Source organism: Artemia franciscana, chromosome 21 (genome assembly GCF_032884065.1).
Source record: "Artemia franciscana chromosome 21, ASM3288406v1, whole genome shotgun sequence".
Classification (NCBI taxonomy): Eukaryota; Metazoa; Arthropoda; class Branchiopoda; order Anostraca; family Artemiidae; genus Artemia; species Artemia franciscana.
In genome coordinates, this window is record NC_088883.1 from 31,948,858 (window position 1) to 32,020,946 (window position 72,089).

Genomic DNA, 72,089 nt, shown 5'->3' on the forward strand with positions numbered 1-72,089 from the left:
TGGTTTTCAAATGAATCTATCGATCTAAAATAAGAAGCAAGCTAGTAAAGAAGTCCAAAAGATGATGTTATAAGGTGTTACTTTCCTGCTGTTGTTAAAGGGGTAAAGAATTTTAAAGTCAATTGTTATTAATTGTTGCCTTGTGCTAGACAAGGACAGGTTAGGCATTGAAGTCAATGAGGTGTTACCTATGCATCATTATGCAAATAATTTCACTAGCCATTTGACGATCCCATAATTAAAACTCCATGAAAATGATTCACATTATCGTTTCTTTGGAAAGTATTTCTGAGCATTCTTTTTTATTTCCCATATTTTTTCTTAGTTTTATCCCCAACTCTATTTAAAGTGTGGGAGAAGTTGCTTCTGCTTGAAACACTCCTAAAGATGATCAAAAGCAGCTATGTCCCCTTGCAATTTTTTATCCCAAGTTACTATTGCAGCCAAACATAGTGTCAATGCTATATTATTTTTCTTTTTTTAATATTCTTTTTGTTTGTTTTGTTTCCTACTAAGTATAATCATATCAAACTACTAGCCTTAGAATTGTGGAAGATGCTACTTCGAGTTGAAACAGCAAGTTCTACTTCTACTCTCAAAAATAATCATAACTAGCTAAACCCTATCTCCGTTTTTCATCACCAATACCTATTACAGCACAATATTGTGTCAATGCTGTTATTGTTTTTATTTGTTTTTGTTTGTTTATATAATGCACGTTTATTTTTTTTTGTTTTGTTTCGTTTCTGCTAAGGGTAATCATATAAAACTACTTGCCATATAATTTTGGGAGGATTCACTTGGAGATGAAACAGCTAGTTCTAATTCTTTCTACCATAAATAATTAAAACCAGCCAAACCCTTTAGCCATTTTTCATCCCCAGTACCTATTGCAGTTATACATGGTTTCAATGCTTTTATTGTTTTTATTTGTTTTTCTTTGGGGGGCCAATGTTTATTCTTTTGTCTTGTTTTGTTTCATTTTTGCTACGGGTAATCACATCAAACTGCAGGCCATTGAATTTTGAGAGGGGTTACTTCAGCTTGAAACAGTGAGTTCTACTTCTACTCCTAAAAATAATGAAAAAGCAACCTCCTCACCAGTTTTTATCCTCAGTACCTACTGCAGCCAAACATGGAGTCAAAAATATTATTTTATTTATTTGTTTCGTTTTTTATATTAAGCATCTTTAGTTTTTTTCAAGTTGAAACAAAGAGTTCTACTTCTACTTACAAAAACAATAAAAGCCAGCTAAGCTCCCTAGCCATTTTTCAATGGCAGTACCTATTACAGCCAAACATCGTGTCAATGTTATTATTGTTTTATTCGTGTTTCTTCGTAATGAAAATGTTTATTGTTTTATCTTGTTTTGTTTCATTTTTTCGAGGGTAAGAACATCAGACTACTGGCAATACAATTTTGGGAGACATTATTGCGAGTTTAAACAGCGAGTTTTACTTGTACTACCAAAAATAATAAAAAACCAGCTACGATTCCATTGTCAGATTTCATTCCCATCTTTATTACAGCTAAACATGACATCAATGCTATTATCGTTTCTTATTTGTTGTTCAAAGTACTTCAGGCCCCGGTTACAGTGGTTCCAATTCAAATTCTGATGGCTCCAACCCCGGTTCCAGTTCCGAACCTGGTTCCAACGGTTCCAGTTCCTACCTCGGATCGACCGGTTCCACTTCCCAGTTCCGGTCCCAACAGTTCCAGTACCGCCAGTTTCAACATCCGTTCCACAACTTCTGCCCCCAATGCTACGGTTCTGATTCTGAACCCTCCTCTTCGAGTTCGACCGGTTTCAGGCTTTTTTCTTTTTACGGCTGGTCATCGAAAGTAGTTTGTTTATTGTATGTTTTTAACCAGTATTATTTGTACATTGGAAGGATAAACACTTACATCTTACTTTAAAAGTGACAATGAAATATTTCAAGAAATTAAGTGTCCATGACAAAGTTACCGTAGCTTTGAAAGCTGACAAAGAAACATATTTGAACTATGAAACAAGCATTAGTAGTAACACCAATGGAATTGTATGCGTGCGTTGTCATGACAATCAAAAATTAAATTCCTAGGGACTATCGAACAAATTCAACATTACTGATGGTGGATATGTGAGAGTAACATTTCTAGAGATGATAGTGCTCATAGATAATGCAATATAGATGATATTTTCATTTTCATTCTCCTAATTTGAATTTTACTTCTTGTCTTATTTTGACAGATGTTTCTGATTACTTCCCTATTTATCTATCGCTAGCTGTGCTTAAAACCGAGATTACTGTGGATGATAAAGGCGAGTCTTCTTTTAGAACTTTTACAGATAAAGAAATTTCTAACTTAATACTCTATCTTCAGAGTAATGATTGGTCTAGTCTTCTTGAAGCTAATGATGTTGATTGTGCACTAGATTATTTTTGTGTCGTATAATAACTCTGTTGGATAAGCATTTTCCTATTAGAAAGAGGCCAAGAAATTCTGCACCCAAACGCCCATGTCTAGAGGTCTGATCAATGCAGCACAAATGAAGGTGTCTTTGTTCAAGTTAAATTTAGACACATCATGATCTTTTTAAGCATAAAAATTACACAAATGTGCTCACTTCTTCAGTTTGTGCAGCAAAAAAGCTATACAACAACAAAAGAGAGAATAATGAGGACTTTTTTTCCCAAGACAGTGAACCAACAAAACCTATTTGAATATTTCGGCCCTGTATCTAAGGGCCGTCTTCAGCAAAGAAAAAATAAAAAACAATAAAACACTTACAATAAAAGTTCACAGTTAAAAATCCATTTTTTATTTTAAAATAGCCTTGGTATCATTACTTCTTAACGAAAAGTTCAGCCAAGACTCAATAAATATTTTCAAAATTATTCAAATAGGTTTTGTTGGTTCACTGTCTTGGGAAAAAAGTCCTCATTATTCTCTCTTTTGTTGTTGTATTATGGAAAGGCAGTGTGGTCTTCGTCATTATAAAAAAGCTATATTTTTCGCGTCGAACTAATGATTGCATTGGAATTTGTGCATGGTTTTGACTGTAGTTAATGAAGTTCCATCCCACAAGAAACTCAAATAAACTTCCCCTTGTCCTTATAGGTAAGCTGATGGATCTTCTGTGGACAGAAAATGCTTAGCAAGTGCCTTCAATTCGCATTTTATCACACCTCCTTCAGTTCTCATTCCACCCCAGAGTAGAGTAAGTTGTTTTCCCTTGGCAGAGAAGTCTTTTTTCCTTTCCCCATGCGGAGCTACTGAGATTTTTTGTACTATTTCTCAACTTCCAAGCAGTTGTTTAGTTAATAGTTATGGTTTGAGTAATAATGTCCTTAAAAAATCAGTCAGTTGGTTTCCAACCCCATCACTCACATAATTAACCTCCCTCTTTCTTCTGGTGTTTTTCCTCATTTATTTGAAGTTGCTACTATTGTAATTGCAAAAGAAAGTTGATTCATCTCTAATTTCAAACTAAGACCTATTTCTCTTCTTCCTGTCATCTATAAGTTTGTTGAAAAAGTAGTGTATTGTAGACTCGCTTCATATTTAGTACTAATACGACAGATGGAAATTCTCTCATAACTAGCCATCAATATGGTTTTCGTCCCTCTTTCTCTAGAAAGAGGGCACTTTCAGATGCAACAGAGTTCTTGCGTGTTAATCTAGACAAGGGCTTGGGGGTTTTGGATCTATTTCTTGACTTTTCAAAGGGCTTTCATATGATTGACCACTATGTTCTTTTGTCAAGAACTATTTTTATTTGGTGTGCATGGAGTCCCTCTAAAATGCTCTAGGTCTTATCTGTCAGGGAAATCTCGGCATATTTTGATTAACGATACCTCTTCTTCTATTCTGCCTATATTGAAAGGTGCCCAACAGGACTCTCTGCTTGGGCCAATTTGTTTTTAATTTACATTAATTACATTGTTGATTGTATTCATTCCCATATTCACCCTGTTCTTTTTGCTTTTTCACTGCTGCTTTTTCACTTTGCTTTTCACTTCACAACTTTTTCATTGCTGCAGTGAAACTGCCATCTGCCACTTCCTTAGCTAAAGGTCTACTTGATAAAGTAAAGGATTGGTGCTTGTCAAATGGTATGGTTCTTAACACCTGGAAAAGTGCCGTTGTTAATTTTTTGGACCCTTTACCGTATGAGAGACGTGCAGGAGCCAATTGGAACGGTATTATACCACATGCTACAATCGTGAAATTTCTTGGTGTGTATCTTAACTGTTTTCTTTCTTTTAAACCACGTATAACTCACACCCGTTCCCTTAGCCTCCGCTAATCTTCAATGTTGCATCAGGTTAACTCATTTCTTTCTTCAGATGTTATAGTTTCTCTTTATTTTGCTTTTATTTATCCTTATCTTTCTTATTGTTGTTCTGTCTGGAGTATTACTAATAAATTTCTTCTCTGCCTACTTCAAAGAGCCCAAAATAGGAAAGTTAAGGCTACGTTTGTTTTCCCTTGTCTTTTCTCTTCCTCTGATCTTTATAATGGTACTGGAATAGTTCCACTAAATCGTATTGTTGGTAAAAGTAATCTTTATTTAACGTCTTCTGCTTTTTCAGGTATACTTCCACGTTCTCTGCTGCAATTTTTCTTACGGACTGACTCAGGTGGGAATTCGTCTTCTCTACAAAGTTCTTCTCACAGATTTTTTTTTTACCCAAACGATCATCAGCAGCAGCTCAGAGGTCTTCTGTTTATCAATCATTTCTACTGTGGAACTCCGTCTCTCCTGATGTACCTCTATTTCTCTCTGTAAATACGGTTTCTTCTCTGGTATTTCCAGTTTAATTTGTTTTTGTTGGTTAATATTATTGTTATTTTACACTAATTTATATGTCTCTCTTCTCTTCATCTAAAATATTTTTTAGATTCTAAAATATTTTTTGATTCCATCATATTTTTTCAGTTATATTTTTAATTTCCCTTCTTTATCTCCTATATGATAAATTTCTTTGTCTTCTTCCAAATTTATTAATGTATGCAATTTATAAGTTTTTATTTTTATTTTGTTGGTCAATTACAATCTAAGCCTCTGGAGCTTTGTAGTTACTTTAGGTTTTGTAATTGTTTTTTTTTCTAGGATTGATAAGCAGATTAATTGATTGATTGATGACAAAGGTTAACTTTTACCGGTTGATTGATACTTTTGCCATCATTTTTGAATTAGTATTCAAATTAGAGAAAAGGGAAAAAGAATGGCCGACTGCTGCAGCTATGTCATAATACGTATTTGGTCTATGTGTCAAGACTCCAATCTATGTAAAAATTAAATAAAAAAACAAGTTTTTCTTAACTACATGTAAGGAGCGACATTAAAATTTAAAACGAACAGAAATTATTCTGTATATAAAAGGCGTTGTCACCTCCTCAACGCCTCACTCTTTACGCTAAAGTTTGACTCTTTCTCGTAACTCTACTTTTTAAAACAATAATTTTTTCCCAAATCCTTAAGAATGACCCCTGTATCACAAAGGCAGTAGAATAAATAGTTGAAATTACTAAAATTTTAGCATAAAGAGCAAGGTGTTGTGGAGGAGACTAACCCCCTCATATACGTAACATTTTCTGTTCATTTTAAGTTTTAATGCTGCTCATTGTTTTCAGTTGAAAAAAATAATTTATTTTTTCATTGTTTTTTTTAGAAAATACTAGAAAATCCTGCTCCCCCATCATGGAAATTCTCTTCCCTCATGATAAATCCAATTTAACTCCTCCCCCCAACCCAACGCCAAAGCAAAAAAGTCCCCCTAAAAACGTCTGTACACTTCATATTAACCATTACTATATGTAAACAATGGTAAAAAATTTGTAACTCGCAGCCCCTCCCCCGGGGACTATGGGGGATTAAGTCATCCCCAAAGTAATAATTAATAATTTTTGACTACTTTGAACAGACACTCTATCTCAGAATTTTATCCGGTGACTTTGTGAAAAATGAGCGGGGAGGGGGCAAAGCTGCCCTCCGATTTTTGGTCACTTAAAAAGGGCACTAGAACCTTTATTTCCCGTTTGAATGAGCCCTCTCTTTATATTCTAGGACCACTGGGTCGACACGATCACCCCTGGGAAAAAAAACAGAAAAAAACAAACAAACAAGTAAACACGAATCCGTGATCAGTCTGCTGGAAAAAAATACAAAATTCCACATTTTTGTCGGTAGGAGCTTGAAACTTCTACAGAAAGGTTTTCCGATACGCTGAATCTGACGGTGTGATTTTCGTTAAGATTCTATGACTTTCAGTGGGTGTTTTCCCTGTTTTCTAAAATAAAGCAAATTTTCTCAGGATCATAACTTTTGATGAGCAAGACTAAACTTGATAAAACTTATCCAATCAAAATCATTAAATGCCATTCCTTTTATGTAACTTTTGGTATTAAAATTAGAGTTTCGTTTTTTCGAATTTCGGTTACTACTGAGTCTGGTCGCTCTTTACTACAATTCGTTACCACGAACTGTCAGAGAATGTGGCAATAGACAGTGAAATCGCAAGCAAACAAAAAAACATTTACAGATATTATCACCAAAGACTATACGGATGAATTGATGAAAACCAAGCGCCTACTAACGTTAATAGTATCATTGCTTGTTCTCAAACACATAAACACATTTAAAACAAAAACAAAACTGAAGAGATGTGTCAAGAGGTTGTAGCTAAATCCATGTTAAAAGTTGTATATGACCCCAAAAATCCAAAAAGTCTTATCTTGAGAGAAAACATAAAGAAAGTATTTAATGGAATGGATTCAAAACATTCAATTTTTGTTATGTTCATATTGCATACGGCTTAGTTTAAAAAAAATATTTTATTGCATTAATTTGTTATGTTTCTATTATTTTTAAGCTACGCTAGCATTCAGAATGTCAATATGAAAACTTGGAGATGCAAGAACACGAATTTTCAGAAACATAGAATAGAATAGGTTTTACAAAAAAATAGACAGAAAAAAGCATATAGAGACATAAACACACACATACATCCACACACACACACACACACACATACACACACACACGCAAAGAGAGAGAGAGAGGGAGACCCATACAAAATCACACGCACCTGCACACGCATACACACACATATAAACGCACAAATACACACACACACAGACGCACACATGTACACACACCAGACCAGACAGACTAGACAAGGCAGACAGATGGACATATATATATGCAAACACACACAGACAGGTACATTTCCTAGAGAGAGAGAGAGAGAGAGAGAGAGAGAGAGAGAGAGAGAGAGAGAGAGAGAGAGAGAGAGAGAGAGAGAAAGAGAGAGAGAGAGAGAGAGAGAGAGAGAGGGAGAGATAGAGGCAGCCACAGACAGGACCAGACAAACAGAGGTAAGGATAGACACATACACTTAGACAGACACACAGCCTAGAGAGACTCACAAAACTCACAAACTAGACTAGACAAATCAGACCAGACAGACAGAAGAAAAGATATACAAACACAAAGAAAGATAAGTAGTCCATAGAGAAAAATACACACACACACACACACACACACACGCACACAAAAAAAAAAACACACACAGAGAGAGAGAGAGAGAGAGAGAGAGAGAGAGAGAGAGAGAGAGAGAGAGAGAGAGAGAGAGAGAGAGAGAGAGAGAGAGAGACAAACACGCACGTACACATACACATACACACAAACAAACACACACACACACTCAAAAACAAACACACACATACAAACACACATACAAGCACACACACACAAACCAAAAAAAAATTAAGTAATGAGAAAAGGGGTTCTAATTTCGACTAAGCAGTGAACAAAAAATAAAATATAAAGACATAACTACACTTCAACTAAGAAAATTAAATATTCTGAATATTTTGGCCCCAGATCCGGGAGCCTTTCTCAACGGAAAAAAATTATAAACAACAAAAAAAGACGAAATTTTTTAAACATAACACAAAAACACATAACACATTTCCTCTTTTGTTTTGTTCATGTAATCATAATTTTCACTTTTAATGCATTCCCATTTATACACCGATTGTTGCAGAGGAAAGGAACCCATGGTTTCATTATAAACATTTGCTTTGGTTTTGTGTTAAGTTATTAGCATTAGTGCGGGGCGTTTTGTTTATAATATGAGTTGTTCTTATTTATTTATTGTTTATCTTTTTTTCGTGTGTTTAATTGTCGTGGTCTTTTTGTGTTATGTTTTAAAAAATCTTCTTTTTTTCGTTTGTAATTTTTTTCCGTTGAGAAAGGATCCTGGACATGGGGCCAAAATATTCACAATATTTTTATTTTTTAGTTAAAGTGTATTTTTGTTTTTATATTTTATTTTTTGTTCACTGCTTTGTCTAAATTAAAACCCGTTTTAATTTTTTATTTTTTTTGTGTTTGTTATTTTATTTTTATTGAAACCATGTATCGAGGTTTTTTTTTTAATTTAGTGACAATTGATAATTATGATCATGATTCCTGAATCATTAACCGTTTTAATACTCTGGAAGCTTCGAATGGGGATTTTGGGGGTGTATTTACGGAGCAGCTGTGTCGAAGTTATGACATTGGGGTAGCAGGGCATTATAATTCTATTAGTTCCAAATATTTGTTTAAAGATGGAATTCAATGTGAGTATGGTGATGCAAGAGGTCTCAATTTTTTCCATTTAATTGCCAAGGGCTAAATTCTTCGTTTAATTTTTTAAATGAAATACGTGATCTTTCGGTTTTTCAGGTTATCGGTCTTACTGAAACTGGCTGAATGACCACAACTCCCCTCTTTTAAACATTCCAAGATATAAATTTTACAATATGAATCAACAGTTTTGACAACATGGAGGAAACGGTGCATACATTCGAAGCAATATTGAAGTTTTGGTAAGAAATGACTTAGTAGTATATCAGGAAATGGTTTATTAACCATTTATTCTTCAGATTAGGCTGAAACCTAAAGATGGATTTGTTATTATATTGTATGGGCCACAATCTGGCTCCATACCCATCTTTATGGGTCTTTTGGATAAGCAGTGGGAGAAATTAGCAACTGGTTCACATCCGCTTATGATGCTCGGGAATTTTAATATTGACCTTCATGAGCTTCATACGAGTGTTTCTATGGAATTTTTGCAGCTTTCTATGTCCTATGGTTCATTTTCGACTATAGATATATGCACACGAGTAACCACCTCATTATCGAAGCTTATTGACAATATTTTTCAAATTTGGTTTTTATTTTTTCGAATTAAGAGTTATTATTACTGATGTATCAGATCATTTTGGGATTTCACCAAGATTTGATCTCTGTATTCCCCGAAAGTCAGCACCAATAATTCCCAAGAGTCCAATGCATATGTTTACCCAGAGTAACCTTCAAAAATTTAAGCAGGCATTTGCAGAAGTCGATTGGAATAATTTGGTCGATCTTACGGATGATATAAATACGAGTTTTCAAAGATTTTATGATAAACTTATTTTGTGACAAAAACATGTATAATGGTTCGTTCGCCATCAAGGAAAAATAATCCTAAGAAACCATGGATGTCGCCTAACTCTTTGCGTTGTATTAATAAAAGAGATCAACTTTATAAGAATTTCTTAAATAATGGGAATGATCTGATTTGCTTAAGAATTTATAAAATTACAGGAATGCCCTGAATAAATTACTGAGAAATGTAAAAAAAAATTCGTAAATAAATTCACTAGGACTTGCGGTAACCCTGCAAAAACATGGAAAATAATTAAAAGTGTGATATCAACAGAGAACTCTATTATTCCCGATAAAGTAGTAATGCAGAATGGCCTGCCAACGAAGAAACCAGAAGAGATATGTGATGTTGTTTCTAGACATTTTGCTAATATTGGCTTGGATTTATCTTCCCGTATTGTATCTTCTGATGATGATCCTCCCTTGGAGATTTTTAATGAAGACTTTAATTGATATTTCTATGTATATGAAACCCTTCTCTCGTGATAAAGTAGAAAAAAATTATCTTTGGGATGAAAAATGCATCGGCATGTAGTAATTCACTCAATCTTCTCTTGTTAAAAATAGCGTTTCCTTATGTTGCTGATGTTCTTACTTCCCTCATTAATTTGTGGTTGAAACGGGGAACGTTTCCTGATTGATTGAAAATTGCTAAGATTACCCCTGTTTTTAAAGGCGGTTTTATTATTGGCGGAAATTATTGGTCTATCTTGGTCTTACCTGTTATTTTTCGTGTGCTAGAAAAGCGTACTAACACTAGAGTTTATGATCATTTGAAACTGCATAAGCTGTTAAATCCAATTCAATTTGGCTTCAGGAAGGGGAGAACCACAAAGATGGCATTATCATATATAACTTTGGTAATCAATAGAGCTCTTGACAATAAGTTTAGAGTAGCTGGTCTGTTTCTTGATTTGATTAAGGCATTTGACCACCAATTAATAATTCGAAAATGTATATTTTATGGACTAAGAGGGGCTGCTTTGGCTTTGCTTTATGATTACCTCAAAAATAGAGAGCAGTATGTTCACATTAATCGAATTTCTTCAAGTGAAATTCTTGTTAAATTTGGTATCCCCCAGGGCTCTGTGTTAGGTCATTCTCTTTTGTTTTTATTTTATGAATGATCTGCCAAATCCTGAATGGTCTGCCATGATGCGACATGGCATGATTTGCCAATGATGTGAAATTGATGTGTTTTGCTATAACTGAACAACCACTTACCTTAACAATTAATGCAGCAATGACTATGACATGTCTTTGGTTGAAGATAAACCGGCTTGACCTAAATATAAATATGTCAAATTTTGTTATCTTTTCACAATCCCCAAATTATTATCCTTGGATTAAGGAAATGGCTTCACCGAAGGGAATTGTTAAGAGGTCAAGTTCCTTGAAGTACCTTGGGATTATTATAGACGAAATTCTATCATTTAAGTACCATGTAAAAGCTATCAATACTTCACCCAATCCGCGTACTGCAGATCAATGCCATCAGATCTTTTTGTGGAATAGGGAACCGGGATTCGGTCAGGTCAATGTAAAGTATGATTAATATAATGCCTGTAACCCGATTGCTTGATTTTTATACACTGGTTTTTATGTATAAGTTCTATTATGGGTGCGTTCCAGATTGTTTTACAGAAATTTTTCAGGAAATATCTAATGTTCATGGTCACGGAACTCGAACAAGTGGAGATATTGAGGTTCCTCGGCTAGTTTCAAGTAGGACTGCTTTTTCAATTATTTACAGAGGGGCTAAGCTGTGGAATAAGCTTGTTCCAAGAACTAAAGAATTGCCCATTAATCAATTCAAAACCGATCTGTGTGTGGGGTTGCTTGGTTGGTATACCTTTAAAATAGATTGAGATTGATGGATTTAATATTAGTAATAATTGTTTATTGTTTTTTCGCTTCGGGATCATGATATTATATTGTTATGTTGTGTATGAATTATTTAAGTAAGGTTTTTTTGGTACACGGTTTCACCCTTCTTCTTATTATAGATTAACTCATTGTTTTTTTTTTTTGTTCTTTGTTGTTTTTTTTCTCTCTTATATTTTTTGTTCTTTTTTGTTAGAAGCACACCATCGCAAGCGACGCTTTTGGTGTGCTACCGATTGATTTTGTCTCTGTTATTTCTTTTGGATAATAAATTAATACTACTACTACTTTGCTTAATTTTTCATTAATGGAAAAGCAGTTTGGGATAAGAAACTATTTACGTCTAGCCTACAGGTAGCAAAAGATCAATTCAAATTGAATATTTTTGAATTTAGCAAAAACATCCCAATATAATTACACAACAAAAGTTTTTAGAAATGTTTTTCTAGTCTTCATTCAGTCTTTGACCTACATGGATCAAAACTAGTTTATATTGTTTGGTCAATTTACAGAGGATTATTATTTGGATATTTATTTTATTGCGCAACTATTGAATATATGTACAATGCTGTATAGTGCTGTGAACAATTTGCTTTGGATAATTGGATAATTAAAATTGTGTACGCAACTATTGAAGTTGCGTAAAGTGCTGTATACCGCTGTGAACAAATTTGCTTTGGATAATTGAATATTTTTGATAATTAAAATTGTGTACGCAACTATTGAAATTCTGTAAATTGTTGTATAGCGCTCTGAACAATTTGCTTTGGATAATTGCACATTTTGGATTATTGAAGTTGTGTACAATGCTGTATAGTGCTGTGAACAATTTGCTTTGGATAATTGGATAATTAAAATTGTGTACGCAACTATTGAAGTTGTGTAAAGTGCTGTATAGTGCTGTGAACAAATTTACTTTGGATAATTGAATATTTTTGATAATTAAAATTGTGTACGCAACTATTGAATTTCTTTAAAGTGTTGTATAGCGCTCTGAACAATTTGCTTTGGATAATTGCACATTTTGGATTATTGAAGTACAATGCTGTATAGTGGTGTGAACAATTTGCTTTGGATAATTGGATAATTAAAATTGTGTACGCAACTATTGAAGTTGTGTAAAGTACTGTATAGCGCTGTGAACAAATTTGCTTCGGATAATTGAATATTTTTGATAATTAAAATTGTGTACGCAACTATTAAAATTCGGTAAAGTGTTGTATACCGCTCTGAACAATTTGTTTTGGATAATTGCACATTTTGGACTATTGAAGTTGTGTACAATACTGTATAGCGCCGTGAACAATTTGCTTTGGATAATTGGATAATATTATCAAAATTGGCGTGTTTTGATCCACTCGGATACTCTTGTACGGCTCGGCCCTCACTTAAGGATAAGTCATTCGCTATTTCTTAATTTCTGGCCTCAATCGTGTCTTTCAACCAGTTTGATCTAGCGAAATTTAAGAATTATCCACTGTGGCCAGTAAGAATCATTAAAGCTAGTAAAAATGGACAGGGCAAGCCAGTCTATATTATATTCTGCTATGGCTCTAACGATGAATTCTGTCTTATTGATTCAAATCTCCAAGTCTATGATCCTATCGCTGGTAATTCAACTGCTCCACCTACAAAAAAAGCTTTTGACGAGCTTGCTTCTGCGCCTTATATTTTTATGAGACTGTCTAAAACATACCTCGTGCAAAAAGGCAAATCTAAAGGCTTGACAGCCCTATCAACTAGCAGCAGTAGCCCGATTCAACAGCAACTTGTAGCAACTCAAGCTGTACTAGATAAAACCAAAAATGATTTAATGGACACTATTACTCAAAAAGTTACAAAAAAGCTGGCGAGCTCAAACTCACTTAAGGAATCAACTGAGACTATTGTGAGTCAAATTTATGATGCTGTTACTTTCGAATTTAACCCCAAGTTTCAACTAATCGAGAAATCGTTGAAGGGGCTGAAAAATGAACTTGAGTATTTGGAAAAAGACTGAACAGGTTTAAAAATAAATTAGACCGTTACGAACAAGAATCATTATTTGATAGTCTTGTGTTTCACAGTGTTAGACAGCTAACTGGAGTTGACACTGATTCTGCTGTGTTGTCAATTATAAATCAGAAGATTTTGTTGGCTGAATTTAGTACAAATAAGATTATAAACATTTATAGGCTCAGACTGAATAATGCTGCTACTAAATCAACTCAGCCAGCTCTAAGGGTCGCTCCAGTTATTGTGAAGTTTGTGAGCTAGGAAATCGCCTAGAAAGTGTTCAAGGCTAAAGCTAAACTGGCCTCTAGTGGTATTTTCGTTGCGGAGTCTCTGACCAAGCAACGAAGAGACATCCTGAATGCGGGTAAGGACAAATTCGGTCAGAAGAACGTTTGGTCTGATCAAGGGCAAATTTTGGCTAAGCCTAGAGGTGAGACTGTGATTAGAAAGATACGATCGCTCGCGGAGTGCGTGTAGGTTAGTTTTAAATTCGTTTGTTTTATCTTTCATTTTTTAGTGTATTTTTCCTTTTTCCAATTTTTTTTTATTACGGTTGTGTTTCTAGTCTTTTTTGGCTTGTGATGACGACTGCCTAGTAATAGATTTGAAACCTATGAGAAATAGTAAATTTATTTGATTGCCGTAAGGTTGTCGCCGGTTCACCATGTCTTTGTCTTGGCTCGTGGAATGTGCACATTATGTCGAGTTATCAGGACATTCTTCAGCTAATAGATGATTTTTCGTCGAAATTTGATATAGTTGGTGTTTGTGAATCGTTTTTATCACTTTATTCATTTCCAGGGTATAAGGTCCAAGTAAATAACCGAGCTTTGATGAGCCGTGGATTGCTCTTTTGGTAAAGGAGGGAATTAGGTATAGTGTATGGGATTATTTAAGTATTTGGAATGAAGGTAAGGTAGAAATTTTTTCAATAGAGATTGAGTTAAATTGTAAAAAATATATAATTAGCATGGTGTATAGGCCACCCAGTGCGCACTTGGATGACTTCATTGAAGGGTTTAATGAGCTGCTTACTAAAATACCACCCGAGTCTAGTCATATTGCGACGGGTGACTTTAATTTTAATCTTCTTGATTTGTCGGGAAAGAATGGTGATTTTTTAAATTTTATAATTTCGAGTGATTTGTACCCCCTCGTGGGTGTACCAACGAGAATAACTTCAAAAAGAGAAACACTGATCGATAATATCTTTGTTCAGTAGATTGATCTTCACAGGAGCTTCGCTGATGTGATATTTTGCCCTGGATCTGACCATCTTCCATTTATAGCTACAGTCAATCACCCTGTGAAAAAACTGAGAGAGAAGAAGGTTATAACTAGACTAATGAAAAAAGAAAATCTCCAAAAAATTGCTGAAGAGATTAGCATTATTGATTGGAGTCTTGTTTTTGAAGAAAAAGAATGCCCTTCAAGAGCATTAGATAGCTTTTTGTTGGCCATATTGCCTATTTATGAAAGAGCATGCCCCCTAAAGACTAAAAAGTCTAAAAAACTTGTTCCTCGAAAGCCATGGATTTCGATGGAAATAATTGATGAAATAGTATTGAGAAATAGGTTATATGAGAGATATTTAGATGATCTAAGCGATGAAGCTTTTAACCTATTAAAAACACAGATGAATCTAGTGAATAAACTTCGAAGAAATGCAATTTCTAATTTTTATAATCATAAATTTGAGGATAGTAAAGGGAACATGAAAGAAACGTGGAGGACAATAAATAGCCTTATTGGTGACAAAGGAGATAAGAGGAATGAAGAAGTGTGTTTAAGTGGTGGCGACCGTGATGATAAAAGTGCAACTGTTAATAATTTCGGTAAATTTTTCTCGAATATTGGTCCTGAAGTTCGAGCTAGTGTTTATGACAAGTATCAAGAAATGCAAAAGTGATTTTAGTGATATAAGAAGTGAATCTCTGGAAATGAATTTCAATTTGTGTTCTAGTGATGAAGTGAGTAAAACTGTAAAGTCACTAAAGTCTAATTCAGCTGGAGTGGTTGGCTTAACCCTTCGTGGACTCAAAGCAATTTTGGGGTATATATTACCCTGTCTGGTGTTTATTATTAATCTTTCTCTTGAAAAGGGTAAGTTCCCTGAACAACTTAAAGTCGCAAAGGTGATACCCCTCCACAAGGGTGGCTGCAAAAGCGATATCGAAAACTGACGAACGATTTTGATTTTACCTCTTTTCTCAAAAATATTAGAAAAAGTTGTCCATAAACGCCTATATGATTATCTCCAGGCTAATGAATTATCAAGTGAAACCCAATTTGGGTTCCAAAAGGGATACTCCACAACTATTGCCTTGCAGCTTCTGATGGAATGCGTTACTGGTGTGTTGGATAAAGGGTACTTACCAATGTCAATTTTCATTGATATAAGGAAAGCATTTGATACTGTAGATTTCAAGAATTTGCTGGACCGACTCAAATGTCTGGGAATTTGCGACACTTCTTTACAGTGGTTTGAAAGTTATCTCCATGGAAGATCCCTGCGTGTAGTACTTAATGATGTGACATCATCTTCTTATCGACTAAAATGTGGAGTTCCACAGGATTCTGATTTAGGTCCCTTACTTTATCTTGTGTAGGTAAATGTGTTGCGTTTTTATCTTCAAGATGTCTATTTAACAACCTTTGCTGATGATACAGCTTTGACAATGTGTGCTAAATCGATCGAAGATGTTTTGCTGAAAGTAAATGATGCATTGAGAAGCTTGGAGGTTCTTATGAACCTTAGTTTGATCTGTGTCAACGTGAAAAAGTCCTTTTTAATGACTTTCTGCAGAGTAGGCATGCCAGTTGACGCTAGAGATCTAGTAATTTTATCCGGAAAGCTTATTCAACAAGTTCATATATTCCGATACTTAGGATTTTTTATTGATTCAAAGCTTTCATGCAGGCATCACAGTGATGTTATTTCTTCAAAAATTGCCCGAGGAGTTGAAATGCTTCATAGATTGAAGAATATCTTGCCAAAGTGGATTCTTCTAATGATTTATCACTCAATTGTTCACCCATATATTTCATATGGCTGTCTGATTTGGAGCAGCAATTTTATAGTAATTTCAAAAAGTCTAGATTCTTCAGAACATTGCAGTGAGGATTATAGGCAAGTATGTCAAGGATGTGAATGACACAAGTGCTGGTTTTAAGTCTTTAAATTTGTTTCATGCGGGCCAACTGCGGGATTATCAAGCAGCAATTTTCATTTTCCAGTGCGAGCATAATTTAGTCCCAGGTGTTTTTCGTAACAATTACCGTGCTAACAGAGATATTCATGAATATGATACGAGAAATAGTGATAAATTGGCGATTGAGCTTAAAAGTAGAATAAGATCAGGATTTCAATTAAAGTTTCTTGGAACTGCAGTCTGGAGTTCTCTACCAGTGAGCATCAGGGCGGCTAAGCATCTTCTAGAGTTTAAGAGAAAGTTAAAAGATTATTTAATAAATAATGATTGAATTTGTATTTATTTGTGAGGACATAGGAGGTGGTAGGGAGGTCTGTCTGGCTGGGGGTGGTAAGGAGGAGTGGGTAGTTGGGTGGTACTAAGGTAGTAGGATTGTTGGGATTTATTTTTTGTATGGGGGATATTGTGAAGGAGATTGACCTTTTTTTTGTTTTTCTGTTTTTTCTTTTTTTAGAGTGTTGGTATGTTTTTTCTATTTTGTTAGCTATTTGTTACTATATTTTATGGTGTGTTTAGAAAATGGTAAATTTTACTACTGCATGCGAAACAAAAATGTATGTTTTTCCATCAGTGCAGTAGATGTGTAATGTAAAGAGTTATAATTGTGTTTATTAATAAAGTATCGTATCGTAAAAAAAAGAAAAGTGTAAAATAAGTAAAATAATTCCAAAATAGTTTCATTTCAAGCATGATTTAAATACATATAATGAGACTAATCACACGAGAAAGGTAAATTTACTAAATTTAAACCATGTGTTGAAAGATAAACGTTTTCAGAGATCACAAGTTGTAAAAGAAATAGATTTTTTTTTTTAATATCCTTTGCGGTTTTCTTAATGCATATTATTTCCAACCAATTATATCAATTTTCAAATATTCTTTTGAAAATGTTTTAAGGTTATCGAGGGAAATGTTAAACCAAAAATTTTACAATTAAAAAGGGAATATGAAAAGCAAAATGTATCGAAGTATAAACCTAAACATTTCCCAGGACCAGGTGTGATTAATTTACGCAAAAAGAAGTTAAACAAAGAACAAAAGGAAATCCTTGAAAAACGTATAATATTTGGACTAAATCCTGAAAAAAGTACCGGTATAAGAAATAATTTCAAACATTGAGACAGGGACTCATGTGTTTTCAAAATATGTTAATGATGTAGATAATTTAAGACTGGGAGTCCTTAATATTTAAAAAAATATTGGCAATTTTCAAGAAAACCTTAAAACAAAGATAGAAATGAGAAATGAAATGAGATAGAAGAATTATCTGCAGGTATTGAGATAGAAACTATATTAAATTTAGTTAAAATAACTAGCAGGTATGCTAATTATTTCAAATTAAGAGATAATTTTTGCCATCAAGTTAGAGGATTAGCAATGGGAGGACCCTTAAGTCTGCTATTAGCAAATATTTATGTAGATTACGTAGAAACTTAAGTTATTGAAACATATGTTTTTAAACCTAAATTTTGGGGGAGATGTATGGATGACGTTTTAGTTATTTGGAATTATGGGGAATCATAAATTGAAGGTTTTCTGGAAAATTTAAATAATTTGGGATGGGAAGTAGTTTTTACAATTGAAAAAGAAACAGAGAATAAGTTACCGTTCCTGGATATTTGGATCCATAGAAATAATAATGAACTAGCCTTTTCAATTTACCGTAAACCGACTAAAAACAACCGTTATTTGTCTTTCGTATCAAATCACCCGATCCAAGTAGAAAAAGGGGGTAGTTATTTCGTTAGTTAATAGAGTATTAAAATTAGATTCACCAGAATACATGAGTAGTGAATTAATTTTTATGAAGGATATTCTAGTAGGAAATGGATATCCCGAAAATATAATTTCTCAAATAATTGAAAAAAGGGAAAATAGTTCATGGGACCTTTAATATTAGAAGAAAATATGCCAACTTAAAAAACAAATTACATAATTTTGCCTTATATCCCAATGTTGTCACAGAAATTAAGGAGAAAATTAAAAAATATACTATTAAAACAGCTTTTAAATTAGGACAAACTATAAGCTCATGTCACCGATAAATTGGATGATTGTGCTTGTCTATCCTCAGTTTCTTAGGCTTCTAGCTCGCATAAATGTCGTCATACCTTTCTTAGGCTTCTAGGTCGCATAAGTGTCTTCATACATAACCTAATGGCACCTGGATATCCAACCTTTTTTTAACATCATACAATAGTGCACATAGACATCTGTATTCTGTAAATTTTTCTTTAAAAAAATGATTAATATAATGCAAATTGAAGCACAATCTATTTCATTTTTCTGTGAAATAGACATAGATAGCATTTTCCCGTGGCATTTCCCATAGCATTTAAAAGTTACCTTAGGGATAACAGCGTAATTCTTTTTGAGAGTCCAAATCGACAAAAGAGTTTGCGTCCTCGATATTGGTTCAGGGACCCTGTTCGGTGCAGCAGCCCAATAAGGTAGTCTGTTCGACTTTTAAACCCCTACGTGATCTGACTTAAGACCGGCGTAAGCCAGGTTAGTTTCTATCCCCAAGGCAAACTCACAAGCAAACTTTCCCATGTGCATGAATATAGACTACGTACAATATTCAATAACGTGTAGTAGGAAAAAGAGAAAATATTCTACAAAAATAACGAAAAAAGACATGATAAAAATTCGATTTATTTAAAATATTTAACTTTAAAAATAAATCGACCTTAAAGATATATGGATACACTGAATATCTGGTCCTTCTTTTGTCCTATTTTTCTACATAAACTTAAATTGAGTAATAATCATTTTCCTTCTTTTGTATAGGCTCTGGCAATTCATCCCATTTGTTAATAAGGATTTTTTAAAAGGTCTGAATGTTATAAGCGTCTGAAACACTTTCTATTATACGTTAATTAGTCTCGATAATCCTGAAGATGGCACTTTCTAAAAATCTTGTTTTTTGGACATCTATGCATTGCAGGAAGGATGTGCAAAAGCACAGGATGGCCGGCCCTCATCTACCCATTGCAGTTCCTGGCTGAACAGCCTTGAGACGGGGATCAGCCCCACTGGTTCGGACCTTAAGGGTCTAGTGCCACATCCGTTACCTTTGCCTTTTTTATGTATTGCACACTTTACTCTAACATAGCCTGAAGAAGCGATTGTTTTTGCAGCGTAGCGGATTTTATATCAAAGCCTTGCGCTGCTCGTCCAGTAATTGTGTTTATTAAGTCCATCAAGCGTAATAATTCACCCAGACTGTAGAGACGCTTATTGAAAATAAAACTCACAACAGTTGTAACTTCAACAACCCTTGGCAAACTTCAGCAAAACATGGATTAAAATTGACTATCCTTACTGGCAATGTTGTGTCTAGTGATTTTAGTAAAGAAAGTATGAAAAAAATTGGAATTTGACACAATTGCTCTGAAATACTACAATATTAAAGGTCAAATTTCTCTCTAAATGTTTATTAATAACAATTTTTGGAGTTTTTTTAGCTACACTTTTAGCCGTATAGTTTGCTAAGAATATTCTTCGTTTTTAGGCCTAGAGATATAAAATGCTAGAATAGCATCTGAACGAAAAACCCCACAAATAAAACAAGTAAACAGTTTTAGCAGAACAGCCCTGGAGTCAAGTTAGTGGCTATGTAACTCTCCCAGCCAAGCTCTTTGCATTTTATTGTTCCGCTACTGAATTACACGTCCAACAATAAAATCAATGAAGAATGTAGATAGTATTCCTCATAAATGTCAGTCTAAGTATAAGGGAGCAATCTTGGAAATCACCCTAGGAGGGAAAAATTTTGTTGGGGAGTATGTTTTGGGGAAAGTGTTTTTCACATGTTTTCCGGTTTGTTGTTTTATTTCAAAAGAGCAACACACCTCTCCCGTGCTCAAGCATTTCAACCGTGCTCAAGCTGTGCTCAAGCTGTTTTATTTAGAGCATGGGAAGATATAGTAAAGGTGCTCAAGCTGTTTTTTTTTATTTTAAAAACGTGCTCAAGCTGTTTTTATTTAAAATATGGGAGTATATAGTAAAGAAGCGACTATTGACAAAATTATGACAAATACTACACATCAGATAATCAGTTCGGTTTGATTAAGGGGCTAGCCGTGACTACGCTCATTGTATTACTGATACTATGTAGGTGTGTGTTATTGAAAATGATGAAGAACTAAATATTTTGGTCTATCTTGATATCTTCAGAGCATTTCATTCTGGCATAAGAACCACAATTATACTACAAGACCGACTCTAATTGATGCAATCATATCTAGGAAGTTGAGAATAATCGGACAAGGTGCCTCAAAGAAAAAAAACTTGAATCATCGATGGTTGTTTTGTAACAGTCCTCGAAACTGGTAATTCTCCTGTGTTCTCGTTACCCAGAGTCAATTTTTTATATTGACTTATTTTCAGCCTTAGCTAATTGGTTTCTTAAAATTCAAACCTATTTTTGCACTCTAAACTCACTAAACCTCTAAAAGTTCATTCTTTTCGCTAACTCGCTAACATAATCTAAATCCAAGAAAGTTTTACTTCCCCATTTGATTGTCCTGAGCTCTTTGAAACAAAGTTCATAAGAATTATCCATTAAATTGGGGACAGAATACAACCCTGCTGAACTCCTGACTTAATACAAACCTTAACCTTATTTGCTTTAACCTCACTTAACCTTATTTGCAGCAGTGTTTTGTCGTACACAGAACGAGCCACTTTAATGTATCGGTCTGGTATACCCATTGTAGAATAATATACAGTACGATCATCCTAAAAAATATTTGTCACCTAGTGTCTCAGTGGGCATAAGAACTCCTCCAATTTTCTTTGTTAATCAATCCATTGTATCTTTCTCAGTTCCTCGATCAACTTTGAAAAATGGTGCGAACGTGTATTATTTATGATTCCGAAAGCAGAAGGAAAGGGGTGAGCTGCCAATTTTTTCTACTATTCCATCTTATACATATGGATGGTGACTTGACTGAGTAGTGGGTCCAGGATTTTTATAATCTTAAGACTAAATATAAAAATTTTCAGTGCTAACTTCTGATCAACACTGTCAAAGGGAAATAGCAGGAATTTCATCAGAAGGATACTAGTGACAGATGAATTTTACTTACAGTTACAGGAGCAAATAGACAGGGTACCAGGTAGAAATATGGTGTTTTTGCTGGGAGGTTTTAATGCCCAGGTTGGTAGAAATAGGGATAGATGGTATCCTAGCCTAGGTAAATTTGGTGTAGGAAAAGAAAACAGTAATGGCTATAGGCTTTTGCAATTTTGTAGGTATAACAACCTAGTTATAACCAATACGGTGTTTGGTCACAAAATGGCCCATAAGTTGACATGGTATTCACATGATGGTAAGACAGCAAACCTTATTGATTATGTTATTGTAAACAGAAGACTAGCAGGATCAATACAAGATACTAGGGTGTATAGGAGTGCTGTTATTGATGTTAAAAGTAAAGATCACCATCTATTAGTGTCTAAGGTTAATTTAAAGCTGAAATTTTGGAAGTGTAACTCCCTCCCGGAAAGTTATGATGTTGATAGACTTCGGGATGAAAATTTGAGAAAAAAATTCCAGGAACAGTTGAGTACTAAACTTGAGGGTTTAAAATTTGACAATGTGGAAGATGGATGGAATAATTTCAGAAAAACAATTTGTGAAGTTGCTGATGGTTTCCTAGGGAAAAGTGCTAGGACAGCAGCTAGGAATATTAGTGAAAAAGCTTTAGATTTAATAGAGAGTAGAAGGGGTTTGTATAAGAATTATCTGAGTGATAGGTCGTATGAAAACAAAAGGAATGTAAAGAAAGTGGAGAAAGCATTAAAATATGAACTAAGGAGATGTGAAATGGAAGCAATGGATAAAATTGCCAAGGATCTGGAAGATGCGGCTAGACGGCATAATAGTAAAATATTATACTGGCATGTTAATGAAATGAAAGGGAGTAGCCAATCCGGACTAGTCCCAGTTAAAGATAGAAATGGGGCCACAATTAGTGATAAGGAAAAAGTTAAAGAAAGATGGGTGGAACATTTTGAGAATGTGCTAAACCGAGATACAGTTGCAGGAAAAGATATAGATGAAAATGAAAAAGTTTGTGATACCTTGGATGTGAAGGAAGATTTGTTTAGTGAGGAAGAATTAGCGACAGTACTAGAAGGATTAAAAAATAATAAGGCCCCAGGTGCTGATAGTATGATTAATGAGTTCCTTAAATATGGTGGCTCTGAGGTTAGGAATAAGCTACTGAAGATTATGAACATGATTTTTGAAAAAGGGGAAGTACCCAATGATTTTAGGAAAACCTTAATTAAACCACTGTATAAGAAAGGTGACAAGAGTGAGTGTCGTAATTATCGAGGCATTAGTCTGGTCTCTGTAGGTAGCAAATTACTGAGTAATATGATACTTTTTAGACTGAGACATGCTGTAGACAAAGTTTTAAGGGAAGAACAATGCGGTTTTAGAAAAGGTAGAGGATGTGTCGACCATGTTTTCACTCTTAGGTTAATAATTGAGAAGTCCCTTCGTTGTCAAACACCTTTGGTCCTTAGTTTTATCGATTATGAGCAAGCTTTTGATTCTGTTAATAGAATAGCGTTAACAAAGGTCTTATCGTTATATGGTATACCAGAAAAATACATTAAAGTGATCTGCGCTATGTACGAGAATAATACTGCTGCGGTTAAGGTAGGAAATGAGGTTAGCAACTGGTTTTGTATTAAATCAGGAGTTAAGCAGGGTTGTGTTCTATCCCCCTTTATATGGATCATTTTGATGGACTTCGTCTTAAGGAGCACAGAAAAGGCAATTGGAGACCATGGAATCAAATGGGGAGGAAGAACGCTCCTGGACTTAGATTATGCTGATGATTTAAGCATATTAGATGAAAGTGTGAGCAAAATGAATGAATTTTTAGAGGTTTTACGAGTTCAGGGTGCTAAAATAGGCTTGAAAATTAATGTTAAGAAGACTAAGTCACTAAGGCTAGGAATAAGTGAAGATGAACAGGTGACATTAGGTAACGAAAAGATTGATCAGGATGGGAGCTTCAGTTACCTTGGTAGTATTATTAGTAAAGATGGTGGGAGCAGTGAAGATGTTAAAAGTAGAATAACTAAAGCTCAGGGTGTTATTTCACAGTTAAAAAAAGTTTGGAAGAATAGAAAGATATGCCTACAAACCAAGATTAGAATATTGGAAGCTACAGTGATGACAGTGGTCAAATATGGCTCTGAAGCATGGGCACTCCGAAAAGCAGATGAAAATTTACTAGATGTTTTCCAGAGAAATTGCCTACGGATTGTTCTGGGTACCCGGCTGACTGACCGTATTTCAAACAGTAGGTTGTACGAAAAGTGTGGTTCAATCCCGCTTTCTGGGCCTATAATGAAAGAAAGGTTGAGATGGCTAGGCCACGTTCTACGGATGAAGGATGACAGATTACCGAAGATTGTCCTTTTTGGCCAACCGTCTGGGGCTACACGGAAAGCAGTTCGTCCTTGTCTGGGTTGGGAGGATGTCATAAATAAAGATTTAAAGGAAATGGGAACTTCCTGGGAGGGTGTAAAGAGGGAGGCTTTAAATAGATTAGATTGGAGGAGGAACGTGCGTAGCTGTGTTGGCCTAAGGCGGCTTGGTGCTGCAGTGATTTATTATTATTAGTAGTAGTAGTATTCATGAGGTGGAGGGACCATTTGAAATATGGCACTAAATATTTTACCTCAAAGGGGAAACCTACAGAAATTACAGCAACATTATGAAAATTCTTTCTGGGAACCAAAAATGATCCATCGAATTTGGCTTCAGTGCAAAGACCTGAACTGGAAAGTTGGAAGTGATTACTTCCCTTTAAACAATTTATTCGATATTTCATGAGCATATTACGAAGTGACATTTAAGATTGGTGAGATCAACATGGAAAATGGTGAAACACGGTGAAACATTTAAAAATGGTGAAGCCAAAGAAAATAAACTAGCAAGTAATTATTTTAGTCTTAGTAGTTTAAATATCCGAGTATCTGCTTTTTTCAGCCAAGAGGCAAAATTTTTCAAAAACTAGTATTTGATTATTTCCTTAGTGAGCTTCTTAATACTACAGACAATAAAAACCAAACGTATATCAATAGACATACGCGAATAAAGGAAATGACTAAAATTAATTTAGGGGTGAGTCTGAATTTAGGCCAACCACATAATTTACCTTTGAGAAAAAATTCATAATACTATGGAACTGAACGAAGCACCAAATTTTCAAATCAAATATCATCATACTATGGCATTGTTCAAATAAAACTTATTTTTACATTGATTATCCTTAAAAATTCATCCTTTGCTTTTCTTTCCACTATCATACCAATACTATTTTTGCCTTTTGCATTATTACAGCTATACCAATTATTTTTCTTTTTCTTTTTATCTCTTCAACGTTTTGCATTCTTCCTTCTCTGCTAGATGTTTGATTCGTCTTATCTCTTTTCCTGTTCTCCAGGCTGTGAATACTAATGCCACTCGCATGTATACCAATGAAAAAATCTACAGTCAGTTATGTTTCCCTTTCTATATATTATTATATAAAATAAAACAAGATTTTTTAAACTGAAAGTAAGGAGCGACATTAAAACTTAAAACGAACAAAAATTTCCACGTAGATGAAAGGGGCTGTTCCCTCTTCAACGCCTCACTCTCTTTTCGCTAAAGTTTGACTCTTTCTCTCAACTCTCCTTTTTTTACAAGTAAAAACTTTAGCGTAAAGAGCAGGGCGTTGAAGAGGGAACAGCCCCTTTCATATACGGGGTAACTTCTGTTCATTTTAAGTTTTAATGTCACTTCTTACTTTCAGTTAAAAAAAAACTTGTTTTTCTTTTTTAATTTCATAAGGTTATTTAGTTAATCCATGTTTTGATTTCGGCTCTCCGCAGATGAATAATTAAAGCGCAATTTGCATATTTATTTATTTGGCTAAATGGCTTTCCCATAGTTTTGATCGAATGATTTTGAGAAAAAGGAGGGGAGAGGCAGCCCAGTTGCCCTCCAATTTTTTGGGTACTTAAAAAGACAACTAGAACTTTTAAGTTTTTTACGAACGTTTTCATTAGTAAAAGTTATACGTAACCTACAAATTAGCTTACGAAACAAACTTCTATATTTATATGTTTCTATTACGTATATGAGAGGGTTCGCCCACTCGTCAATACCTCGCTCTTTGCACTAAAGCTTAAATTTTGTCCCCTGAATCGCAAAGGCCGTAGAATAAATAGTTGAAATTACTAAAAATACTTTAGCGTAAAGAGTGAGGTATTAGGAGAAGGTAAACCCGTTATATGCGTAATATTTTCTGTTCCTTTTAAGTTTTAACGCTATTCCTTACTTTCAGTTGAAAAACTTTTTCATATTAATTTTTTTATTGTTTTTTAAAGTAATACTAGAAAATGCTGCATCCCCTTCATGGAAATCATCTTCCCCCATGACAAATTCCTCCATGGAAAGTTTCCCCCATATACCCCCGCCCCCTTCTCAATCCCTCCTGTTAAGAAAAAAATCCCCCTGAAAACGTCTGTACACTTCCCACTAACTATTACTATATGCAAACACTGGTCAAAGTTTGTAACTTGTAGCCCCTCCCAAGGGGACTGCGGGGAGTAAGTCGTCCCCAAAGACAAGTTTTTTCGAATATGCTGAATAAAATAGCTATCTCAGAATTTTGAACCGATGACTTTGGGAAAACAATGAGCGTGGGAGGGGGCCTAGGTGTCCTCCAAATTTTTTGGCCACTTAAAAAGGGCACTAGAACTTTTCATTTTCGTTCGAATGAGCCCTCTGGCAAAATTCTAGGACTACTGGGTCGATACAATATCCCCTGGAAAAAAAACGCATCCGTGATTTGTCTTCTGGCAAAATATACAAAATTCCACATTTTTGCAAATAGGAGCTTGGAGCTTATACAGTAGGGTTCTCTGATACGCTGAATCTAATGGTGTGATTTTTTTAAGATTCTATGACTTTTAAGGGGTGTTTGCACCTATTTTCTAAAGTAGGGCAAATTTTCTTAGGCTCGTAACTTTTGATGGGTAAGACTAAACTTGATGAAACTTATATATTTAAAATCAGCTTTAAAATATGATTCTTTTGATGTAATTAAATAAAAAAACAAGTTTTTTAAATGAAAGTAAGGAGCGACATTAAAACTTAAAACGAACAGAAATTACTCCGTATATGAAAGGGGCTTTTCCTTCTCAACGCCCCGCTCTTTACGCTAAAGTTTGACTCTTTCTCTTAACTCTAAATTTTTAAAACAGTAAAAAAACTTTAGCGTAAAGAGCGGGGCGTTGAGAAGGAAAAGCCCCTTTCATATAAGGAGTAATTTCTGTTCGTTTTAAGTTTTAATGTCGCTCCTTACTTTCATTTAAAAAACTTTTTTTTTTTATTTAATTTCTGAACGTTTTTGAATTAACGCATGTTTTGATTCTTGGCTTTCCGCAGAGGAATAATTAAAACGAAATTTGTATATTTTTTTTGGCTAAATGGCTTTCTCATAATTTTTATCGAATGATTTTGAGAAAAAAGAGCGGGGGAGGAAGCCTAGTTGCCCTCCGATTTTCGGTAATTAAAAAGGCAACTAGAACTTTTAATTTTTACGAATCTTTTTGTAAGTAAAAGATATACATAACTTATAAATTAGCTTACGTAAAGAACTTTTGTATTCTTATGTTTTTATTACATATATGAGGGGGTTTGCCCCCTCGTAAGTACCTCGCTCTTTACACTAAAGCTTAAATTTTGTCCCAATTCATTAAGAATGACCCCTGAATCACAAAAACCGCAGAATAAATAGTTGAAATTACTAAAAATACTTTAGCGTAAAGAGCGAGGTATTAGGAGGAGGTGAGCCCCTCATATGGGTAATAATTTCTGTTCGTTTTAAGTTTTAATGCTGCGGCTTACTTCCAGCTGAAAAAAAACTTTTTCATTGTTATTTTTTTAAGTAATGCTAGTAAATCCTGCGCTCCCTTTATGGAAAATTTCTTCCCCCATGACAAATCCCTCGATGGAAATTTCCCCCAGCATATCCTCCTCTTGTCAACCCCTGCCTCCAACCAAAAAATCCTCCTGAAAACGCCTGTACACTTCCCAATAACCATTACTATATGTAAGCACTGGTCAAAGTTTTGAACTTGTAACCCCTCCTGCGGGGACTGTGGGGGAGTAAGTCGTCCCCAAAGACATAGTTATAAGGTTTTTCGACTACGCTGAATAAAATGAATTTTGAATAAAATGAATATCAGAATTTTGATCCGTTGACTTTGGGAAAATAATTAGCGTGGGAGGGGGCCTAGGTGCCCTCCAATTTTTTGGTTACTTAAAAAGGACACTAGAACTTTTCAATTCCGTTAGAATGAGCCCTCTTGCAACATTCTAGGACAACTGGGTTGATACGATCACCCCTGGGAAAAAAAAACAAAAAACAAATAAACACGCATCCGTTATCTGCCTTCTGGCAAAAAATATAAAATTCCACATTTTTGTAGATAGGAGCTTGAAAATTCTACAGTAGGGTTTTCTGATACGCTGAATCTGATGGTGTAATTCTATGACTTTTAGGGGGTATTTCCTCCTATTTTCTAAAATAACGCAAATTTTCTCTGGCTCTTAACTTTTGATGGGTAAAACTAAACTTGATGAAACTTAAATATTTAAAATCAGCATTAAAATGCGATTTTTTTTATGTAGCTATTGGAACCAAAATTCCATTTTTTAGATTTTTGGTTACTATTGAGCCGGGTCGCTCCTTACTACAGTTCGTTACCACGAACTGTTTGATCATTGGTATCAAAATTCCGTTTTTTAGAGTTTTGGTTACTATTGAGCCGGGTCACTCCTTGATACAGTTCGTTGCCACGAACTGTTTCATATCTGGAGGAGCTGTATCTCGGTCTGGTTTTGCCTAATGTTTGAGATAGGAGATGATCCTAGTATTTGTATTTCTCTACAGTGGGTATACCATACATGGATAAGACTTTCGTTAAGGCTTTTCAATCAACTGAATTGAACGTTTACTCATAATCAAGGAAACTGAGAACTAAAGATATTTGATGACTCAGGCACTTCTCAATTATTTATCTAAGATTGAAAATTGGATCAACACACCCTCTACCCTTCTTAAGACCCCACTGTTTTTCTCTTTAAACTTATCATAAGTAATTTGTTCTATTTACTAGGATATAATTTTGTCAAGGAGCGCTGCTCCTCAAAGTCACCGTGTGGCACCGTTTCAAGCTATGGTTAGATAAACTCGTGAAAGATCCAGCCTGATGCCACTATTAGGCCACGTAAGCGGAATTTCACTTTCAGCAATAGAGCTTTTGACATTTTGAGTCCTGAAGAAAATCGGTATAGAAAATAAAACTTAAAATTCTTTGAAAATATAATTGGACTATACTTCTTTCAAAAACTTTGACAACCTTTAGCTATAAAAATTTTAATTGTAAAAAAAAATATACACAAACAATAATATAGCAACTTGATAATTTTAACCTTCTCCCTCCAATCCCACATCATCTTCATTCTGTCCGTCTTCATCCTCGTCCTCCCCCTCTCCCGCCCCCTCTCCCTCCACCTCCCCCTCTCCCTCCGCCTCCACCTCCCCCTCTTCCCCCTCCTCCACCTCTCCCTCCTCCTCCACCTCTTCCCCCTCCTCCCCCTCTCCCTCCTCCTCCACCACTACTCCCACTTCTACTCCCTCCACCACTACTCCCACTTCTACCCCCTCCTCCACCACTGCTCAATATTGGTCGGGAGAATGAGCCTGGATTGCCTTGGTAAGAAGTGAATGAGCTTGAATAACCTGAGCTTGAAGAGCCATAATATGCTGATGAGCCTGAATAGGAATATGAAGGGTAATACCGACCATAAGTATATGAAGGATAATAGCGACCATACCTATATGAAGGAAAATAGCGACCATACCCATATGAAGGCAAGTAGCGACCATAGCCATATGAAGGGTAGTATTGACGATAACCATATAAAGGGTAGTAGCTTCGGTAATGCGTACCAGTTCCTTCCATATCTTCTTCAACAGGCAATTTTAGTTCAGAAGGTTTCAATTCTTCATATTGCTGCTCAGCTTGAATTTGCTTAGGGACTGTTTCTTCTGCAAAAACTGTCACTGTTCCAAGGGCCACCAGAATAATCTAGAAAAGTTAGACAGGTGGGTCAAAACTGTTTAAGTAAATTTTGGTTTAAACAATCGGCAATAAAATTTGTTTTAGTATCCCCTCTCCCACTTAAGAAGTCACACTGCAGCAATATAGGGAATTACTCTATTCAGGAGTATACTGAGTGAGTTCCTTATTCAGTTCGTTCGTTTATTCACACAATATCACAGTTATTATATACTAAGTACTATGTGATAATAGCAGCTATACAGTATTGCAGGCCAACTATTAGGAGAAAATCTATTGGATTTTCTTGTGTGGAAGGCGGGAGGCGGCCCTCGTACCTCAAAGTGCTCTTTGTTCTTTTTTTGGTGATAATTTTTCTAATTGTCACCAGAGATTTTTCAGATCAATACTGATTTATCCTTATAATCTAGTATTAGTTGAAAGTGTGCCTGGATTAGGGTCTAATGGTGATGCTGAAGAATTGACACATCGTCTTGTACTTCAGATCTCATATGCATTCCAGGAACAGGTGTATCTCAAAATATTGACTAAAATTAAGATTTTAATTCTTGCAACAGGGCTTTGTATTTTTTTTTTTTTAATTCCTTCAAAAATAGACATTGGTTGATTATGTTCAAAGTGGCAGTGCTGTCTTAGTGATGAGAGCTGTTTCACCTGTTTATTTATCTTGTCACTGGCAGTCAAAATATGGAACAAATTAGTTCTGCCTTTAGATTTTTTTTTTCAAAGCAATTAGCTGAATATCTGTTGAGGCTATTGATGAGTTCTTGATTTCTAGTCATTCTTAAAATTTATTCTAAAATACAGTTATGATTATACACTTATGCTGAAGCACAAAACCAAAAGAGAAAAGAAAAAAAAAAGAGCAGTTCTGCCAAGTGATGGCACATTTATATAAAAAAACAGGAGCAAATCATTAAAAATTAAATTGATTAAAAATCTTTAAATGAAAAGCAGCACTGACGTCTTAGAATATTTAGCAAATTATCAAATTATAATAGAAATTATAATAGAAAATTATAAAACAAATAAAAAAATTATCAAAAGTAGCGCAATAGTGCTGCCTAAGTAAAGAGCGATGTTAACAGAATGTATTATTTATTGCTGGTTGTATTATTTATTGCTGGTTGTAAAGGATGGTCGTATATACTAACTGAATTGATAATCAGAATTTCTAGTACCCTTTTCAAGAGTAAAAGTTATCAGAGGGCAGCTATCCCCCACACGTCTGTTTTTCCCAAAATGTATCCACTAGAAATTTTGGCACAGTCATTTTGTTAGAAATAGTCCAAAGATCATATAGCAAGGCGTTCGGGGTTGATATAATCAACCAAAGCCTTGGGGCGAGGGTTGCAAGTTATGCCCCGGGGGTATTTAAGGTTTTTCTGGAAGGGGATGGTTGTTTAACTTTAGAGGAGGCTGATTTAGTTGAAAATCGGAAGCTGTAGTTCCTTTCTTAGAGCCAAAAGTAACAAATGGTAACTAGCCCCCCTCTTGACAACTCCTCTTTTCTCCAAAGGCATCTGATTGAAGTTGTGAGATGCTGATTTTGTTTAAAATAGTCCAAACAACGTATAACAATGACTCTAGGGTTAACACAATCTCAGAGTGCCCTAGGGAGGGGTGGTAAGTTATGCCCTAGTGGCATATAAGGTTATTTTTATAGAAACGGCGGTCGTATATGCTTTTGAGGGGATATGTAGAATTGGTAATAAGACGCTGTAGTGACATTTTTAAGAGTCAAAGTGATTATAGCACAGCTTTCCCTCCCCCCAAACACACACACGTCGTGTTTCCCCGAGATGTATCAACTAGACATTTTGTAACAGTCCTTTTATTTCAAATAGTTCGAAGATCTTGTAACAAGGGTTTGGGGGCTGATACAAACCAACAAGGCCTGGGAGGATGGTTGTAAGTTATGTCCCTCGGACATTTAAGGTTCTTATGGAAGGGATAGCTGCTTAAACCTTAGTGGTGGCACATTTAGTTGAAATTGGAGGTTCTAGTTCCTTTTTAAGAGTAAAGAGTGATGGAAATCAACTAATCCCTCCTTTCATCAAACGCATCTGATTGAAATTGTACGATGGCGATTTTGTTGAAGAAAGTCCAAAAAACATATGACAATACCTCTAGGGTTGACATAACTCCCCAGAGCCCTGGGGTAAGTGCTTTGCCCTGGCGGCATATAAGTTTTTAATTTAACGAGCAGTCGTATAAAACTCAGATAGATCTCATTTGATTTCAAATTGAAAGTCATAGTACCTCTTTTAATAGTCAAAGCGATTCGAGAGCACCCCCCACGCCCATAATTTCCCAAAACAAACATCCACACTAAGTTTGAGGACATCAATTTTTTTCAGCATTGTAGAAAGGTTCAGTAATTATCCGTTTGGGGGTGTCCCCCCCTTCCTGAAGCTACAGGGCAAGGGCTATAAATTAGGTATTTTGTTCATTGTTTACATATAGTATATATTATTGAGAAAAAGTATGCATGTTGACTTCTACTTTCCCAAAATACGAAGGCTATTTAGATGGATGAGGGGATTGTTGAGGGGGATTGTTGACTAAACCAAAATATGCTATGTGAATATGGGTTGTCAAATGCGTGTAACTCAGGAATGACTGAGTATGTTTATTTGGAACTCTTAGGAAATGATAAATTGATCAATTGACCAAAAAAGGTTTTTTTGGTCAATTGAATTGACCACGAAAAATTGACCACGCCTTATTTTTACGCCACTACTTCTAGAACTACTGCTGCTTCTACTACTACCAAAACCACTACTACTAATACTACCACTATAACTAAAACCACTACTTCTGTAGAAATTACTGTTAAGGCTGAGGATACTAACTACTAAACCACTCCAACCACTGACAATACTAGATTGTCAGAATAGCGAATCTTAAGAATTGACTTGTGTATTAAGTTGGAGCTCTTAGAGAATGCTTAAAGGACAAAATCAATTGACCAAAAGGCAATATTTGCACAGTACTATTAATACTACTGCAACATTTACTAGTTCTACTACTTCACTTACTATTGCTCCAACTACTACTTCTATCGCAACTACTTTTGAGGTTAAGACCATTGAGACGAAAATTTCAAGAAGTATATGAATATACAGATTATCGAAAGGGCATATCGGTAATGTCATAGCAATAGCTAATTGTGTTAAGTTGAGGAGTAATACTACTGCTGTGACTACTATTATAACTATACCTAAGGGTATGAAGGTGAAACTTTAGAAGAATATCTCTAAAAACTTCTGTTGTACGGATGACAACCTACCACCCGTATCCAGGTTGTCAAAAGGGCATATCGACCATGTCTAAGGAACAGTATCTTGTGCGAAATTAAAACTTATGAGCTCGTTGTGGGGGGTTTTTAACTAACCAAAAGAGTATATTGTATCATAATACTACCATTTCTACAGCTGCAAGTACTGCCACAGCAACTATTATTATTACTGTTACTACTACTGCTGCTGCTAAAGCCAAGACTTCTTGCACATAAACTCTACTTCTTACACATAATTTACCATTAACGAAATTTTTTCAATGTTTTCATTTATATCACTTTAATAAATAAAATATTATTAACATTTTATAGAATAAATATCAGGATATTTACATTAAACTGACAATGCACATTCATTTGTATTTTTTCAGTAAAGTACAAATTATGTTCCGGCCTTGGGAAGCCAAAGGGGTTTCGAGCCCTACTCATGTCAATTTCTACTCTTTTTGAGTTTAATTTTATTATTTATTGTAATTGTGTTGCGGTTTTGTCGTGTTTTTTTTTTCCTAGCACCCTGGTTTCAGCTTATTCCTAGAAAGTGGTAAGGGTTTAACCTCTGCAGTTTTTACAGAAAGTGTGGACCATAGGCCTGATTGATGAATATAACTTTGTATTTTGGAAAGCTTCGTTGAACTCTGGCCTGGGGCCAAAAAGGATGGTTTTTTCTTGTCATTGAGCCAGAGCCTATAGTGTGTGAAATGAAGCGGAGTGTTATAGCCTATGTCAGACATAACTATCTGAAGTTATGCAGTCAAGCTTTCGTTTCATCAAACCATGTTTCTGTTTTCGAATGGAAAGCTCCGTTCTAGCAGGCAAGTAGGCAGGCACCAGTTTGAAATTGAAGATGGACTAAAATCTATAAGTTTTAAATATACGCGACAGTTACCCGGCCCTACAGTCAATATATCTCCTTTGAGTGATAACTAGAAAATTTACAGAAATAAAAAAGTGGTATTTTCTCACGGGTCCAAAAGTGCTGCCATCTATTGTTTCTACCCATTTCTGTTCGTAATTTCAGCTGAATTTATCATTCAATTTTTTGCACTTGGGATTGTAGTAGAGAAATGGTATCAGAAGTACCTCTTAAACTTTAAAAGTTCTCTCATCAAACAGTTCGTGGTAACGAACTGTAGTAAGGAGCGACCCGGCTCAATAGTAAACGAAACTCTAAAAAACGGAATTTTGATGCTAAGAGATACATCAAAAGAATCAAATGTCCATGCTGATTCTAGATATATAAGTTTCATCAAATTTAATCTTTGTCATCAAAATTTAGGAGCCTGAGAAAATTTGCCTTATTTTGGAAAATAGGGGGAAACACCCCCTAAAAGTCATAAAATCTTAACGAAAATCACACCATCGCATTCAGCGTATAAGAGAACCCAATAGCAAAACTTTCAGGCTCCTATCTACAAAAATGTGGAATTTCGTATTTTTTGCCAGAAGACAGATCACGGGTGCGTGTTTATTTGTTTTTTTGTTGTTTTTTTTTCCCAGGGGTTATCGTATCAACCAAGAGGTCCTAAAATCTCGTAAGAGGGCTCATTCTAACAGAAACGAAAAGTTCTAGTGCCCTTTTTAAGTGACCAAAAAATTGGAGGGCACCTAGGCCCCCTCCCACACTCATTTTTTCCCAAAGTCAACGGATCCACATTTTGAGATAGCCATTTTGTTCCGCATAGTCGAAAACCATATTAACTATGTCTTTGGAATGACTCACTCCCCCACAGTCCCTGGGGGAGGGGCCGCAAGTTACAAACTTTGTCCAGTGTTTACATACAGTAATGGTTATTGGGAAGTGTACAGACGTTTTCAGGAGGATTTTTTTGGTTTGCGGTGGGGTTGAGGGGAGGAAGCTATGTGGGAGGATCTTCTCTTGGAGGAATATGTCATGGGGGAAGAGATATTCAATGAAAAGGGCGCAGGATTTTCTAGCATTACTATAAAAAAAACAATGAAAATATAAACACAAAAAAGTTTTTCAACTGAAAGTAAAGAGTAGCATTAAAACTTTTAACTAACAGAGATCATTACGCATATTAGGGGTTCTAAAAATACTTTAGCATAAAGAGCGAGGTATTTAGGAGGTGATAAATACCTTGCTCTTTATGCTAAGTATTTTTAGTAATTTCAACTATTTATTACATGGCCTTTCTGATTCAGGGGTCATTCTTAAAGAATTGGGACAAAACTTAAGATTTAGTGTAAAAGGCGAGGTATTAACGAGGGAAAAAAACCCCTAATATACATAATAAAAAATACAAGAGCATAAAAGTTTGTTACGTAAGTTAATTCTTAAGTTACGTATATTTTTTACTAATAAAAACGTTCGTTAAAAAATAAAAGTTCTAGTTGCCTTTTTAAGTAACCGAAAAATTGGAGGGCAACTAGGCCTCCTTCCCCACCCCTTATTTCTCAAAATCTTCTGATCAAAACTAAGAGAAAGCCGTTTAGCCAAACAAACTTAATATGCAAATTTCATTTTAATAATTAATGTGCGGAGAACCAAAATCAAAAATGCATTAATTCAAAAACATTCAGAAATTAAATAAAAAAAACTAGTTTTTCAAACTGAAAGTAAGGAGCGATATTAAAACTTAAAACGAACAGAAATTACTCCGTATATGAAATGGGTTGTCCCCTCCGCAATCTCTTGCTCTTTACACTAAAGTTTGATTCTTTACCACAATTCTACTTTTTAAAACAATTAAAAACTTTAGCGTAAAGAGCTAGGGATTGCGGAGGGGACAACCCATTTCATATACGGAGCAATTTCTGTTCGTTTTAAGTTTTAATATTGCTCCTTACTTTCAATTTAAAAACTAGTTTCTTTATTTAATTGCTAAAGAAATTAGAGTTTATCCTTTGCTCCTTTCTAAGTGATGGCGCTAGAAACTTGGCCTACGATAAAAAAGTCTACTTTTGAAGTAAGACAGATAGATTTTTCCAACGGCAGTCGATAGCTCTTAATGAGCTGATCAAAGTACATGTCATCCATTTTTCGGTAGAAATATTTCCTCATGAGATTTACCAGTTTAAAAGTTTAAAGGGGTTGACAACTTCAGTAGTAAGGTACAGACTGAAACCTAAAATAGGCAGATACCAATTTTGAGACATGTAGGGGAGTTTTAAGCAACGGTCGACTGTTAGCTCATAATCCTCTTCGGCAATGAGGGGTTTGCAACTTTCTCTAGTTGGTGTACCTATTATTTGTTTCCAGTGTATTTGATGATAAGACCAATTTGGTTCCGTGGTAAGACATGTAGGGGACTTGTTTATTTTAAGATCCTTACAGATTAACAAGATCAGTGATTAATCAAAGCGAGGAAACAAAACCAAAGTGTTACTCTAGCAACACTTTGCTCGGCGGAGCAAACAAACGTTGCCGCAACACCTCACGTTGCCTATGCAATGTAAATATAGTTTCTTTTCTTTTTGAGTTTCATTTATTTATCGATGTGGATTTACGGTAGTTTTACGCTTGGTAGATTATTTGATTCTATCTTTGCTCATTTATTGTTTAATGGAGTTCTTTATTATTCTTTGAAAAAGTTATTTTGTGGGAAAAAACTTTTTTTAATTAATCATAGAAATGATGGAAAAGGACATGAGCGTTTGTGAATTCTGACTATTAGTGCTATTCTAAGGGCCAAAAGAGATTGAAAGGTAACTTATCATTTCTTAAGCACCCCTTGTGCCCTGGGTGCCCAAATATACCGATATTTTTTTCCAGATTAAAATTTTTATATATCAATTTTTACAGACAGACCAAAGAAATCATTTGTCACTAGATGCAACACCGTAAATGCAGAAAATGCTTAGAAAATGGTTTTTCTATGTGTTCTTACAAAATGGTTCTAAGAAAATGGTTTACATAAAGCATAGGCTTCCTAAATAAAACACTCGTATATAATCTGTCAATGGCCAAAACATATAGATACATAAACAGACAGACACACAGAAAGACAGACACACAGACAGACAGACACACGTTACATATGTTACATTTGGTTCAAACTAGAGTTATATATGAATTTAAAACTTTCAAGATTGAAGGGTATAAAATAAGTCCCTTAGGCTCATGCCAAGTTCCTTCTCGCATGTTGATATGGAATTCATACAAGTAATCTCAGTTTGTATGAGCGTAGTTTCAGTTTGAGGCATTTAGGTTCAGAACATTTTCCCATCTCAAATTCCTTTATTATAAATGTGAAAATGAATGTTATGTATGAATATCAACACGAGATCAATATAGACCGTAGTTTAGAAAGTAATAACGAAATATATTATACTGAAAGTATATTTGAAATCACTACTAGAGAAATTACATGTGAGAAGAAAAAAAATAACTCATCCATATAAATTTACCAACTATACTGATGTCAACGTAGGAATTACTCCTGAGGGGTTTATCATACTTTTTTTAAACTTTATTTATCCAAAATGATTACATGCTTACCTCTCGTAAACAACACGCTGACAAAATTTAATTAAACCTTCTTCAATGTTTCATCACCAAAATGATCGTTATTTAGTTGCCAATCAGGGTCAATGCATCAGTGTCTAAGCAACAAGAGCCGTGTATCCCACTTACTTTCCCCAGAAGGTCATCATATGGTCCATAATATGGACATTAAAAGTAGGGAAGAAACTCAGTTGACTATAAACACTTAATTCTAGTGTTTCACCTTTCAAGATTGAAGGGTATAAAATAAGTCCCTTAGGCTCATGCCAAGTTCCTTCTCGCATGTTGATATGGAATTCATACAAGTAATCTCAGTTTGTATGAGCGTAGTTTCAGTTTGAGGCATTTAGGTTCAGAACATTTTCCCATCTCAAATTCCTTTATTATAAATGTGAAAATGAATGTTATGTATGAATATCAACACGAGATCAATATAGACCGTAGTTTAGAAAGTTTAGAAAGTAATAACGAAATATATTATACTGAAAGTATTTTTGAAATCACTACTAGAGAAATTACATGTGAGAAGAAAAAAAAAATAACTCATCCATATAAATTTACCAACTATACTGATGTCAACGTAGGAATTACTCCTGAGGGTTTATCATACTTTTTTTTTAACTTTATTTATCCAAAATGATTACACGCTTACCTCTCGTAAACAACACGGTGACAAAAATTAATTAAACCTTCTTCAATGTTTCATCACCAAAATGATCGTTATTTAGTTGCCAATCAGGGTCAATGCATCAGTGTCTAAGCAACAAGAGCCGTGTATCCCACTTACTTTCCCCAGAAGGTCATCATATGGTCCATAATATGGACATTAAAAGTAGGGAAAAAACTCAGTTGACTATAAACACTTAATTCTAGTGCCTTAGGGCTAAAAAAGAGTGATTGACAACCTGTCGCCACTCCAGTGGCTCATTTACCCCCCAAATGCACACGCACCCTGATATAGAGTAATATGACAATTTATAATAGTAATTGTTGACAACTAAGGTTAAAAAATAATTATTTAGGGGTGACCCCATGAGCGTAGGTTTTGACCATATGTTTCAAGTCAAAGTCAGGAAAGATTTTGAAACTCGCAAGTTTCAAGGGCTAAAATTAAATCCCCTGGGCTTATATAAAGCCCAGGGGACTTATTCCCAACATTTTTCTTAAAGATGGAAGCACCAAAACTTTTCGACATTTGAGTCATGTAAGTATTTTTATGTGCCTGGGTGAACGACCAGATAGAAGCATAAAGGGTCTGTACTGTTACCCTTTCCATTTCCTTTCATAGAGAGCTGACAATGTATATGCTTCAACAGTAAAAAAATAGGCTTTTGTATATTTGAGCAGGAAATGACCAAAAGTTCCAGAAAATTCAGGATTCTGAGGCACTCAAGCCCCTCATATACAGCCCTGGACTCCACCACCCATTCCATGACATCCTTCAAAGAGTACGGATAAAAAAGTGTATACACATTTCTGGTCTCTAAATCTGTTCCTGATAGTTTCATTCATTTAGCAAAAATGTTTTAATGTCAAGGAAATTCAGTGTCATCTAGAAAACAAAGGAATGGGGTCGTTGCGTGAGGAAAATTTTTTATAGCTAACACATTTACAATTCTTTCATGCTTCATTATTTATTAGACTAGAAAAACAAAAATACCAAAATTTTCATGCGTAAAAACTAAAAATTTTACGAACTTCAGAAAAAAATGATTTTTCTTTGTTTACTGTCCCTATACAGACAACAAAAACTGTAATTTCATGTCTTAACAGTAACAGCTATGTAGTTAAAAAGTAAGCAAGTATTACAGCACTATACCCTCAAACTCCAAACCGACGATGCTGATCTCCGTTCCTTAGCCCTTCAGCCAGAAAGTGCAATGGATGGGCTAGGGGTCAGTCAGCTTGTGTTTTCGTACATCCTTTCTGCTTATCTTCCCCAGATATCTCCAGGTACCCAAATGAAGCTTGGTTGATTCCGGCTGATCTTAAAGGGTTACTCCATTGACCCCCTTCCAAAACGAAATTACCACCCACGCCCGGGACTGTACCCATGCTCCTCGAACAAAAATTTCCGGCCCAGTGTGCCAGCCACCCAGGCGTTCCCACGCCAGCCTCCTTTGGCAAATAGTACACAACTTTCTTTACCCTTTATTGGTAAACAATTTGTTCGTCCCACCTTCAGTCGCCTTTAGTAAAAGCAAGAATGCTCTGTGTCTTAGCTAACTTTGTTGGGGTAACAATATACCCCAACAAAAAAAGGAGTTTGAGGTAAAGTTATAGCATATCAATTCACAGTGTGTCAAGCACTAAGCCATAGTGTGTCAATTTCGAAGAAGAGAAATAAAGTTAAAAGAACTTTAGCAGTGTTTGAAAGTGTTATTGAATCTTTAAATGAACTAAAATAGTCATGTAATGAATGTAATAAAACTGGAATAAAGTAGGCTTACTATGACTGAATAAATGAAAGCTAAAGCGAACGAAATATAAATTTATAATATATAAAATTATAATGACAGCTAATAAAAATAAATGGAATAAATGAATGAAATCAAAATAAAATGAATGAATGAATGATAATGAATGAAATAAATAAATGAAAATAAATGAATAAAAATAAATGATAGTTAAAGCGAACGAAATTTAAATTTATAATATATAAAATTGTAAATATAAAATTATAATATATTAAATTTATAATAATTTCGTCCTTGAAACAAAACAAAAATTACCAAAATCAAAAATTTAGGCTACTGCCCCAGTCAGACCTTCCAAAAACTATCTTGTCACTAATACTTAAACGTAAAACTAAAAAGTTTTCATAAAATTTTTTGAAAGTTTTCGTTATCTACCTCTTTTCAATGCATTTGAATAAAATAGAATTAGAACAAAAAATTATTGACAAAATAAATCACTTAATTAAACAGTAAAATTAAATTGATTGTCCTGAATATATTTACCTTTAAATAATGTTTCTTTTTCTCTCTCCAGGAAACCTACCTAGTATTTATTGTTTTAAAGATACTCTGGTCAAATGAAGTTCAAAATGTTTATCAATTTCCAATAAAAAGGAATCACACTTCTAAAATAATAATGAGAAAGTTCACCTACCAATTTCATGTTTTGTTTATCCATATTGGCTAGAAGTAAATGAATTGAACGACCTTGGCTAAGTAATGTTGAAGTCTCTTAAAATCTTTATTTATAGCTTAAACTCCTAATATTTTATAAGCTTGCGGAGCAATTGAACAAGTTTTTAGTCTGTACGAAATAAGGATCATAGGGAATTAACCGAAATTGCGAAATAGCTTCTAGTAGGCTAAAGTCTCACTGCAATGCTCTTATTATGGACGTACCACAGAGAGGGTTTTGCTAATATTGACCAAGACTATTTTTCTTACTAATAAATTATTAAAAGTAAGCGTTAAACTAAGTTCTGGCAGAAGACGATAAGCCCCACCCCCTTGGAATTCAGCTGCCCCTCCCTCATCAGAAATGTCCCTTTGACACAACTATACAAAGCACGAGTAGAACTAGCCGTGGGGTAAAATCCTGATGGAAGAAGAGGAAACAGGCAGCCCATAGAGAGAAGGGGGAGGGGAGTCAGACGGTTGCAGGATATAAGAATGGATTTAAAGCTGTGTTGGAAAAAATAGGAGGAACCATTTACAAAAAAAAGAGCAGTTATCGTATAGGAAACAAGGAGGGAAATGGTTTTTTGATGTATATCTGGGAGAATTAGACACAGGCTAAAAAAAAGGGAGGACTTGTGGCCTAAAAGGGAATTTTTGGGACTTCTGAAAAGAAAAGGCTCCCTCTACAAAAAGTCATGGACGGAGAAAATTATTCAGATAGTGTATATGTGACTTTTGCTTCATATTAGCTGCACAAGATTTAAAATCCTTGTCTCAACGGAGTAGCAGGGGAGGGGATCTTCATTAGTAAGCTTAGGTACGTAAGAAAGGGGGTAAAGAAAGGGCGTAAAGAAAGAGAACAAATCACGCGAAACTAGAACCAAGCTCTTCTATTATTTTTTTTATATGTTGGTGTGTTTGTATAATATTAGGGGGTTTAAGTCCTTTTTTCCAAGAGTTATACCAATTTTTCCTGTTCGAAGATTTATGATAATCAATTTTGGAACTAATAAATTATTCATATCTAAGATCAACATAAATAATACATTTTTTTTGTTACATTAGTTGTAATTGAACCTCATTTTCTGGAGTTTCAATTTCTATTGACAAGGGTGACTCTTTACTTACAGTTTTTTTTACAATAAGCTGGTTGATCTCAGGTACTATTAAATATCACAGACGCTATTAATCCATCTTTCAACCCCTTTTTTTAATTCATGTTTAATATTCATATAAAAAAAAGGTATGAAAATGGTAATGATCCCTGAAAAAAGGACCTGTAACTTGTGGCCTTAAGGGAAAGTTTTGAGACTTCTGAAAAGACCCCTTCCCCCATCCAAGGATGCCTTTGGAATTCACAAAAAGTATTGGACGGAGAAAATTATTCAGCTAGCATAGATATGACTTTCACTTCAAATTACCGGTACGAGGTTCAAAATCCCTGCGTCAAAGAATAAGCAGAGAGGGGATGCTCATTAGTAGTCACAGGTGCAAGAAACCAAGCTCTTCTAATATTATTTTTTATATGATGGTATGGTTACATTATATTAGGGGTGTTTGATTCCCTTTTCAAAAGCTATACCAGTTTTTTCTGTTCTAATATTAATCGTAAACAACTTTAGAACTAACCAAATTTTGAATATTTACAATCAAAGTAAATAATAAAGTTTGTTGTTAAATGAATTTTAATCAAACATTACTGATTAAGAATTGTACGTCACTGCACATGAAATTACTTAGCCTTGAATGAATCCAGATATGTAAATGAAGCTAAAAAAAAAACTCAAACATTATGTACGGAGTCAGGGCAATACAAGTATTACCATATTGAGTCCTTTGCCCGCAACATACTTTAAACTGATACAATAGTAATGATACTTTATAAGGAACAATAAGTCTGTAAAAATATCCTTTATCGTGATAGCTACCAAAACTGTCCGTTTTGCCGACTTGGGGCTCTCATTTTGCCTCTCTGGGGCTCTCATTACAATTTTTGCTCTTATCAAGGGAGCCTTGAGCATCCAAATTAGCCTTGAATGACTAAAAATAGATGTAAATTCTTCTTCTTCTAGCTAGAGCTGCGTTGACAAATGTAGAGTTTTACCTCTTTTATCGTTCTAATCTATCTGTTCTAATATTAATCGTAAACAACTTTGGAGCTAACAAATTTTGAATATTTACAATCAAAGTAAATAATAAAGTTTGTTGTTAAATGAATTTTAACCAAACATTGCTTTCAACAGTTTCAGTTTTTTATACAAGGGCCGCTCTTTACTTACAATTTTTTTATCAAACTGTTTGATTCCTGACTTTTTGAATATTGCAAAGGCTACTTCACCTTCCCCCTTCTTCACCTCTTTTTCAAAGTTAATTTTAAATTTAATTTTAAAATTAATTTAAAAATTAGTTTAATTTTGAGATAAAGATGGCTTGAAAGTGGTAATCATCCCTGAAAAAATCACCCCTCTAAATATTTACTTAGTCATATATATTGAGCCTCCTCCCTCCAATAGCGAAGCTACTGGTAGGGCTCAAGGGATTTCCTCCCCATCCACCCATACGCCGGTAAGCCTAAGATTCTAATTTTGTATTACACGGAAAAAGGCTGTATGTAATAAGAAGGGTGCTTTCCCCTAAAATACCAATATTGCATATTAGTCTAAAAGCATGCGTAAAAATCAAGGGGGATTATAGATCAATTTTTTATCCTCCTCTCTCGTTCTAAAGCTTTTTATGTTTTTGTTGGAAAGCTAATGGAGACTTGAGAAATTTGGATCCACCTTCCACCTTCCTTCCTCGGTAATTACTGATTAAGAATTGTACGTCACTGCACATGAAATTTCCAAGCCTTGAATGAACCCAGATATGTAATAAAGCTATGAAAAAAACAAAAAAAAAAAACTCAAACATTTTGCATGGACTACATACATCTTTAGTGACGAATGCATCACTGCGTGGTAAGACTGCCTCTAAGACTCTCAACCTCAATACGTGATTTTTTGTCATAGTTTGTAGTTTTTTCTTTATTTTTAGTCCATGGTGTTTTTGTACCCATTAGTTGCTTTGCTCCAAAAAAATTTAGATAATGTCACCTTGCTGTGGAACAATATTTCTATATTAAAAAATGAATAAGAACCGCTGATTCCAGCCCAAATGAGCCTTTTTTCATTCCTCTAGGTCCACTGTTCGATACGATTACCCTAAAAAATGAATAAGAACCGCTGATTCCAGCCCAAATGAGCCTTTTCTCATTCCTCTAGGTCCACTGTTCGATACGATTACCCTAAAAAATGAATAAGAACCACGGATTCCAGCCCAAATGAGCCTTTTTTTCATTCCTCTAGGTCCACTATTCGATACGATTACCCTAAAAAATGAATAAGAACCGCTGATTCCAGCACAAATGAGCCTTTTTTCATTCCTCTAGGTCCACTGTTCGATACGATTACCCTAAAAAAAAAAATCAAATAAACACGCATCTGTGATCTTTTTTCTTTGGCAAAATGCAAAATCATGCGCTTTCATAGATTAGAACTTGAAACCTCGGTAATTCGATTCTTTGATATACTAAATTCGAGTGTGTAGTTTCCATCGAGATCATCGGTGGCCTACGTTCACCCTCCTAGCGTTTATTCCCCGCCGAAAAATACCCTCCGGAATACCCCAATATAAGGTAGGTGAAATCCACAGGTTAAAAGAGGGGTGGTAATATCTCTTGTGGATAGAGTACTTGATATGTGTTCAGAAACGTATATCAAAAAAGAATTAAATTTTATTACAGACATACTTTTCGGCAGCGGGTAACCAATTTCTCTCATAAATACTGTTATTGTTCAACGATTAAAGAAACATTCTTCTAAAGCCTTAAATCCCACACCAGAAAACGATTCGAATAATCGCATAAGCACGATTTACCAACCTCATATTCCAAAAATTACTTCAAAACTGAAAAAAGTTTGTTTAAAAAACAATTTACGTGTTGTATTCACAAGTAATTTAATTATAATGATCTTCTCAATTCTTGTGAGTTTAAAACCCCAGTTACTCGTCTAAGAGGGGTGTATCAAATACCATTTAATTGTGGAAATTATTACATTGGTTGAACCCACCAAACTTTAGGAACTAGATTACAGCAACACAAAGAAAGTATTGAAAAAGCATTAAAATCTAGAGGCAATCGAAATCAAGCAAAACTTAAATAATAATACATCGCTAATTAGAGACTTGGGTGAATAAACACTCAACCTTATGTACACCAAATTAATTACAGAAAATAGCCTAATTCAAAATAAAACAAAAATAGGAACGAATAAAAATAAGCTCAATCCCAAAAGAACTAAAAGATTAGCTGCAGAGAAGGCAAATATCGCAATAAAAAATTATTCCAATTTTTAATAAATACAGTTAGTTCAATGAATGAACCTTTTTAACTTGTAAAATGTTAGCTTTTATCACACAGTCTTGGCTGAACTTTTTGTTAAGAAGTAATGATCCCAAGGCTATCTTATAAAAAAAAAGAATGGATTTTTAACCAAAAACTTTTATTGTAAGTGTTTTATTGTTTATTATTTTCTTTGCTGAAGACGGCCCTTAGATATAGGGCCGAAATATTCAAATAGGTTTTGTTGGTTCACTGTCTTGGGAAAAAAGTCCTCGTTATTCTCTCTTCTGTAGTTGTATTATGGAAAGGCAGTGTGATCTTCGTCATTATTTACGTCTCCCAAATTTGCAAATATATAGCTCAAATTTGTTTCTAAAATAGCAAAGAAACTACCAAAGACACAGATTTGTTCTTGAGTTTTGCATATCGTAAACTTGAGTGAGTGGCGTATATTATTTCCTCAACATCTCGCTCTATAGGCTAAAGTTTTGTTTCGAATTTTAAAACAAAGTTTATTATTCTAATTAAAGAGCCATTGTGTTACATGAATCGTTCTTAAGGAATTAGGAGAAAAAACTCCTTCCCCCTACGCAAAATAAAAAGAAGCAAAACTCAAATAAAATTCTAAAATTTCGAAAGCCATATTTTCTGCGGGGAGGGGTTATTTCCCTAGGGGGGGCTATTATACACAGGGAATGTTTATCAGGTAGTTTGTTTTCCAGAGGAGTATTTTCTGAGGGGGGGGGGATAAATACCTTGAACCGAGATCACCCATCCTTTTCGGGGGTTTTCTCTCTTATTTTTTCAAAAATGAAGCAAATTCTCTCCGATTTGTTCTTTTGTTCGGCAACTTTAAACATAGGGAATTTTCGACATCTAGATTTACCATCAAAATCTGAATTAGGCAAATATTGATTTTCATGACCTTGAATGCATGGATGATGCTTCAAAATATTATTCCAATGTATTATTTTGGCCTCCTCTGGATCCCTTTGAAAAAGTTTCATTTATATATCTCGATTATTTTCCAAAATAGAAAATCCCCCAATCCTTTAGATCTTTGCCAAGCATGTCAATCCCCCTCCTCCTCTTAATGAGCATACATAATCTCTCAAAGAAATTTTAACTTCGCCTCAGGAAAAAATAAACATAGGAAAAAAGGGTGGGAAAAATAAACATAGACTTATCAACAAATTAAGTGCTAAAGCTAACATAACGCACGAGTACCGTAACACATGCGCTATCGGTTCTTCCCTGAAATCCAGTTTAACTTGCTAAAAATTCTTCGAAATTCTTGGTAGTTATTTTTCGTATCATAGCAAGATCGTTGATCTACCTTTTGAAATCCTGTTTATCAAGAGTGCCAGTATCGAAAAATCTAACATTTATTAACTTTATAAAAGGGGAGCATTCTTAAAATATACTTTGCTTACAGTAAAGCCTATATAACGTTCTAGTCTTTACAATACACAGGGGGAATTTGCCTTACTCCTATTTGCCGAAGCTTATTTTTTAATTCAACTTATGATTTGGTTTTTACTTCTTAACATAGTGTCTGTTGGTTAGTTCATTATCGCTCTCAGCCTGTCCCGAAATTTTTAGCATACTACCCTAAGCCTTTCCTGACATGCTTTTTCTTTTTCCACCTTTTTTCTTCTGTTTTATATTGTTCTCTGATATTTCTAAAACTCCATTGAAAGGGGTTTGATTTCTAAGTAACTGCTTCTAGCGCACCTAAGTACCGCAATATAAAGAACCTCTGAGGCACAAATGGTGTATAATGAAACAATTTACAAAAGAAAGAAAAAAAATGTGGTTTGAATTAAGTGTAACGCAGTCAAAATTTAAAACTTATTTTAAATACTCGAATAGTTTAACCTGAGTTCCAGTTTTTCGAGTAATATTTTTTTTCCTGAGATACTGCTTATTTGCTCTTTCGAAAACCTGCACGTACCTATTGTGTTTTTACTTTGTGTGACATCCCCCCAACACTCGATGAAACGGTATTAGTAGTATTTTCGACGTAATAACATAAATTAGATATTTTTTTCTATGACCACCCCGCTCTGTTAATGAGCAGTCTTTATCTCTTAACAAAATTTTTGTTTTGTCTCAGAACAGGAAAAAATAAAGATAGACTAATCAACAAATAAAGTACTAAAGCTAAAATAACACCGGAATACCGTAACACTTGTGCTATCGGTTCTTCCCTGAAATCCAGTATAACTTGCTAAAAATTCTTCGAAATTCTTGGTGGTTATTTTTCGTATCGTAGCAAGATGATTGATCTAGCTTTTGAAATCCTGTTTATCAAGAGTGCCACTATCCAAAAATCTTGCATTGATTATATTTATAAAAGGGAAACATGCTTAAAATGTATTTTGTTTGCCGTAAAGCTTATATAACGTTCCAGAAAATATACACATAGGAAATTAGCTTTACTTCTCTTTGCCGAAGTTTTTGTTTTCTTTTTAAATTCAACTTATCATTTGGTTTTTACTTCTTAACATAGTGTCTTTTGGTTACTTCACTATCGCTCTCAACATGTCCCGAAAGTTCTGGCATACGACCCTGAGCCTTTCCTGATATTAAATTAAAAAAAACTAATTTTTTTAGCTGAAAGTAAGGAGCGACATTAAAGCTTAAAACGAACAGAAATTACTCCGTATATGAAATGGGTTGTCCTCTCCGCAATCCCTCGCTCTTTACGCTAAAGCTTTTAATTGTTTTAAAAAGTAGCATTGTGGCAAAGAGTCAAACTTTTTGACTTATATTTTTGCCTTATTTTATAAAATAGGGGAGAACACCCCTTAAAAGTCATACAATCTTAACGAAAATTACACCATCAGATTCAGCGGATCGGAGAACCTTGATATCAAGAAGTTTCAAGCTCCTATGAATAAAAATGTGGAATTTCGCATTTTTTGCCAGAAGACAGATCACGGAAGCGTGTTCAATTGTTTTTTTGTTTGTTCTTTTGTGTTTTTTTTCCCCAGGTGTGATCGTATTGATCGTATTGACTGATTGGTGTGATCGTATTGACTGATTGGCCCTAGAATGTCGCGAGAGGGCTCATTATAACGGAAATTAAAAGTTCTAGTGCTCTTTTTAAGTGACCAAAAAAATTGGTGGGCACCAAGCCCCCCTCCTGCGGCCATTTTTACCTAAAGTAGCCGAATCAAAATTCTGAGATAGCCATTTTATCCACCATAGTCGAAAACCTAATAACTACGTCCTTAGGGTCGACTTACTTCCTCGCAGTCTAAGTGGGAGGGGCTGCAAGTTACAAACTTTGACCTGTGTTTACATATAGTAATGGTTACTGGGAAGCGTAAAGACGTTTTCAGGGGGATTTTTTGGTTTAAGGGGGAGAGTTGAGGAGGGGTAGGGTTACGTGGGAAGATATTTCCATGGAGAAACTTCTCATTGGGGAAGAAAATTTCATAAAGGGGGCGAAGGATTTTCTAGCATTATTTGAAAAAACAATGAAAAAAAAATATGAAAAGTTTTTTCTACTGAAAGTAAGGAGCAGCATTAAAACTTAAACCGAAAACAAATTATTACACATATGAGAGGTTTACCTCCTCGTTGTACCTCAACGCTAAAGTATTTTTAGTAACTTCAACCATTTATTCTACGGCCTTTGGAATTCAGAGGCCATTCTTAAGGAATGGCATGATGAACACTGTATATGTGTTCGAAATATCCAGTTAAATTTTTATATCTGTTCACTGTCAATAAAAAGGTTTCATCCTTGTTTTGAACTGTTTTGCTTTCGTCATTAAAAGGCAGTGTGGTCTTCGAAGTTATCTAAATTGGGACAAAATTTAAGCTGCAGTGTAAAGAGCGAGGAATTGACGAAGGTAGTGTAAATTAAGTTGTATTGTAAAGAGCGAGGTATTGACGAGGGTAGAACCCCCTCATATACGCAATAAAAACATACGAATATAGAAATTCGTTACATAAGTTAATTCGTAAGTTACATATATTTTTTACCAAACCTACGCAAAGTAGGAGTATTTACCTCGAATGTATTCTTGTTTTATCAAAACTTTGTGAGAGTAAATCCGGTTTAAGATGTTCACTGAATGAATGCTATATGTGAACTGATTGACTATTAACTGTGAGCTTAAAAGTTTTAAGTTTTAATGTTGCATCTTACTTTACATTAAAAAAAACTTTTTTTTTATTTAATTTTATGTATAGAGGTGGTTAGGTTAAGTTAGGTATTTGATATAATGCAAAACACCCCCTCCCCCTAATATGCAAATATATAGCCTAAAGTTTTGATAAAGCTAATGAAATAAAACAAAATATGATGAAAATATAATACTTTATTAGAAAAATTGTTTTTAAATTCAAGTTTCCATATAAAAAAAACTTTTCGTATAAAAAACTAGTTTTCATATGAAAAAGAAAGTTTTCATAGAGTATTCATATAAAAAAGGCATGAAAATGATAATGATTCTTGAAACAAAATAATTTGTGACTGGTAGATGACTTTTGGGCTTAAGGGAAGTTTTGAGACTCTTGAAAAGACCCCTTCCCGTATCCAAGGAGACCTTTGGAATTTACTAAAAATAATGAACGGAGAAAACTATTCAGGTAGTGTAGATATGACTTTCACTTCAAATTAGCGGTACGATGTTCAAAATCCTTGTCGCAAAGAATAAGCAGGGAAGGGATGCTCATCAGTAATCTTTGTTTCATGGAACTAAGCTCTTTTATCATTATTAAATACAAAAAACAAGTTTTTTAAATGAAAGTAAGGAGCGACATTAAAACTTAAAACGAACGGAAATTACTCCGTATATGAAAGGGGCTTTTCCTTCTCAACTCCCCGCTCTTTACGCTTAAGTTTGACTCTTTCTCTTAATTAAATAAAAAAACTAGTTTTTTTAACTGAAAGTAAGGAGCGACATTAAAACTTAAAACGAACAGAAATTACTCCATATATGAAATGGGTTGTCTCCTCCTCAACGCCTCGCTCTTTACGCTAAAGCTTATTGTTTTAAAAAGTAGAATTGTGGCAAAGAGTAAAACTTTAGCGTAAAGAGCGAGGGATTGCGGAGGGGACAACCCATTTCATATACGGAGTAATTTCTGTTCGTTTTAAGTTTTAATGTCGCTCCTTACTTTCAGTTAAAAAACGAGTTTTTTTTATTTAATTTTTGAACGTTTTTGAATTAATGCATGTTTGATTTTGGCTCTCCGCACTTAAATTATTGAAATGAAAATTGTATATTAGTTTTTTTTTGGCTAAATGGCTTTCTCTTAGTTTTGATCAGACGATTTTGAGAAATAAGGGGTGGGGAAGGAGGCCTAGCTGCCCTCCAATTTTTCGATTACTTAAAAAGGCTACTAGAACTTTTAATTTTTAACGAACGTTGTTATTACTAAAAAATATCCGTAACTTAAGAATTGACTTACGTAACAAACTTTTATTTTCTTATATTTTTATTATGTGTACGAGGGGGTTTGTACCCTCGTTAATACCTCACTCTTTACACTAAATCGTAAGTTTTGTCCCAATTCCTTAAGAATGACCCCTGAATCAAAAAGGCCGTAGAATAAATAGTTGAAATTACTAAAAATACTTTAGCATAAAGAGTGAGGTATTTATCTCCTCCTAAATACCTCGCTCTTTATGCTAAAGTATTTTTAGAACCCCTCATTTGCGTAATAATCTCTGTTCGTTTTAAATTTCAATGCTATTTCTTACTTTCAATTGAAAAAACGTTTTCATGTTTATTTTTTCATTGTTTTTTTTTATAGTAATGCTAGAAAATCCTGCTCCCTTTTAATTGAATTTTTCTTCCCCCATGACATATTCCTCCAAGGAAAGATCCTCCCACATAGCCCCCTCCCATCAACCCCACCTCCAAACCATAAAAATCCCCCTGAAAACGTCTGTACACTTCCAAATAACCATTATTATATGTAAACACTGGTCAAAGTTTGTAACTTGCAGCCCCTCCCCCAGGGATTGTGGGGGAGTAAGTCATTCCCAAAGACATAGTTATTATGGTTTTCGACTATGTGGAACAAAATGGCTATCTCAAAATTTTATTCCGTTGACTTTTGGAAAAAAATGAGCGTGGGAGGGGGCCTAGGTGGCCTCCAATTTTTTTGATCACTTAAAAAGGGCACTAGAACTTTTCATTTCCGTAAGAGATTCCCTCTTGCGACACTCTAGGACCACTTGGTCGATACGATGACCCCTGGGGAAAAGAAAAAAAAAGACAAAAAAACAAACAAATAAACACGCACCCGTGATTTGTCTTCTGGCAAAAAATACGAAATTCTACATTTTTTTAGATATGAGCTTGAAATTTTTGCTACAGGGTTCTCTGATATTCCGAATGCGATGGTGTGATTTTAGTTAAGATTCTATGACTTTTAGGGGATGTTTTCCCCTATTTTCCAAAAATTTTCTCAGGCTCTTAACTTTTGATGACAAAGACTAAATTAAATGAAACTTATATATTTAGAATCAGCGTGAAAATTTGATTCTTTTGATGTATCTTTTAGCATCAAAATTTTAACGAAACTTTTTTAGAGTTTCGTTTACTATTGAGCCGGGTCGCTCCTTACTACAGTTCGTTACCACGAACTGTTTGACTGTACTTTTTAAAACAGTAAAAAACTTTAGCGTAAAGAGCGGGGCGTTGAGAAGGAAAAGCCCCTTTCATATACGGAGTAATTTCTGTTCGTTTTAAGTTTTAATGTCGCTCCTTATCTTCATTTAAAAAACTTGTTTTTTTTTATTTAATTTCTGAACGTTTTTGAATCAATGTATGTTTGATTTTGGCTCTCCGCAGAGGAATAATTAAAACGAAATTTGTATATTTTTTTTTGGCTAAATGGCTTTTTCATAATTTTGATCGAATGGCTTAGAGAAAAAAAGAGCGGGGGAGGAAGCCTAGTTGCCCTCCGATTTTCGGTTAATTAAAATGGCAGCTAGAACTTTTAATTTTTTACGAATATTTTTATAAGTAAAAGATATACGCAACTTATAAATTAGCTTACGTAAAGAACTTTTGTATTCTTATGTTCTTATTACATATATGAGGGGGTTCGCCCCCTCGTCAGTATCTCCCTCTTTACACTAAAGCTTAAATTTTGTCCCAATTCATTAAGAATGACCCCTGAATCACAAAAGCCGCAGAATAAATAGTTGCAATTACTAAAAATACTTTGGCGTAAAGAGCGAGGAATTAGGAGGAGGTGAGCCCCTCATATGGGTAATAATTTCTGTTCGTTTTAAGTTTTAATGCTGCTGCTTACTTCTAGCTGAAAAAAAAACTTTTTCATTGTTTTTTTAAGTAATGCTAGTAAATCCTGCGCTCCCTTCATGGAAATTTTCTTCCCCCATGACAAATTCCTCGATGGAAAGTTCCCCCGGCATATTCCCCTATCCTCAACACCTGCCTCCAACCAAAAAATCCTCCCGAAAACGCCTGTACACTTCCCAATAACCATTACTATATGTGAGCACTGGTCAAAGTTTTGAACTTGTAGCCCCTCCACACGGGGACTGCGGGGGAGTAAGTCGTCCCCAAAGACATAGTTATAAGGTTTTTCGACTACATTGAATAAAATGGCTATCTCAGAATTTTGATCTGTTGACTTTGGGAAAATAATTAGCGTGGGAGGGGGCCCAAGTGCCCTCCAATTTTTTTGGTCACTTAAAAGGGCACTAGAGCTTTTTATTTCCGTTAGAATGAGCCCTCTCGCAACATTCTAGGACAACTGGGTCGATACGATCACCCCTGGGGAAAAAAAAAACAAAAAAACAAATAAACACGCATCCGTGATCTGCGTTCTGGCAAAAAATATGGAATTCCACATTTTTGTAGATAGGAGCTTGAAACTTCTACAGTAGGGTTCTCTGATACGCTGAATCTGATGGTATGATTTTCGATAAGATTCGTCATGTTCTTTACGCTAAAGTTTTTTACTGTTTTAAAATGTACAGTTAAGAGAAAGAGTCAAACTTTAGCGTAAAGAGCGGGGCGTTGAGAAGGAAAAGCCCCTTTCATATACGGAGTAATTTCTGTTCGTTTTAAGTTTTAATGTCGCTCCTTACTTTCAGCTAAAAAAATTGTTTTTTTTTATTTAATATGGAAAAGGTCTAAGGACTCTAAACCGTGTTTACAAATGCAAACCACATCATCCATGAATCTGCCCCAGAAACAAGGGGACGCCTAAAACTGTGTATAGCGGAGGTTTCAATACAGTCCATGAAGAGATTTGCCATTAAAGGAGAGAGAAAGGCCCCCATAGGTAAACCAAAGACATATTTATAAAATCCACCTCTAAAACCAAAATAAAGAGAATATTCATTTGCAAGGATAACCAACTTCATAATGACTTCAATCTCCAAATTAGCCATGGTCACATCTTGTATCAAATCAAAGTGCTTTTGTAACTTAATCCTTAATATATCTTCGCACTTTTCACATTATAATTTGAAAACATCGAAACCACATCAAAACTACATAGAATTGAAATCTTTTCCCCTGTGAAATTTTTCAACTTATTTGTAAGATCAGTGGAATTTTTAAATCTGATTTTTGTGTTCCTAGGGGGGACGCAATGCCACCAACAACAGCTGTCCTAATTTTGCCACAGGCGATGAGAAAGTTGATACAATGGGACGGAGGGGGGCTCCCGTCTTATGAATTTTGGGTAGACCATAGATCTTGGGTGCGGAACAACCTCTTGGATAAAATTTATTATAAAATTGTGGGGTAATGTGTAAATCATTTTTCAGTGACTCTAATTCCTTTCTTACTGACTTTGCGTACTTATCCTTAGGATAAATATGTGGTATCACAAATAAGAGGAATCACAAATAATTGTACTCATTTTACGATCATAATCGTCAGTGTCTATAATTACCATAGTGTTGCCATTGTCTGCCCTAGTGATAGCAAGGACCTTATCCTTTTTCTAATCAGAAAGTATTTCAATGTAATTTTTTGTGATATCATTTTCTATCTTTCTCATGTTAAAAGTGTTTTTTCACTTTTTCAAAACTCACTTTTTAAAAGTCATGTTAGAAGTCGCCCGGCTTTCGAGCCAGTCTCCCTACCGGTGATGTTACGTGAATAACAACCCTTACAATTTCAGCTCTAAGCTCCTGAGGAATCTCGACTTTATCAATAGTAGCCAAAAGTCCTGACTCTACCTTAGAAGTTATTTTTGAATATGAAATTGGTGTTGGAAAACAGAATCTAAAACCCTTTGACCAAACTACCTCATGTTGGCTACTAAGAGGTTTAGACGACAAATTTTTAGTGGCAGGACCCAGACAAAAACGAAGATAAAAGGTCTTCAAATCTTGGAACTTCTCAAACAAAAGTCTATTGAACTTGTCGACCAAACGAACCTTTGATAAATAGAAATCATGGTAAAGAGATCTAACGGCCATTTCCTTAACTCTCAGAGAAATGTCAGATGGAAGGTTATTCCTCAAAAAGTTTTCAACAAAATTTAAGTCTTTGGACAACTTAAAATGTCTTTGTTTTTGATCGGAAGTCACGTGATTTAAATCCATGGGGCTTAATTTTTTTTTTTAATTTTGATTCATTTTCAGTACCAAAATGGGTATTAATTATAAAAGATTTAGGAATCACTGATTCCTTCTTACAATTTTTTAAGAAGATTTGCTGATTTAGCAAATTTGCATGTTTTTTTTATTTTTATTTTTTAACCAAAGAAAAATAATAATTGACAGAAGCGGCTAACTGTTGCCTGTAAGCTTGACGAATGAAAGTTCTTAAGCCGAAATGGCAAGACATAACAACGAAAAACAAAGAGAAATAAAACTCCAGAAAAAAAAAATCTCAAACGAGAATGCATCCGGTAGACAGAAAAGACTAAAATAACGTGGATATTTCGCTTGTATCTCAACTAGGCGTCCTCAGCACAAGAAAAAAAGAAAAAACAATAAAATAAAAACAAATAGAACCACCACCAGTAATAGTAAATACAATTGTCACTACTGATCCACGTAGGAAAAAGAAGCTGTTAGAGTTACTTCAATTCTCAAATCCCAATTTTCTTCTTTTCTCTCTATTGGCCGCAGTCTCTTTTGAGATTTTTTTTGTGGAGTTTTATCTCTCTTTGTTGTTTGTTGTCATCTCTGGCCAATTCGGCTTAAGAACTTCCAAACTTTCCAAAATACAAAATACATCAATTTTTAGATCTTTACCAAACATGCCCCCCCCCCCCCTCCTGTTAATGAGCAGTCTTTATCTCTTAACAGGATTTTGTTTTGCCTCAGGATTGGAAAAAATAAAGATAGACTAATCAACAAATATAGTACTAAAGCTAAAATAACACCGGAGTACCGTAACACTTGCGCTATCGGTACTTCCCTGAAATCCAGCCTAACTTGCTAAAAAATTATTCAAAATTCTCGGTAGTTATTTTTAGTAGCGTAGCAAGATCGTTGATCTACCTTTTGAAATCCTGTTTAACAAGAGTTACAGTATCTAAAAATTTTGCATTTATTAACTTTATAAAAGGGAAACATGCTTAAAATGTATTTTTTTTGCAGTAAAGCCCATATAACGTTCTAGAAAATATACACATAGGAAATTAGCCCTACTTCTATTTGCAAAAGTTTTTTTTTTTTTAATTTAACTTATCATTTCGTTTTTGTCTCTTAACATAGTGCCTGTTGGTTAGTTCACTATCGCTCTCAACATTTCTCGAAAGTCCCAATATACCACCCTGAGCCTTTTCTGAGATTAAATAAGAAAAAACTTTTTTTTTTAACTGAAAGTAAGGAGCGACATTAGAACTTAAAACGAACAGAAATTACTCCGTATTTGAAATGGGTTGTCCCTTCCGCAATCCCTCGCTCTTTACGCTAAATGCTTTAACTGTTTTAAAAGGTTGAATTGTGGCAAAGAGTCAAACTTTAGCGTAAAGAGCGAGGGATTGCGGAGGGGACAACCTATTTCACATAAAGAGTAATTTCTGTTCATTTTAAGTTCTAATGTCACTGCTTACTTTCAATTAAAAAAACTAGTTTTTTTAATTTAATTTCTGAATGTTTTTGAATTAATGTATGTTTGATTTTGGCTCTCCGCACATAAATTATTAAATGAAATTTGCCAATTAATTCTTTTTTTGGCTAAATGTCTTTCTCTTAGTTTTGATCCGACGATTTTGAGAAATAAGGGGTGGGGAAGGAGGCCTAGTTGTCCTTAACTTTTTGGTTACTTAAAAAGGCAACTAGAACTTTTGATTTTTAACGAACGTTTTTATTAGTAAAAAATATACATAACTTAAGAATTAACTTACGTAACAAACTTTTATATTCGTTTATTTTTATTATGTATATGATGGGGTTTGTACCCTCGTTAATATCTCGCTCTTTTCACTAAATCGTAAGTTTTGTCCCAATTCTTTAAGAATGACACCTGAATCGGAAATTTTAGAATCTCTCATATGGGTAATAATCCTTGTTCATTTTAAGTTTCAATGCTCCTCCTTACTTTCAATTGAAAAAACTTTTCATGTTTGTTTTTTCATTTTCTTATAGTAAGGCAAGAAAATTCTCCACCCTTTTCATTGAATTTTTCTTCCTCCATGACATATTCCTCCAAGAAAAGATCGTGCTACATAGCCCCTCCCCTCAACCCCAACACCCAAACCAAAAAAATCCCCCTAAAAACGTCTGTGCACTTCACAATAACCATTATTGTATGTAAACACTGGTCAAAGTTTGTAACTTGTGGCCCCTCCCCCAGGGATTGTGGGGGAGTAAGTCATTCCCAAAGACATAGTTTTTATGGTTTTTGACCATGCAGAACAAAATGGCTTTCTCAAAATTTTGATCTGTTCACTTTGGGAAAAAAAGAGCGTGTGAGGGGGCCTAGATGCCCTCCAATTTTTTGGTCACTTAAAAAGTGCAGTAGAACTTTTCATTTCCATTAGAATGAGCCCTTTTGCGACATTCTAGGACCACTTGGTCGGTACGATGACCCCTGGAAAAAACAACAACAAATAAACCCGCACCCGTGATTTGTCTTCTGGCAAAAAGTACAAAATTCCACATTTTTGTGGATAGGAGCTTGAAATTTTTGTTTATGGTTCTCTGATACGCCGAATGCGATGGTGTGATTTTCATTAAGATTCCATGACTTTTAGGGGGTGTTTCCCCCTATTTTCCAAAATAAGGCAAATTTCCTCAGGCTCGTAACCTTTGATGACAAAGACTAACTTTGATTAAACTTATATATTTAAAATCAGCATGGAAATTAAATTGTTCTGATGTATCTTTTAGCATCAAAATTCCGTTTTATAGAGTTTCGTTTACTATTAAGCCGGGTGGCTCCTTACTATAGTTCGTTACCACGAACTGTTTGATACTGATGATTTGCTCTTATGAAAACCTGCATGCACATCCCCCTAACACTCGATGAAGCAGTATTAGTAATATTTTCGACGTAATACCATAAATTGAGTATTTTATCCATAACCACACTGCCTTTCTATGACGAAAAAATAAACATTTAAATGGGGATAAGTCAATTTATTAGGCAGTGAAAACAAATACAAAAGTCTGAATATTTTACTAAATTTTCACCAAAAACATACTAAAACATTAAAATTTAAGAAAACTTTTGGTACTTGTGTATTATTCAGAGCACACTCAATAAGGGAAGTTAGGCTCTTTCTTGAAACAAACTACGATGTAGGTACATTTTAATTAGATATTTTATATATAGAGGTGGTTAGGTTAGGTTAAGTTAGGTGTTTTATATAATGCACCCCCCTCCTAATTTGCAAATATATAGCCCAAATTTGTTTCTAAAGTAACAAAGAAACTAACAAAGAAACCGGTATGTTCTCATACCGGTATGTTCTCATACCTAATTTGCAAATATATAGCCCAAATTTGTTTCTAAAGTAACAAAGAAACTAACAAAGAAACTGGTATGTTCTCATACCGGTATGTTTTCATACCTAATTTGCAAATATATAGCCCAAATTTGTTTCTAAAGTAACAAAGAAACTAACAAAGAAACCGGTATGTTCTCATACCGGTATGTTCTCATACCTAATTTGCAAATATATAGCCCAAATTTGTTTCTAAAGTAACAAAGAAACTAACAAAGAAACCGGTATGTTCTCATACCGGTATGTTCTCATACCTAATTTGCAAATATATAGCCCAAATTTGTTTCTAAAGTAACAAAGAAACTAACAAAGAAACCGGTATGTTCTCATACCGGTATGTTCTCATACCTAATTTGCAAATATATAGCCCAAATTTGTTTCTAAAGTAACAAAGAAACTAACAAAGAAACCGGTATGTTCTCATACCGGTATGTTCTCATACCTAATTTGCAAATATATAGCCCAAATTTGTTTCTAAAGTAACAAAGAAACTAACAAAGAAACCGGTATGTTCAGGTATGTTCTCGGGTTTTGCACATCGTAAACTTGAGCGAGTGGCGTTTATTATTAAAAAGATTAATTATAAAGAGCGAGACTTCCTGAAGATCTCGTTTTAGTTTTTTAAAACAAAGTTTATTATTCTAATTAAACGGTCATTGCATTATAGGAATCATTCTTAAGGAATTATGAGAAAAAATTCTTTTCCCCCTACGAAAAAAAACTCAAATAAAATTCTCAATTTGGACTTATTTTCAACTGGGGGAGAGGGTATTTTCCTACGGGAGGGGGGGGGGGGTGTACTCCAAAGGGAATATTTTTCAGGGGGTATTTTCTGGGGGGGGGGGTAAACACTTTGAACCGAGATCACACATCCTTTTAGGGGTTGTTCCCCTTTAATTTTCCAAAAATGGACCAAATTCTCTTAGATTTGTTACTTTGTTGTGCAACTTGAAACATAGCTAATTTTACCCATCTATATAATCATAAAATTCCGATTAAGGCAAATTTTAATTTGTCTTAATTTAATTTATTTAATTTTAACTTAATTATAAAGACCTTGAATGCATGGTTGATGCTTCAAAATATCATTCCAATGCATTATTTTGGTCCCGGGTCCCTTTGAATAAGTTCCATTCATCTATCCTAATTATTTTCTAAAATAGAAAATACCCCAATCCTTTAGCTCTTTACCAAGAATTTAAATACCCCCCCCCCCCCCTATGAATGAGTGTTCCTTATCTCTTAAAGAAATTTTTATTTTGCCTCAAATTAGGAAAAAATAAAGATAGACTAATCAACAAATTAAGTGCTAAAGCTAACATAACGCACGAGTACCGTAACACATGCGCTATCGGTTCTTCCCTGAAATCCAGTTTAACTTGCTAAAAATTCTTCGAAATTCTTGGTAGTTATTTTTCGTATCGTAGCAAGATGATTGATCTAGCTTTTGAAATCCTGTTTAACAAGAGTGCCAGTATCCAAAAATCTTGCATTGATCAAACAGTTCGTGGTAACGAACTGTAGTAAGGAGCGACCCGGCTCAATAGAAACCAAAACTCTAAAAAAAGGAATTTTGATACCAATAGTTACATCAAAAGAATTGCATTTTAATACTGATTTTAAATATATAAGTTTCATCAAGTTTAGTCTTACCCATCAAAAGTTACGAGCCTGAGAAAATTTGCGTTATTTTAGAAAATAGGGGGAAACACCCCCTAAAAGTCATAGAATCTTAACGAAAATTGCACCATCAGATTCAGCGTATCAGAGAACTCTACTGTAGAAGTTTCAAGCTCCTATCTACAAAAATGTGGAATTTTGTATTTTTTGCCAGAAGGCAGATCACGGATGCGTGTTTATTTGTTTTTTTTTTCCCCAGGGGTGATCGTATCGACCCAGTTGTCCTAGAATGTTGCGAGAGGGCTCATTCTAACGTAAATGAAAAGTTCTAGTGCCCTTTTTAAGTGACCAAAAAATTGGAGGGCACCTAGGCCCCCTCCCACGCTAATTATTTTCTCAAAGTCAACGGATCAAAATTCTGAGATAGCCATTTTATTCAGCGTAGTCGAAAAACCTTATAACTATGTCTTTGGAGACGACTTAATCCTCCCCAGTCCCCGTGGGAGGGGCTATATTGACCAATGCTTACATATAGTAATGGTTATTGGGAAGTGTACAGGCGTTTTCAGGAGGATTTTTTGGTTGGGGGGAGGGGTTGAGAAGAGGAGGATATACTGGGGGAACTTTCCATTGAGGAATTTGTCATGGGGGAAGAAAAGTTCCATGAAGGGAGGGCAGGATTTACTGGCATTGTTTAAAAAAAAAAAAAAAATATGAAAAAGTTTTTTTCAGCTGGAAGTAAGGAGCAGCATTAAAACTTTAAATGAACAAAAATTATTACCCAAATGAGGGGCTCACCTCCTCTTAATACCTCGCTCTTTACGCTAAAGTATTTTTAGTAATGTCAACTATTTAGTCTACGGTTTTTGAGATTCAGGGGTCATTCTTAACGAGTTGGGACAAAATTTAAGATTTAGTGTAAAAAGAGAGGTACTGACGAGGGGGCGAACCCTCTCATATGTGTAATAAAAACATGGGAATAAAAAATTCTTTACTTAAGCTAATTTATAAGTTACGTATATCTTTACTGATAAAAAGATTCGTAAAAAATTAAAAGTTCTAGTTGCCTTTTTAATTAACCAAAAAATTGGAGGGCAACTAGGCTTCCTCCCCCGCTCTTTTTTTCTCAAAATCAATCGATCAAAATTATGAAAAAGCCATTTAGCCAAAAAAATAAATAAATATGCAAATTTCGTTTTAATAATTCCACTGCGGAGAGCCAACCTGAAAACATGCATTGATTCAAAAACGTTCAGAAATTAAATAAAAAAAACAAGTTTTTTCAACTGAAAGTAAGGAACGACATTAAAACTTAAAACGAACAGAAATTACTTCGTATATGAAAGGGGCTGCTTCCTCATCAACGCCCCGCTCTTTACGCTAAAGTTTTTTACTGTTTTAAAAAGAAGAGTTGAGAGAAAGTCAAACTTTAGCGTAAAGAGCGGGGCGTTGATGAGGAAGCAGCCCCTTTCATATACAAAGTAATTTCTGTTCGTTTTAAGTTTTAATGTCGTTCCTTACTTTCAGTTGAAAAAACTTGTTTCTTTTATTTAATTAACTTTATAAAAGGGAAACATGCTTAAAATGTATTTTGTTTGCCGTAAAGCTTATATAACGTTCTAGAAAATATACACATAGGATTTTACTTCTATTTCCCAAAGTTTTTTTTTTTTAATTTCAACTTATCATTTGGTTTTTATTTCTTAACATAGTGTCTCTTGGTTACTTCACTATCGCTCTCAACATGTCCCGAAAGTTCTAGCATACTACCCTGAGCCTTTCCTGAGATATTACTTATTTGCTCTTTTTGAAAACCTGGATGTATCCATTGTGTTTTTACTTTGTTCGACATCCCCCCAACACTGGATGAAGCAGTATTAGTAGCATTTTTGACGTAATAACTTAAATTAGGTATTTTTTCCATGACCACATTGCCTTTTTATGACGAAAAAATAAACGTTCAAATAGGGATAATTCAATTTATTAGGTAGTGAAAACAAATACAAAAGTATGGATATTTACACCACATATACAGTGATTATCACCAAAAACATGCTGAAGCATTAAAATTTTAGAAAACTGTCGGTACTTGTATATTATTCAGAACACAGTCAATAAGTGAATTTAGGTTCTTTCGTGAAACAAACTACGACGCAGGTACATTTTAATTAAATATTTTATATATAGATGTGGTTAGGTTAGGTTAAGTTAGATATTTGACATAATGCACAACACCCACCCCCCTTAATATGCAAATTATAACATAAACTTTTGATAAAGCTAATGAAATAAAACAAAATGTGATGAAAATATAATATTTTATTTGGAAAATTGTAAAATTCCAACTTAGAATTCTAACCTAACCTAACCTTTTGTCTTTGAGTTTTGTCTTTGTGGCTACAAAACCGGATTTTCTCATAAAATGTACCTTCATCGTCGTTTGTTTCATGAAAGAACCTAACTTCACTTATTGACTGTGTTCTGAATAATACACATGTACCAAACTGTCTAATATATATGTATATTATTTCTGGAAAAAAAAAATTCTTTTACGATATTCGTTTCTGTGTTTGTTCTTCTGCTTTTTTGAGTGTGTCATACGTTTTTATATTTTTTCCTGCTCTTGTTTGTGCTTTTAATCCTATGTTTATTCCTGTACTCCTTCTGCCCTGAGTTACTTCATGTGTATTCTGCTATTTTTTGCGGCACTTGGTATTTACCAAGTGACATATAGCAATCGCAAATATTGTCGGTTTAACGGTTTGTCTGTCTTTTTGTCCCGGTTTTGCTAGTTTAGGCACTTCCAGAAAAGCTAGGACGATGAAATTTTGCAGGTGTATCAGGGACTACAGTAGATTAAATTATATATAGTAGTCCCCCAGTTTGACCATCTGGGGGGGGGGGAGAGTGGGGGACGATTAATTCGGAAAAATTAGAAAAATGAGGTATTTTAACTTACGAGCGGGTGATCAGATCTTAATGAAATTTAATATTTAGAAGGACGTCATGTCTCAGAGCTCTTTTTTCAATACTCGACTGTATCCGATGACATTGGGGGGAGTTTTAGGGGGGGGGGGGTAACTTAAAATCTTGGAAAACGCTTAGAGTGGTGGGATCAGGATGATACTTGGTGGAAAAAATAAGCACAAGTCCAAGATACGGGATTAAAATAACAAGCATGGATCTGCTCTCTTTGAGGGAGTTGGGGGAAGGATTTATTCTGAAAATTTGAAAAAATTAGCTATTTTTAACTTACGAAGCAGTGATTGGATCTTAATGAAATTTCACATTTAAAAGGTCCTCGCAACTCAGATATCTGCTCTCGTAACGGGCCTGTTCTCTTTGGGGGGTTGGAGGAAGGGTCAATTCGGAAAAATTAGAAAAAACGAGGTATTTATAACTTACAAACGGGTAGTCAAATCTTAATGAAATTTGATATTTAGAAGGATCTCTTGCTTTAGAGCTTTTATTTTAAATCCCGACCAGATCCGATGACAATGGGAGAGTTGGAGGGGGAAACCAAAATCTTGGAAAATGTGAAATTTGTATCATTATCTTACGAATGGGTGATCGAATATCAATCGAACTTGATATATAGAAAAATCTTTTTTCTTGGTTGCTTCATTTTCAATTCGAATTGGATCAAGGGACAAAGGGGGTAGGAAGGGAGAAACAGAAATTTTGGAAACCAGAAATCTTGGGAAACGCTTAGAGTGGGGATATCAGGATGAAACTTGATGGTAAGCATAAGCACAAGCTCTAGATACGTAATTGACATAATTAGAATGGATTTGCTCTCTTTCGGAATTTGGGGGGGGGGGGGGTTCAGTGCTTTGACGAGCTCGAAGCTTTTGGACGGGCTAGGACGATGAAAAGTAGTAGGCGTGTCAAATACCTACACAAATTGCGTTGATAACAGTCGTCTTCCCGTTTCGACTATATGGGGGGCTAGACGGAGAGGAAAAATTGAAAAAATGGGGTATTTTTAACTTACGAAGAGGTGATCGTATCTTAATGCATTTTGATATTCAGAAGGATCTCGTGTCTTAGAGTTCTTATTTTAAATCCTGACCATATCCGATGATATGAGTTCGAGGAGGAAACGGGAAATCTTTGAAAACGCTTAGAGTGGAGAGGTCGGGATGAAACTAGGTGGGAAGAATTAGCAAAACTCCTAGATACGTGGTTGATATAAAAGGACTGAATCCGCTCTCTTTGGAGTAGTTGAGGAGGGGGGGGGGTTAATTCTGAAAGAATAGAAAAATTGAGGTATTTTTTACTTAAGAACGGATTACCGGATCTTAATAGAATTTGATATTTAGGAGGAAATCATGTCTCAGAGCTGTTATTTGTAATCCCGACCAGAACTGGTGACATAGAGGGGGGGAATTGAAGGGGAAACCTGAGATCGTGGAAAACGCTCAAAATGGAGAGATCGGGGTGAAAAGTGGTTTGTAGAATAAGAAAATGTCGTAGATATGTGATTTACGTAACTGGAGTGGATTTGCTATTTTTGGGCGAGGTAGGGGGGTCCAGTGCCTTGGCTAGTTCGGTGCTTCGTGTCGTTCATGGTTTTCTGGGCAAATGGTTATGCTTTGGCTCTTTCAACACAGAACAGTGGCAATTATAACTGCAAATGAACTTTTAGCTGATATCCCCTTTGCATATATAATAAATTTTGTGGAAGACACAGTACTATTTTGTTGACGACACAGTACTGATTCCTGGAGTACCCCAGGGATCAGTTCTTGGACCATTACTTTTTTAATTTATGCAAATGAACTTTCGGCTCATATCCCCTTTGCATATATAATAAATTTTTTGGACGACACAGTACTATTTCTAACACATAAAAACCGTGTGCAACTAATTAGAAAAGCTGAAGTTTGCCTCTAAGCAGCAACTGAATTTTTTGAAGAGCGGTTGCTTTCCCTTAATACAGAAAAGACAAAGTATATCATTTTTAAACATGGAAATGGCCCAGTTTACGACAGCAAGATAAATACGGCAGACCGTGGAACGAGTTCTACCACATTAAATATTTAGGTATAATAATTGATGAAAAGCTGGATTGGGCAATCCGCATTAAATTTCTTTGTATGAAGCTGTCAAGAGCTATTGGTATTCTCCATAGACTGAAATTTATTTTTCCCCATAAAATATTACTGATCCTATATTTTAGTCTATTCCACTCATATCTTTTATATGGAATAAGCATTTGGGCTTCAAATTAGAAGTCAGAATGAAAGCAAGTTCAAATTCTTCAGAATAAAGCTATACGTGCAATTTGAAAGCTTCAGCCTAGTCAGAGTGTGAAGGCGTTCTTAATAAAACTTAAGATATTAAATGTGGCTCGACTTCGAGAAAAAAAAGATAGCCGAAACTTTATATAAAGTAAGCACAAATACCACGCCTGAGTCGCTTATGTCGGCTTTTCGAAGAAATGATGAAATTCACCAACATGCATCGCAACTAGTTACAGAAACGAGACGTCTCACGTCAAATGGTTTTTCAGTTAAATCTACTGGACCGAAAATATGGAATTATTTGCCAAATACTTTGAGAAATGCTAATAGCCTGCCAGAGTTGAAAAGTAAAATTAAAAGTCTCTAATTGGAAAATATTAAATTAGATCGTAATTTCTTTTACCGATAGTTCTCTACGTTTTGCTTTATTAATTTACGTTTGTTTTTCTTTTCTTTTCCCTTTTTCTTCTTTTCTTTTCTTACCTTATATTTTTTTCTTGTTGATTGAATGAATACTGTCACCTGTTACGGGCAGTGCTCTCTTAGGGTGTAGTTAGTTTACAGTGTATTATAATTTTTTTTAATAAACGAATAAACTAATTGAAAAATTGTTATCACTGCGGTGTTTAAAAACCGGATTCTAAAACTGGATGAATAAACTCATAATGCTACAAAAAAAAAACTGGATCGTGCATCGTGTATCATGAATTGTGCTAGAGGAGAAAAAAATACTCCTCTTCCACAATTCACTTCGAAAGGTTAGATTTGTTTTTTTTTTTTTTTTTTTTTTTTTTTTTTGAGCACTGAGGACGACTTGATGGAGGTCCTTGTCGTAATGTTTGATTTTCATATCGTAATTCCTTGATTTTCGTCTTCATATTTTGCTACTGGCTGACAAAATCCTCGTTTTCTCACTCATTTTATTTTCTTTTTCATTTGTTATTTCCTTTCCTTTCTTGGTTTTATACGTCCTAACAAGTTAGACAGGATTTAAGGAAGGTACTGAAAGGGCAAGGAGCATCTACTAGCATGGTATTTGAGGTGTTTTTTGTTGATTGTTCTATTTTTGTTGTTCCTTTTTGTTTTTATTCTGAGCTAATGCTAAAAATCCGTTTTGGAAAGGTAAAAGGTAAAGGTAAAGAATACGAAATTGGACTTTACAGTCCCTACCGGTGGCAATAATCCTTGTTTCTTGGGCCTTCAGCCAGGACGTGCAAGGAGGTTCGGGGGACAACCATCCCATGCTTTCACACTCCTTTCCTACTGATCTTCCCCAGATTTCTCCAGGTACCATTTAGAGCTGGGTCTACTCTAGCTAAGCTTACTGAGTCCCGCTACTGACCCCTGTCCCAAACCAAATAGTTGGGTGCACTAGGACTCGAACTCTCGCTCTCTTGGACAAAGGATCCTAAATCCAGCGCACCAATCCCACCAGATAGTATGGCTGGCGTCAATTGAAAAGGAGTGAACTCGATTTGGTAGGGGGGGGGGAGGAAATTCTAGTATGAATCTAAAGGAGTTGATTTTGGTTTCCTTGGCAAGCAATTGAATTGGGTGTATGATTCTTTTATGAATAGACTCAGAGCATAAGCTATGCCCTATGATGAAATTTGAAGTATCAACAAGCCAAAAAAAAAAGATTCTAAAAATTATCCTTAGCTAACTATTCTCTAAATTTAAAAAACTAGGTCTTAGCCCTGGCTTTCAATGCACTTTGTTGTTTCCTTGGTAGTTCAAAAAAATACAAGTCAGAGTTCCGACGAAATCAGAGAAAAGACGAGTAAAAAATATACTTTTAAAATCTTCTTGTTAAGCTTTAACCCGAATGACCCTTATTTTACATATTGTATACTCTTTTGATTAACCACTGATATTAATCCACCATTTTATTAAGAAAAAACTGATTTTTTTGGAACATATAATATCGTTTAAATAAATCCTTATTAGGGATACTTATAAGAATACGGTTCTGTTATGAATTCACGAAGTATCATAAATTTATAACACCAGTCACTTTATAATTTATGTCTGAATCAAAATTCTATTATCCCTCTCTGAATTCCATGAAATTTTCAAGCGGTTTAAAGCAAACAATTTGACTTTTCCAGATAAGAATCGTTATGACTAAATTTTCTCCCAAAGTTTGCTATTCTCATTATTGTTTCTTTTATACAATATGTTTATCCTGACAGTTTTAAACTGACTGGAGGGAACAAAAAACTACACTTATGTCCATTTTCGGGGTTTCAGGAATGCTACTACCGTCACCAAATACAACTCACTATACTATTACTTAATACATTCGAATCTCTCTTCATAACAACCTCCCTTGATGTTCTAATTTCCTTTAAATCCTCTATCATGGCCTCTTTTAATTCTAATTGCGTGATACTTGTTTCTTCTTTGCTCCCAGATAGCTCCCTCGACGCTCCCTTTGCTCCCTCGAAGTTCCAATTTCCTTCGAGTCCTTTATCATGGCCTCTTTTAATTCCAATTTGGGAATTGGAACTTCTTTGTTCCCAGGTAGATGGCAAAGAAATTCGTGAATTGTTCTAGAGAATATATATCAATTTCCTTCAGCTTTTCAACACATCCAAGTTTCAAAACTGGAGCCTCGTTTTCAGGACATCCACATCCACTACCAAGTTCGAAATTGTCATTTTGACTGACGTGTTCAACACAGGCGAATTTCTTCTCAGAGCCCGATACAATTTTGAGGAACCCGTGTCCAAAATACTCGAAATCCATTAGATAAAAACGCTTCAAAGTTTAGCTAGGTTGAACACGGAAAACCTATTAACCATTTTTGTCGAACCAAATTGTGAAGATCGGATTTGAGAGCCTTAACAAGTTGTGAAATTCTGCATCAATATTAACAGAAGTATCACCACTGGGAATATTTATCACTATACCAAGCGACAATGACTTTAGCACTAGTGTTTGCCAAGTTGGACATGGCTGATACGGCCAGATAATATTGCAGAAATTTTACCACGATTGACCAGGACCCAAGGTTTTCCATTAGGGTTAGGTCTTACCGAGACAATACCCTCATGGCCAGCAAATGAGTCGAGCTTATCCTTACGTGACAGCGAATCAGTGGGTCCGGGCGGTGGGTTTCTAAGGATAACATCAAATAATGGTTTCGTAGGGGTGAGTCTAGCGGCATAAGGGTCGGTGGGGCATCTCAGAGCAGCCTCAGGAGCGATAGAATTATCAAGCAACTTCAACTGATCGAGTCAAAGACTTACTTTTGCATTGAGAGTTGCAAAAGCTGATGCTGAGATAACTGGAATTTAACGGGGCATTATAATTATAGTAGGAATAACAGTAATAGCAGCAGTAGTAGTAGTACTAGTGGTACTAGTAGTGGCAGCAGTACCTGTAGCAGTAGCAGTTGTAGCAGTAGAGCACAAGTAACACTAGTGAGTAGCAGTAGTAGTAACAATAGTATTCTGCAAATAGTGTCTCTCGGTTATGTCCACGTCTTTCTCAAGATGCCCTGAAAGATTCATCTTAATACCCTAAGCCGTTCCTGATATATATTACTGAAATACCTTTCAAAAATTTTCACGCACTTAGTGCATTTCTATTTAACTTTAAATCTCTCATACAATAAGGTGTAAATTTTATCCTTACAACTTTAGCCTTAGTAGTAGCAGTAGTGGGAGCATTTTAGTAATAATTGCAGTACCAGTAGCAGTAGTTGCTGTAGTAAACGTAGTAGTACTAGTAGTAGTATTAGCAGTAGTAGTAGTAGTAGTAGCAGTAGCAGTAGCACTAGTAGTTGCAGTAGTAGGAGTAGTAGTGGTAGTATTAGTAGTATTTGTAGTATTAGTAGTTGTATTGACATTAGAAGTAATAGTATTAATAGTAATATAAATAGCAGGAGTAATAGTCATAATAGTAGTACTAGTAGTAGCAGTAGTAGTAGTAGTAGTAGTAGTAGTAGTAGTAGTGGTAGTAGTAGTAGTAGTAGTAGTAGTAGCAATGATAATAGTAGTAAGAATAGCAATAGTTTTAGTAGTTGTTGTCTAGTAACAGCAATAGCAGTAGTAGTAGTATCCTCAATGTATTTTTGGGTTAAATCAACACCTCCTCGACATGTCCTGAAAATGTTGACCCAGTATCCTATTCAGTTCCTATTATGATTTATTTTGCGTAATTGGAAAAGTTGATAAAAGTGAAAAAGATAAAAGAAATGCAAAAAAAGACAAAATTTGCAAATTTAGAATTCAGTAGCGGAAAAATATGGGAGAATTTTAAAATGCAGGGACCAAAAAAGAGCTTAGGGTGATTGAAGCTGTCTGTGACCGACCGGGAATAAAACAAAACTATGGCAAATCAATGAAATCTAAGAAAAAGGTCATTATGATTCTATTACAAGTTGAAGAGGTCTTATTTCGAGGAACAAAGATATATGAAGAGAGTAAGGAAGAAATAAGAGACATAAAAAAGAAGTTTGATTTATAACTTCAGCCTGCGATTTGGAAAATAAGGTTTTCGGAGGATTACAAAACGAGCTTAGGAGAAGGAAAGAGGCCCTGGACCCATTTGGAAAACATCAGATAATTGGAAAATAGAACGCAATGAATTACAAAGGGCTTTGGAAAAGTAGGGAGATATTGAATGTCGGGTTGTATTGGAAAAGTTTGGGAAGGAATTTGAAATTGCCCGTATCAACCCTAAGGAGGTTTTGGTCTTTCAGGAGAGGGGAGGGTATCCCATGGGGAAGATCCCCTGTGGGAACTTTTAAGGAGTGGCAGTTCCCTCAGCATAAAACTGGTGAGACAGTTATGATCCCTTTACCGAAGCCTGTCTTTCTAGTCTTCAATCTCCTCTTCAATTGACATTACCGTTTCTTCTTCATATAATTGTCTTAAAGGACGGGACCTAGAATAAACTGAGTAACAAATCTCTCAGACTTTTAGCTGTTTTCCCTGTACATTTATTATTTTTACAGGCCTTTTTATTTTGAATCTCGGATTATTTCAAATTATGCCAAGAGGCAATTCGCGTTTAAATTGATATGTGGTGTTGCTTTCACTGTTGGAGATTAAAAGACCAGTTCAACCAATTTTTCTTGATAGTTGGCATCATCAAATGTACCAGATTTTATACTGATTCTACACTTCTCACATTGAAATTTTTTTTACATTTATATATATAAATATATATATATATATATATATATATATATATATATATATATATATATATATATATATATATATATGCATATATGTAGTGTTCTGTATTATAATTTTATATAATGAAGCAAGCTTGTTTAAAGCTTGACCTGATAGGCTAAATGACTTTATTTTTGTTTATATAGGCTTTACCACTACTCTTTACTTAAAAGTCTGATTTTGAGAAAAATCTGCAAAATTAATTCACGTAACTAAACAAAGATGCAACAATAAATATAAATCACATATTAAGAAGTATAATTAAAAATAAATTAACAAAAAACAGTGTTTCCTAGAATTGCCCTTTGGTGTTACACTTTTTTATTCAATCCTCCCGAATTCCTGGATCCTATCGTCGATTACTATCCTTCACTTCCTCCGTCTCCACCCCCATCACTCCCTCCCCCATCTCCTCCACCTCCTCCACCATCACTAGACCCCCAATCTCCCCCATTTCCACCCCAATCTCCACCTCCACCTCCCCAACCTCCACTATTCCCCCCACCTCCCCAGCAGCCACCACAACTCCAATCACTACTTCCAACCGTTCCTCCCACTTGCTCACTTCCTCCATAAGATGAAGAGCTGTAACTACCCGTGTATGGAGAGTAATTTAGGTTGTATCCAACCGTTGCTCCCGCTTGTCCATTTCCTCCATGTAATGAAGAGCTTTAACTACTCGTATATGAAGGGTAATTAAGGTTATATTGACTAGAAGGATAATATCGACGATATCCGTATGAAGGATAATAACGGCGATATCCATACGAAGGATAATAACGGCGATATCCGTAAGAAGGATAATAACGACGATTTTTGTAAGAAGGATAACTTTGGCGATACCCATAAGGTGGATGGCGCCAATATCTTCTTTGTTTATGTTCTTCAGCATACAGATCATTTTCAAATGAAACCTCAATTTCAGAGCCTTCTTGTCTCAAATTATGGCCAGGACCAGAAAAGGGACGACCATCATTTGAAGAGTAATTATTCAATGACCGACTTTGGACAACCTTGGTTTTCTTATTTTGAAGTACAACCACTTCATCGGAAGCTACTCCCCTTGACGATACCGTGGCAATGGCCAAAATAAACAGTAAAACCTAAAAATAGAAGAGGATTGGACCTTTTTTTATCTTATGCAATTATTTTTAAGCCGTATAGTTTCTTAACTTCACTCCAAATAGAGAACATGACCGGTCAATAAAGTTACTGAGGACGATCATGAGGCCATAGGGGAGAATATTTTTGTATATTTGAGGCTAGTCTGGTGAAATTGATCATCATTTAGATAAAGAATGGTGATCTACCCCTACAAATTGAGTTATAGTTTACTTAGAATGTTTTATTATTAGTTACTGTATTACTGTTAAAAAATTTCAAAAAGAAGTTTTTTACAGAAACTCAAGAGCCATACTAAACTGACATAGCCTGACATTACTATCAGAAAATAGTTAAAATAAAAAAAGAACAGTAATTATAGAAAAAAAATCATTCAAACTTAAAAACGACGTATACTGACATAGATGAATAAATAATCCCAAAACGGGTAAATATTAAATTGAAAACTCAAGTCAAACTTATAAAAAAAACAAAGTTACTACCATCAGGCTTTCGGCTACTATTAAAATATACAGTTTTTGGCTTAAGATTTAAATCATTCGATTCCAATTTAAAATATCAAGCTGTGTAATGTGGTTTCAAGTTGGCTTTGAATGTGTTCAGCATAGTTGTTGCGTAAATTTTATATCAAATTTTGGAAAACTTTTGAATTAAGATTTGGATTCAACAGCAATTTATTTATAACATACTCAAAAGATTGCTCCTGGGAGGATTTTCGATGTTTTACATGTTAATAAAGAAATATAAAAGTTGTGTAATGTGGCCTTAAGTTGACTTTGATTATGTTTAGCATAGCTATTGCATGAATTTTAAATCAAATTTTGGAGAATTTTTGAATTAAGATTTTGATTCAACAGTAATTTATTGATAACATATTCATAAGGATCCTCCTGGAAGATTTTTCAGTGTAATACAAGTGAATAAAAATAGAATAGAAGAAAAAAAGTATATAAATATCTGGGACTTCACTTAG

The 72,089-nt window shown here is 34.8% G+C and overlaps 1 protein-coding gene and 1 long non-coding RNA gene across 2 annotated transcripts; one reads left to right on the forward strand and one right to left on the reverse strand.

The window, feature by feature from the left end:
• The first annotated feature begins 2,278 nt into the window (after positions 1 to 2,278).
• On the forward strand, positions 2,279 to 19,976 carry LOC136040902 (uncharacterized). Its single transcript, XR_010620912.1, has 4 exons — positions 2,279 to 2,540; positions 4,582 to 4,774; positions 8,727 to 8,869; positions 19,708 to 19,976. It is a non-coding gene; the product is annotated as an uncharacterized LOC136040902 (long non-coding RNA).
• A 9,152-nt stretch (positions 19,977 to 29,128) lies between these two features.
• On the reverse strand, positions 29,129 to 40,767 carry LOC136040728 (ATP-dependent RNA helicase A-like). Its single transcript, XM_065725032.1, has 2 exons — positions 40,615 to 40,767; positions 29,129 to 29,746 (listed from the first exon to the last, which is right to left on the reverse strand). Exons 1-2 carry the CDS (start codon positions 40,636 to 40,638, stop codon positions 29,129 to 29,131), a joined length of 642 nt encoding a protein of 213 aa, XP_065581104.1. The 5' UTR covers positions 40,639 to 40,767.
• Between the last annotated feature and the right edge of the window lie 31,322 nt (positions 40,768 to 72,089).

What these genes read in the sequence shown, in the direction of transcription:
- LOC136040728 (XM_065725032.1), bottom strand. Translation starts at nt 40,638, where the DNA reads ATGGATAAACAAAACATGAAATTG. An exon ending in ATAAACAAAACATGAAATTG is followed by an intron (nt 29,747 to 40,614) that starts GTAGGTGAACTT and finishes TAACTTTTCTAG; the next exon opens with ATTATTCTGGTGGCCCTTGG.